Source organism: Amphiprion ocellaris, chromosome 20 (assembly GCF_022539595.1).
Source record: "Amphiprion ocellaris isolate individual 3 ecotype Okinawa chromosome 20, ASM2253959v1, whole genome shotgun sequence".
Classification (NCBI taxonomy): Eukaryota; Metazoa; Chordata; class Actinopteri; family Pomacentridae; genus Amphiprion; species Amphiprion ocellaris.
Genome location: NC_072785.1, coordinates 31,333,382 through 31,391,186, shown reverse-complemented (window position 1 = coordinate 31,391,186; position 57,805 = coordinate 31,333,382). Strand labels below are relative to the sequence as shown.

The following is a 57,805-nucleotide window of genomic DNA, read 5'->3' as shown; positions in this document are numbered from 1 at the left end:
CACACACACACGCTGAAACACACACATATTAACACACACACACATGCTGAAACACACACATATTAACACACACACATGCTGAAACACACACATATTAACACACACACACATGCTGAAACACACACATATTAACACACACACATGCTGAAACACACACATATTAACACACACACACGCTGAAACACACACATATTAACACACACACACATGCTGAAACACACACATATTAACACACACACACATGCTGAAACACACACATATTAACACACACACATGCTGAAACACACACATATTAACACACACATTCACACTGTTTCTGGTCATGAGGTCAGAAAAACTCCTGATGTGAACAAACTAGACAGGAAAATCTGCAGAATCTGCCTTTAAAAAGCTAGATTTGAGATAAAAGCATCCAATATTCAACAGAAACATAAATAAACACAGAAACATGTAAACATAAATAAACACGTTTGTTCATGTAAACATAAACAGGTTTGTTTAAACATACATGAACACATCAGAAATATAGAAACATCTAGAAATACAGAAGAAAAGCTGATGTGAATCTAAAACATGAAACCTTCAGTCTGTGTGTGTGTGTTAGTGTGTGTGTATTAGTGTGTGTTAGTGTGTGTGTATTAGTGTGTGTTAGTGTGTGTGTATTAGTGTGTGTTAGTGTGTGTGTATTAGTGTGTATTAGTGTGTGTGTATTAGTGTGTGTTAGTGTGTGTGTATTAGTGTGTGTTAGTGTGTGTGTATTAGTGTGTGTTAGTGTGTGTGTATTAGTGTGTGTTAGTGTGTGTGTATTAGTGTGTGTTAGTGTGTGTGTGTTAGTGTGTGTGTGTGTTAGTGTGTGTGTATTAGTGTGTGTGTGTTAGTGTGTGTGTATTAGTGTGTGTGTGTGTGTTAGTGTGTGTGTATTAGTGTGTGTGTGTGTGTGTGTGTTAGTGTGTGTATTAGTGTGTGTGTGTGTGTTAGTGTGTGTGTGTTAGTGTGTGTGTATTAGTGTGTGTTAGTGTGTGTGTGTTAGTGTGTGTGTATTAGTGTGTGTGTGTGTGTTAGTGTGTGTGTATTAGTGTGTGTGTGTGTGTGTTAGTGTGTGTGTATTAGTGTGTGTGTGTGTGTTAGTGTGTGTGTGTTAGTGTGTGTGTATTAGTGTGTGTGTGTGTGTGTATTAGTGTGTGTGTGTGTTGGTGTGTGTGTATTAGTGTGTGTGTGTGTTAGTGTGTGTGTATTAGTGTGTGTGTGTTAGTGTGTGTGTATTAGTGTGTGTGTGTGTGTGTGTTAGTGTGTGTGTATTAGTGTGTGTGTGTGTGTGTGTGTTAGTGTGTGTGTGTGTTTCAGGTATTGATCGTTCTGATCGATCGTCTTCGTGTTTCTCAGACGAAAGATTAAACTGAAGCTTTAATAAAATCAGACCTGAAGATATAAAGAGCAAAGACACAAACATTTACACACGTTAAAAACATGTTAAATACATGTTAAACACATGAACATTTGCACACATTAAAAACACATTAAAACATGTTTAATACACAAACTGTGTTTTTCAGTTTCCTCTATTTTAGACTCTGATCAGCTGATTGATTATTGATCATTGATTAAATCGTTTTTCTGCCGGTAACTGAAGGTTTGGATCCATAAATACCAGCAGATGCTTTTATTGAATCTCTGAGGATCCAGATAAAAATTGATTTATTCACATTTTATCATCTTCATTGTTTCACTTTCTGTCCTTCAGGTTTTATTACTCAAAACAGCAGCAAGAAAAACCTGAAAGGAGATTTTTATTCTTTAGGTTCATCCATAAAACCCAAAGAACTTCAGCTTTACGTCATATAAAACAGATTAACGTGTTAATTATTATTATTATTATTTCATTTCTGCTGGTTTTTTCTCTTCGTGTCTCATTTTATATTTTTTTTCATCAGCGTTTCTGTCTTGTTTCTTCTCTTGATTTTTATTATCATTTCTCTTCTTTTTTCATCTCCTCTCTTTAACACAGACTGATTTTAACGACAGATCAGCTCAGTTTGAGGAAAAATAACCAATAAAGAAACCAAAAAAACAACAAAATGAGAAAATAAATCAGACAACAGCAGCCAAGCCAAAGCAAACTGTCTGAAAACGGATTTTTTTTAATGTATAAATTAATCTTTCTACAAATATTGGGGACAAAAATATAAATTTTTGCATTTAAGGTTAAATTTACTACCGAAAATGTACCGAAAGTTTTTACCTGCAGGATTTGTGACATCACAGCTGGTCTGTAGCCAATCAGAGCGCAGGATGAATATTAATCCAGATTTCTACATGAAGGAGGAAGAAGTTTTAACTGTTTTAATAATAATAACATTTAAATCAAACTCGTGTCTCAGCTGATCATTGTGGAGAGTTTTTCCAGCTGAGATCAGACAGGAAGTCTTGGTGGATTTTCAGCATTAAAGAGCAGCAGCAGGTGGTTTTTTTGATGAACCTCATTAAAACAGTTTTAGAGGCGACCCAGAAACAAAGACTCTGATTATCTGTTGAGACAATGAAGATTAGACCAAAGATGACTCAGAAACACTGAGAATAATAAACAGGATTTAATTCAGCTGAAAGTGATGATTTACACGGTTTTAGTTTTAATAAAAATCTTAATGATGCTTTGAATTTACATATTTAGAAATTGGTCTTTAACCAAAATATATAAGATAAAGATTTCCAACAATGGACTAATTGAAAAACAAAAGCTTTTAATTAAATTTTTCATGTAAATATTGTAAAAACTCAACTAAACATTTTATTGTTGTCAAATTATTTTCTTTATTATTTATTTTTGCAGCCAAACTGTTTATTATTATATATTCTTTCAGAAACTGTACAGATGTTTCCACTACATTTAAAAAATAAATAAATACAGGTAAGTTCATTAAACAGCTGTTAAAGCAGCTTCTGTACAAAATCCAAACTCAAATTACATTTATTTATATTTTTATTGTTATATTTGAGTTTGTATTGAACTTAAAGGCTTTCGGACCCGGAGGGAACCTCAGCGAGGAAGTGGCTCTGAGGGGCGGAGCGTAAAGATCACGGAAATTAACAGGCTCAGACAGGAAGTACATGAGTCTGCACTAAAAAATAAAATAGATAACATTGTATTCCGTTTTACACATTAAATATAAGAAATAAACGTGGTTTCACTCAGAAATTGATTCATTAGAACCAGTTCTTTTCATAATTTTGGAGATTTTCAATAGAAAATTTACAAAGTGAAAGAACACTTACAAAAAATAAATATATAAAAATAAAACCCTGGGCTGAAACAATCGAGCCGGTTGGTGGAAACGTAGAAACAGACAAATAATTGCAGCTTTAAAGATATTTTCAATTTCAGATGAACCACCAGCACGTTTGTTCCACCAAATATCTAAAAAGTTAAATCAATAATAGGGTAAATGCATTTATCTGACAACCACAGTGACTAGTTTATTTTAAAAATTAAAAATTTATAGAACATACAATTTAAAGCTTGCAATATGAATTTCTTTATGTAACTCTTTTCTTTGCATTTCTTTCTTAAAATGTCTTAATTCTCTTGCTTGTTATTAATTATTTATTGGTGTTAATTAAATGTTAAAATGAAGGATAACTGTGAGGAAAAAAATAAACATAAATATTATTACATTTATTGAAGTGTAAACGTTTGATCTCACTCTAAATTTCACATATTTGTGCTCAGTATCCTCGTGTTCTTGTGTTTTTCTTATTTATACTGTATATGTGGTGTGTATTCTTCATCTCTTTAAATAATAGTTGTCTTCTTGCCTTTATTGCTCTCTAATAAAACTAAAGCCGCGATTCCACAAGCACCTACTCGGCGCGGTGCGGCTCGGCTCGTCTTTGTTTGCGAGCGTTTCCATATGGATTAGTGCATGGTATCAGACACGATTTTCCGTACCTTCTCGGATGAGGTTCCAAGCGAGATGAAGCGAGCCGAGATGTGACGTCTACATAGTGCAGGCCACTGATTGGACAGGAGTGCAGGCCACTGATTGGACAGGGAGTGACGACACACGAGAGCGACTCCAGCACGAAAACAAAACCGGCATTTAAAAAAAACTAAACAGAGACGGTGTGCATTGCTCTTCACAGACCTCTCTGTTCTTCATAATTTTAATATGACAGCCAGACCTGTACTGTGGGTGGATGAAGAGGTCGAGACTTTTCTGTCTTTGGTGGTGGACCAAAGAATACAGAGGGAGCTGGACGGAGAAAGTTTATCAGGAGGTCTCTGAGCGGATGGCCGCTCACATATACAGTAGACTGTATATAAAGAGGACAATGAAGCAGTGTAGGGAGAAGCTGAAAAAGCTCAAAAATGACTATTGGTTCACCAAGGACCACAACGGCCGGCGTGGGTCAACCAGGAGGTGTTGGAAGAGGTTTAATGGAAGCTATTTACTGGCACCGCACCAGCCAGCAACAGGAGGGAGACTCAGCTGCTGCATTGTTGGAGACGTTCGAGGACGGTGAGTGTTTTGTGACTTCAAGAAACTTTTACATCATTTATCCCATTGGTGGCAAGCTTCTTTTAAGCAAACAAGTATATTTAGAAAGTAACGTTGTTGTCTCCTGTAGCAGACAATAAGCTAGCTAGTTAGCCATCAGCGCTAGCTAGTTAGCCATCAGCGCTAGCTAGTTAGCCATCAGCGCTAACTCCGTGCTCTGCTTGTATTTCGTGCTGCTGTTTCTAACGTTTAGCTCTCAGAAGCTAATACATCAGTCAACATGACGAACTAAGCTAGGGGTCGTACAGGTTTATTTTTTTCACAAGTTCCAATGTCGTATTTTTCGTGTACTTAGGGTGAATGTTTATTTCTGTTCAAGAATCCCATTCGACGTGCGAAGCCTCCTCCACCTCCGTCATGGAGCCCCCAGCTCCCCTGCCTCCTCTCCACCACCAGCTTCAGGACCAGTACCAGCTTCAGGACCAGTACCAGCTCGGACACTGACACTGTCAACATCAACCTCCAGCACGTCACAGTAACTTCTTATCACTGGTAAGACACGGTAAACAGAGACCATGGTTGATTTTCGCATCATTATTATTATTACTACAGGTGTAAATGCCTGCAAGCATGATCAGAACAGTGAGACCAACGACCAAGAATTCAGGCAGGTGTAAATGCAAACTGTGCAGCAGCCAGCTCAGGAACGCCTGATGAAAGCTACATGTAGCTACAGTGACACATAAACAGAACACATGCAGCTGCATTTTTTTCTCCATCTACTTAACAAGCAAGTCACTCTAATGAATTTACTTTCTGGTGCAGTGTAGTATTGCAACCATTCTTCTTATAGTCACTAGGTAGCTGTGAAACTGAATGAAAATATACATAGAAATAAGAAAACACAGCTGTTCTTAGCAACTCCAAAATGTGCACAAGATGAAATGAAGTTCACACCACGTTGTTTTTAGTTGTGGTGGAGGAGGTACTGCTTGTGCTTCGGTTAAAATGAAGAGTGCCAAAAATGTATTAAAGTAAAACTATCAAAGACATGATCATGATTGAAAATCAATGGATAGGTGGCTAAACACATCACATCATAGATAGCTGTGGAGTCCTTCAAGCTCCTGGGGACTACAATCTCTCAGGACCTGCAGTGGGAGACGAACATCCACTCCATCCTGAAAAAGGCTCAGCAGAGGATGTATTTCCTACGACAGCTGAGGATTGATCCAGTTCTACACTGCAGTCATCTGATCTGTCCTGTGCACCTCTGGATCAGCCACACAGCAGGACAGAAACAGACTACAGCCTGTAGTATGGACTGCAGAAAACATCATCAGAGACTCCACTCACCCTGGACATTAAACTGTCTCCCCCCTCCCCTCTGGCAGGCGCTACAGATCCCTGTACACAGAAACCTCCAGACACAAAAACAGTTTCTTCCCCACTGCCATCACTGTAATAAACAGCTGAGTCATTCCTACACACCTGTACAATAGTCACTATTCCAATGGACATGTACAGCATTTTTTTCACCATGAACAGCATTCTCTGCTTTTGCACTACTGTGTTTATAGCAATTATCGTTTTGTTAATGTGTTTATTCCAGTCTAGCTGTGAATTTCTGTTTATATTGTTTTATTTAATTTTGCTACTATTTTTTCCTCTTTCTATAGTTTCTTAATTTTTTTATTATTCTCTTCCATATTCCTAGTGTGACACCAACAGCCAAAACCAAATTCCTTGCATGTTGTGTACTTACTAAAGCTGATTCTGATCACTTTTCTGTCTTTGGTCTAGGCAAGAGGAAAAGGTGCAACAGAAAATTGGACCTTCCAAGCGTCCTTGTGGAGATGCAGGCTGAGGAGGAGTGGAGTCATTCCCAGCATGATGAGAACATCTGGTTGCTCCTCAGCGAGGCAAGAGAGAATGAAGCAGCCTTGCAGTGGAGGAGATGGTCCAGAATGCTGCCTTCAACCAGTCATTCCTGGGTGTACTGGGGCAGCTGGTGCAGGCAGTGCTGGGTGTACTGGGGCAGCTGGTGCAGGCAGTGGGCAGCCAGAGTCCACCTCCCAGAGACTTGAGATTTAGTTGTATATAGTTTTACTTTTAGCCCTCCACTGTAGGAGAGGCCCACCACAGTTTGTACTTTGCACATTGTAAATAGTTTTGATTTTGCTGCTGACTAATAAACTATTTTGTGACTTATGTGATTCCATCATAACTTTTCATTTTGTGTGTTAAGACACTGGTAGGAAAAGAGTCAACAGTCTGAACCAAACAATTCTGTATTCCCTAATAATGCATTTATGTTTAATGGGATTTAACATGTTTTAACACAAACTCCTTTATGGTTCATAATTCCGTTGACTGAATTACACCAAAGCAATACTGATTTATCAAACTGGAATATTCTTAAAACAGCTGTTTTAATGTTTTGGTGTTTAATTTGTCATGTGATCTTGCTAACCTTCACAAATAAAACAATAGCATAGACACATCTGCAAAAGGTACAAAGGTTTATTGTCAGAATTGCATTAAAGAAGACAATAGCGGTCCGGGGACAGAAAAACAGAAGTATAACAAGAAGAATAACTTTTAACTTCTGCATGAGCCGTAGTGCATCAGTGCATCCTGTACATCTGTCCTCCTCCTCTACACCTTGTACCACTGCAGGCTCATGTGCTGCTGCTTCAGGTAAATCCCATGAAGTCTCATCAGAGAGCATCTGAAACACATACACAGCATACATATTTTAATATCTGAAACACATACATAGCATACATATTTTAATATCTGAAACACATACACAGCATACATATTTTAATATCTGAAACACATACACAGCATACATATTTTAATATCTGAAACACATACACAGCATACATGTTTTAATATCTGAAACACATACACAGCATACATATTTTAATACCTAATAGCGATAAACTGCAGCCATTACAGGGTCGTTCACAGGACTGATACATGATAGCTAGCGAACTAGCATTAGCTTACCCTCATATGTCGTCTCGTTCATATCCTCTTGTCTTCAGCTTGATGCTGCTGCATCGCCTCCTAAACTCTCCTGTGTGTCTCCTGAGTGTTCCGACTCGCTGCTCTCAGCTTTCTCCGACTCTTCTATTACTTTGAATCTGACAGAAAGCCACAGACCGAGCAGCAGCGGCTTAATTTCCCCTTGTGGGACTAATAACGGATTTTCTATTTTATTCTACTGTAAAGACAGTCGTCCAGGTCTTTTATTTTGAAGGTGCTGATAGGAAGTGGTTGTATGCATTGCCGCTAAATTACTAAGGGGCGGTTCTTCCCCGTGACGTCACCGTGTGGGCGGTGCCAGCCTGCTCTCCGTGACGCTGCTTCAGTCGCTCCGAGCCGCTGGTGAGGCGGCAGCTGGTTCGAGTCTAACCGCGTCTCCCTCCTTTATCACGGATCTTCTGGCCGCTGCACCCCGGAGCATGAAGGGATTTAGCGGGACAGACTGCTGAGACACCCGGGACCCGCTTACCGGATTATCAGAGCAGCTTCCCTGCAGGAGCGCCGTTAAACCACCGGTTGATTCTGTGGCTTCAGGTGAGCCTCCAGGTGTTCGTCTCCGCCGACCCGCCGCTCAGCACCATGTCCCCGCAGAGACCCTGAGCTCCCATCGGTCTCTCTGCCGGACGTCATGCTGCTGTCGGGCTCCTCCCGGAGGGACCCCGGGGCCCGCGGCAGAGCGGCGGCGGCTGCGGACTCGGACGCTGCGGAGCGGCAGCGGTCGGTCCGGGAGCGGCTGGAGGCCACCGTGTCCGGCCTCGGGGAGCTGGACTTCCTGCGGCAGCGGCAGGAGCTGCTAGTCCGGGCGGCGCTGGAGCTCCGGGAGGAGGAGGAGGAGGAGCGGCGGCGGAGGGAGCTGAGCTCCGAGGAGAAGCTGCTAGAGGAAAACATCCTGCTGCTCCGGAAACAGCTGGTAGGTCACCTGTCCGCCACGTGACCTCTGACCTCCGTGACCTCACTGTGACCTCACAGGAGCTCAGGTGAGGGAGGGGTGAGGAGCTGCAGACACACCTGGAGGGAGGGAGAGCTGATCATCAATCAATCAATCAGGAGATCATCAAACGCAGCTGATCCAAATATTCAGTTTATTGTCAAAAAGTCAGACAGAAGCAACTGAACACAGAAGATATCATTTAACTGATCACGAGGATGATTGATCGATTGATAAATTGGATAATTGATCAGATTTTCTCACATATTTGATAACATTGAACTGAAAAAACACATCTGAAAACTTTAATTTTAAATTTCCTTCGTTTTAAAGAACAAAAAATTTTACATTTAAGAACAAAGAAAACGTTAATTTATTGAGTTGATGTTTTTAAAAGTTGATTTATTTTCCATCTTTCTCTCTGATGAACTGAATCTTTGTGGTTAAAAACACCAGAAAATTTTTTAAAAATCTGCATCAGTTCATATTTTAATTATCAAAGTAAAACCAGGAACAAGCAGCAGGTCCTTAAATAAAAACTAGAGGACCGAAAGTAGAACCCCGAGGAACTCCAAAGACAGCAACAGAGATTTAACCTGAAAATATTTTAAAAATTACTTCAAATTGAAACAAGAAAAACTGAAGAACAGTTTCTTTTGTTCATGAGATAATTTTCTTTCTGTATTTATGAGATAATTTTCTCATAATTATGAGGATTCTTTGTAGTAAATCTGTGTTTTATCATCAGTTTCTCTTTGTTGTTAAAAACTTTTCTCATAATTATGACAATGCTTTTGTAGTAAGTTTGAGATTTCTCATGAATGTAATGAGATCATTTTCTCATAATTCTGACAAAATTATGGTTTTCTTATTTATCAGAACATTTTTTCATTGTGGACATGAGATTGTTTATCGCTATAGTTGTCATTGTGAATTTTTTTGCTGTTGTGAGTCAGTTTTCTCGTTGTTGTGAAGTAATTTATTCATATGAGGTGATATTCTCTAGTAAATATGAGTTTCCATTTACATATCCATGCAAAGATTTTAGCTTAAATATGAAAATTCATAATTGTGAGACAGTTTTCTTGTGGTAGTTCTGAGATATTCTTTCATAATTTTAAGAATTATGAGAAAATAATAGGTTTTTGTCATTATGAGCTAATTATCTCATTATTTATGAGACATTTTTCTTGTTGTTCTAAAATTCTTTTTCTAAATCATGAGAATTATGAGAAAATGTCTTGTTCTGGTCATTATGGGCTAATTTTCTCATTGTTTATGAGACATTTTGTCATTATTCTTTGTTTTCTTTAGTTATTCATTAGTTTTTTTGGGGTAGTTGTGAGTTTTCTCATCATTAGCAAACAGATTCTACTTTCTAATGTTAACATGAGGGCATTTTCTCGTTATTGTTGGTCATTAAGAGAAACTATTTTAATGTGAAACATCCTCAGTTTTGGTGTTTTGTGGGTTAATTGCCGGTTCTTGTTGTTTTTGTGACATTTTCCTTTAATTAGTGTCTTTACTGTCAGATAATGAAGGTCTGTAAAGACGATGAGGTCATGATGATGATGATGATGATGAAGAACTGCAGGTTTACGGGTTTAACCGGAGGGATGATGTTTGTGTTTTACTGGAGTTATGAGGACTAAAATCAGGTCCTTGTCATGTAAATTACTGCTTTAGATGACATTCTGTGGTTCAATGTTTAAACTTTATTGGACTCCTTATGACAGGATTAATTAGTCTGGATGTTCTAGTTCTAGATCTGGTTCTGGATCTGAATTGTATTTTTGTTTTTGTTTCATCAAATCACTTGTTTTTATGAGGGTTTGCTTCCAGAATTCACCTTTAATCTAAACTGACTGTGACTGAAAAACCATCAAACCTTAACATCTTCTGATCGTTACCCAGTGACTAATTAATTAATGAGCCAATCAGAGTTCTGATTGGTTCCTGAGGGATTAACGGAGCCGACTGAAGCATCGCTGAGGCTCTCAGGAGGTTTAGTTTCAGCTGATGGTTGGATTTACGAAATGAAAGTAATTCAGAGTGACGTTCAAACATCTGGTTTGAGTTAAAGAGACAAAGAAAACATTCGCAGACGTGAGTTCATCTGGATGAACTCTGACTGAAGAAACCTGGAAAATTCTGATTTAGTCTCAGAGAAATCATCAAATAATTCACTTCAGGATACAAATTCTCTTAACCAGTAATCGATTGATTGCTAAAACTATTAAAATACAGCAGATGTTTTTGGGTTATTCCATCTCAGATCATCAGGATCAGTTGAAATATGACAAAATATTATGTAATATATACAAAAAATCACTATTGACCCTCTTTCATTAAGGTTTTTCTCATAGTGAAATTTGAGTCTGTTTGATCAACAATATCTGGGAAAATATTAAAGATAAAAACCAGAAATTTTCTGTCTTGTTTCTCATCATGTCACTGATTCAGAATCTGGACTACTGGACAAATAGCTCAAATAATCTCTGATTATGGTTGAGGTGAAATATGGCAAAAATGGAAGAAAAGTCATGAAAAGTTCCATCTTTGAGCTCATAACAAATAAATGAATAATCCAGAAATCAATTAGAGATATTTTTGAACCACATGTAGCTTCATTTTATAATAATACCAAACTAAAGACATAGAATGTTGTAAATATGAAATATTTGATACTAAAAATGAACAATATAGTTATTTTTTGTTGAATTTTGATAACTCCCTTTTGCAGAAGATGCCCTACTCGATTTTTCAAAGCAGAGTTAGTTGTTGTTGTTTTTTAATTTTAAACACTGACTGTGCAGCTTTGGCAAGTTGTAGCATAAAAACTAAAATATTGGTGGATAGTTTGATCCAAGTAGAACAAAATTTAAGAGTTTCAAAATGGTTCACAGCAAAATAGTGAAAGTTTCAGGTTTTTATATTTAATATTTCCTCAGACGTTGTTCAGTCTCTAAATTCGATGTGAGTAAAAACCTGCTGGAAGTGGGTCAACTGGTGATTTGTGAAGCATTTTATTTTGAAAAATATTTGTGAAGCTAAAATTTCACAAATATGTTTATAAATAACCGTATTTTATGCTTTCAATTTTTCAAAATTTCTTTTTTGCCTTTTTTGCTTTTACCTTTAATGGTTGCTAAGATATTGTCGGTCAAACAAACACATCTTCAATTTTTCTCATGTGACCGTTGATCGAAGCTGATTTATTCATAGCTTCACGGTTATGGTAAAGATCACAAAATTTTTAGTTTTTTATAGAATCTAGTTCGACCAAATGGTTTATTTTTGACATTTTTTAAAATGAGACGTGTCAAATGAAGTGATTTTGATGGAATATCTGGATTTAAAGCTCAGGTTTGCTTCAGTTTTTGGAAGGACATCACACATGATTAGTTCAAGAAGTGTCTGGAAGTTGAAAATCTGATGATCCTTTCTGGTTTTACAGTTTCTGGCTGATAAATGGTGTTATTTTTAGTTATTTGGGATGTTTTACGTCCAGTTAAGAAGCTTCTCAAGGCTCCCGGTGGTTCAGAGGTTTCCTGTGTTTTCAGGCTTCAGTTTGTTTTTCTCTGGACATGTTTCCTGCTGCAGCTGTCGTCGTCTCCGTGCTGCGTTCAGGTGCAGCTTTTAGCACATCGGCGTGTCGGCGGAGCTTTGAAGCCGAGTCGGTGTGAAGAGAAGCTCCAGGGTCTGGGCAGCTGCTCGCTGGGTTTTATCTTCAGATGTTTCCGGAGCTTCGTGTTCGTCTCCAGCAGCTGCTTCAGTCGTGTTTTCAGAGGAAATCTGAGTCACATTTCTCAGAGTTTGGAGTCTTTCTGTCCTGCAGCTGCAGCTCTGAGCTCAATCTGGAGCTCATTAAAGTTTGACCCGCCCCCGAACGCAGCAGCAACAAATGGAGATTCCTGCTGGAAACTCTGCAGATCGACTTTCGGCAGCTGAGACACAAACACTGAAACACACTGAAACACTCTGTTCACTGTCTGCAGGCTTACAGAGGGTCCTGGTCCTGGTCCTGATTTGGGATCAGTTAAAGCAGGACTAGTTTCAGATTTAGTTTTTTGTGCTGTTCTGTTGTTTTCTCTTCAAACGTCTGCGAGCACAAAGAAAACGTTTCTTCATGTGAACCTGGAAATTATCAGAAACACTTCAAACCACAAGAAGTTCTGAAGAACAAATATTTCAGATTCTGTTTTTCTGTCATCAGTCAAACTGATCAGATCAGGTCCTCCTTTAAAAAAGGTTCTTCTGTTGAAGCAGCGTTTAAACGACATTCAGCTGGATTTGATCCACAAAACTCTAAAACCAGCTCAAGCTCAAGTCCAAGACTAGTCTAAAACCAAATCTAAAAGAAGTCTAAAGCCAAGATTAAAAACAGTCTAGCAGCAAGTCCAAAATAAGTCAAAAATGAACCTAAAACCAGCCCAAAACAAAGGCCAAAACTTGTCTGAAACAAAGTCCAAGTTAGTCTAAAACCAGTCCAAATCAAGTCTAAAATAATCTAAACCCATGTCTATAAGTAGTGTAAGACCAGGTTTAAAAACCGTCTAAGACCAAGGCTATACCAAGTCTAAAACGAAACCTAAAACCAGCCCAAACTCAAGTTCAAACCTTTTCAAAAACAAATCCAAAAGATGTCTAAAGCCAAACCTAGCCCTTGACGAAGTCCCAAAGAGAGTCTCTAAACATTCTAAAATCAAGGCTTAAACCAGTCCAAATAAAATCCAATGCCAGCCTAAAACTAGCCCAAACTCAAGTCCAAAACTAGTCCAGAACCAGTTAAAAACCAAGTCAGAAACCATTCCAAAAACAGTCTAAAACCAAGACTAAAAACAGTCCAATGCAACATCCAAGACCAAGTCTAAAACCAAACCAAGCTCAAGTCCAAAGCAAGTCCAGAACCAGTGAAAAACAAATTCCAAAACCAGTCCAAAAGCAAATCTAAAACCAAGACTAAAACTTTGCATTCAAACCAGTCACACTCTTATTCTTCCAAACCTTTGGGCCTTAATCTGATTTTAACAGTTTACTTCTATAAAAACTCTCGTCCTGTTTGTTTGTCAGTAAAAGGAAACTCAACCGTAGAGACTAAAACCGTTTTCTATACCTGACTGTAAACGGGTTTATTTCTGCTGTGAAGTTTGACTTTTTAACATGAAGGTTCTTTAAGCTGTGACTCGCTGTTGGAGCCTCTAGTGGCCGTTTGAGGAACTGCAGGTTTATCTTCATGCTTCAGCTCTTTGGTGTTTTTTTTTTCAGATGAAGTCTTTGAGGTTTTATTTCATCTCATCCCAAAACTCATGTCATTTATTAGTTGGATGAAAGTAAAAACCTCTAATTATAAATAAGTTATTAGTTGGAGCCGTTTACAGTCATTATGTTCACAGATAAATCAGGCTGTTTCTGCAGCGGCGGTGGAGAAATAAAACCCTCTTTGTCTGAGAATGTGAGGTTCAGCTGAGATGCTTTCAGCTCTGGTTTGTAGGAAAAATGAGAAGAGAAAATGTTGAACAGATTTTTCCCACACGTATTAGTTTCATTCGATCTGTATAACGGATTTAAAACATGTGAGAAAGCGTTAAAACACGAGACTCCATCACATGAAATTCTAAAATCACTAACAGTTTAACTCTCTGAACTCCAAACAGCAGTTCTGGATGTTTTTTTCCTCACTGTGGTTAATTTTTCAATCTAAAGTCCTGCAGCTCTGTGGAACCAGAACAACACGAAGGAGAGAGAACTCAGAGGTGAAATTTAAAAAGCAAAACATTTATTGTAATTTTACGAAATAAATTGAAATCTTGAATGTCCAGAATTGTTCCAAATTTGTCCACAATGACTCAGAAATGGTCAAAAGTGGCTCATAGTAGGTCCAAAACGACTTAAAACCTGACGTATAATTCAATCAAAATTTGTCCACAATTACTCAAAATTTTCCCAAATGAACAAAATGTGTCCAAAATCTATTGAAAATAGTTTTTTTAAAAAATGCATTGAAATCTGTACAAAATGACTCAAAAAATTCTCAAAATTAATCAAAATGTGTCCAAAATTACTCAAAATTTGTCCAAATGACTCAAAAAGTTCCCAAAATGACCCAAAATGTGTCCAAAATCTATTTCAAATTGTTTAAAAATGCATCCAAACCTGTGCAAAATGACTCAAAATTTTCCCAAAATGATTCAAAATTTCTCCTAAATGTCTCAAAATTTGACCAAAATGACTCAAAATTGGTCTAAATGACTCACATTTTGTCCAAAATGACCCCATATTTTTCCAAATGACTCACAAAGTTCCCCAAATGACTCAAAATTTGTCCTAAATCACTCAAAATTTGTCCAGATGATTCCAAAAGTTCCTAAATTGACCCCAAATTTGTCCAAAATGACTTGTAAGTGATGAAGAGTGTCCAAAATGGTCAAAGATGACTTCCAGTGTGTCCAAGATGACTTAAACCTTGATGTAAATCAATCAAAATGTGTCCAAACTGACTCAGAATCATTCCAAAAGTATTCAGATTACTTTTAGGTGGAGTCGTTTTTTTAATCTCACTGCCTGCAGTTCATCTGAAAACTTTCTGAATTTTTCTCACTTGGCTTCTCGTCCCATCTTTCTCAATCAGGGCTTCATAGTTGAGCTACAGACTCCAGAATTTTTTGTTTTTTATAGTGTCAGCTTTGAGCAAACGCTTTATTTTTTGGTGAATTTTTAATTAAAGATGTAGAATAAAGTGATTAAACGAAAATATCACAATGTTAAGCTCAGATTTGGTTCATTTTTTCGTCATAAAATGAAATGAAATTACAAATGAGACATTCAGGGACCACCAGAAAGTAGGAAAATAGGAGAATTCTCTTTGTTTTTACAGTTTCTGCTTCATAAATGTTGATTTTAGTTTGGGTTTCTGTTTTATTTCAACAGCTTTTTAAATATTATCGATAATATTTTAGTCTGTTTTTGTGTCACAGTGACAGAAGTTTCTCCACCATTTCACCTTTATCGTCTTCATTACCACTATTATTGATTCAGGCATCGACTGAATTCTGGATGTGAGTTTCCTGAACTCAGAAACCTGCTGAGAGAGAAACTCTGCTGCAGGACTGAAATGTGAATCATGAGGTTTGTCGTTAGAGACTCACCTCAGATTCTCAGTCATGAGTTGAGCATTTAGATGCTTTATTGAAGCAACATGACGCTGAATCCCAGCTGGAGAGGCAGAAAAGTTCCCTCAGAGACGGAGTTTATCTGGAAAAATGGGTTAAATAATCATTTAATACAAACTGATGCTGATAGAATATAATATAATATGTAATAAAATACAATATTGATTTGATTAATCAGTAAAATGAATAAATACAGTGAATGTTTCTTCATAAAACGTTTCTGCATCAGTTTGGTTCCATTTTTGAAAAACAGATCAAATAAACGACTGAATAATAAATTTAAAAGAAAAGAAAAGAAAATTACTTTATTTCAACCATCTCACCTCATCTTATCTCATCTCACTTCATCTCTTCATCATCATCACATTATCTCACTTCATCCTGAGCTCATCTCACCTCTTCATCGTCTCATTTCATCATCATCTCTCATCTCATTTTATCTCATGTTACTGCATTTTATCTCATCATCATCTTGTTTTGTATCATCTCATATCATAACATTTCATAGCTTCATAATTTCATCTTGCTTCGTCTCATTTTATCCCATTTCATTGTTCCTCATATCTTCATTATCATCTTCACCTTATCATGTCGCATCTTATCTCATCATCTCATCTCCACATTATTTCATCTTGTACAATTTCATATCTCATCTCTTCATCATCATCTCATCACGTCATCTAATAGTTTTACTGTCTCATTCTGTATCATATTTCAACGTCATCATAACATTTAATCTAATTTTATTTGATATTATTTCATCTCATCATCTCAACTCATTACATGATCTGACTTTATACTGAATCATCTCACATCTTCATCATTTCATCTCATCTCATCATCTTCAACTAAAGTACAGATATCTTTGACACATATCTAGTCTAGTTGTTAAAAGTTTAAACATCTTATAATAAGAACCAGTTTGTAAAACCAGAACTTTTCTGGCTGGAAATCATCAGCTGAGACCCAGAAACTGAACCAGACTCTGGATCTGAGATGATGAAGTCGATAAAAATGTGTGAAAACAGAGAAAAAGGCTGATTTAGCAGCTTTTTTCCATCCAGATCTCCTCAGATCAGATGAAGCAGTCAGACTGATGAGCACTGAGTCAGGATCTTCTCTCCATTATCAGCAGATGAAAGCAACTCATGGATTCAATCATCCTGACGAACAGAAACTGATCTCAGACCTGCTGAGGTTCAAAGACGTCCAATCAGGACGGTAGATACAGAACCTGGGTTTTACTGAGGTAGAAGCTGAAAACATGCAGGAATGTTCAAACCACTCTATAAGGACGACTTTAGAGTCTTTAGATCCATGTTAAACTAAATGTGAGGAACTGTGGACGAGTTTCAAGTCCTTCTGGATGAAATTTCAGACACTTTGTTTAGATTTCATGTCTTTTTGACTTGTGTTGAGCCATTTTGGACTAGTTTGGAACCATTTATGTCAAATTTAGTTTCATTTTGCTCAGATTTTGAGTCATTCGGTTTAAATTCAGACTTTTTGGACAAGATTTGAGTCATTTTGCACAAATTTTATGTATTTTTGGAAACATTTTGACTCATTTTGGTCAGATTTATGGTTATTTTGGACATATTCTGTACCAGTCCTGTCAGATTTGAGGTAATCTTGAACAAGATTTCTCTTGTTTTCAAAACATTTTGAACTAATTTGGAGCAGTTTAGAAACATTGTTGTCAAATTTAGTGCCATTTTAATCCAATTTTGGGTCATTGTGGACACATTTCAATACTTTTTAGACATATTTCAAGTCCTTTTGCACAAGTTTTATATATTTTTGGACACATTTTGAGTCATTTTGGTCAGATCTAAGGCCATTTTGGAGAAGATTTGATTTGTTTTGGAAACATTTTTAATTAATTTGGTGTAGTTCACAACTTAGAGTCATTTTGATCTAATCTTAAGTCATTTTGGATATGTTTCAATTACTGTTGGACAAGTTCCAAGTCTATTTAAACATGTTTTGAGTATGTTTGGTCAGTCTAGTCAGATTTTGGTCATTTTTTTAAAAGATTTGACTTGTTTTGAAAACATTTTGAACTAATTTTGACTTGTTTGGAACCGTTTTTAGTCAAATTTAGGATCTTATTGATCAGACTTGACGTGTTTCAAGACCTTTTACACAAGTTTGAAGTAATTCTGGACATGTTTAGTGTCATTTTGGTCAGGTTTTAAGTCATTTTGGACCAGATTTGACTTGTTTTGGACACATTTTGAGTCATTTTGGACTAGGTTAGAGTCATTCTGGTCGATCATAAGTCTGGATGAGCTTCAAGTCCTTTTGCACAAGTTTTCAGTATTTTTGGATGCATTTTGACTAATTTTGATCCAGTCTGAGGTCATTTTGGGCAGAATTTGATTTGCGTTGAACACATTTTGAACTAATTTGGACTAGTTCACAACAGCTTGTAGAATTTAGTGCCATTTTGATCAGATTTTGAGTCTTTTTGTACAAGTTTCAAAACCTTTTGGACATGTTTCAGGTCCTTTTGAATGAGCTTTCAGACATTTTGTCAGACTTTAGTAAATTTTGAAAAATATTTGACATGCCTTGGAAACATTTTTAACAAATTTTGACTAGTTTAGAACCATTTTTGTCAAATTTGATGTCATAATGATCAGACTTGACCCATTTGAAGACCTTTTAAACAAGTTTCAAGTCATTTTGGACAGGTTTTGTGTCATTTTAGTCAGATTTTAGGTCATTTTGGGTCAGAGTTCCCTAATTTTGGACAAAACTGGAGCCATTTTGGATTACTTTAGAGTAATGTTGGTCAGATTTCAAGGAATTTTGAAATAGCTGTCCTTTTGCACAAATTTTAAGTACTTTTGGACACATTCAAAGTCAGTTTAGAACCTTTTTTGTCAAATTTAGTGTCATTTTGATCTACTTTTGAGTGATTGAGGACACATTTCAAGACTTTTCAGATATATTTCAATTCATTTTAGTGAGATTTTAAGTCATTTTTGCCAGGATCTGAGTTGTGTTGGACAATTTTCAACGATTGTGGACTAGTTCAGAATCAATTTTTATCAAATTTAATGTGATTTTTAGTCACATTGGACACATTTCGAGTTATTTGGGACAAGATTTGCAGCATGGATACATTTTTGAGCCATTTTGGACTAGTTTAGGGCAATTTATGTCAAATTTAGTATCATTTTGGTCTGATTTTAAGTGATTTTAGACAAATTTTGGACAAGTTTTGAGCTATTTTGTTGGTAAATAAGAGCTTCTCATGTCTTTTTATCTACATGCACCATTTCCTGTGAGTAGACCGTTGAAATTGAAATTTCACAGTAGATCGTGTTCATTCTAAATCATTTTTAATATCCCATTAATTGTGCAGCTGAACAACTGATGCTCTGTTTCTGTTCGGCACCTTTGTCTTTCCTGTTCCTGCTCATTTTGTGGTGAACATTTGAAGCCTGAACGTCAACAAACTCTACGATGAAAACAAAAACCTCAGTGTTTCTCATAGTTTAGACTCGTGGGATCTGATATGGAGAAGCAGAATAGTCAGAGTTATGTTTGTGTTAATAAAGTTGTGGTTAATTTGTTGGAGTGTTGGACACATTTTGAACCATTTAAGACTAGTTTAGAGTCATTTTGGTCAAGCTTCAAGTCCTTTGACACAAGTTTTAAGTATTTTTGGACACATTTGAGCTCATTTTGATCAGATTTGAGGCCATTTGGAGAAGTTTTGACTTGTTTTGGAAACATTTTGAACTAATTTTGACTAATTTAACCATTTTTTGTCAAATTTAATGTCCTGTTGATCACACTTGACATATTTCAAGACCTTTTAGACAAATTACAAGTCATTGTGGACAAATTCTGTGTCATATTTGTCAGATTTTAGGTCATTTTGGACAAGATTTGACCTGTTTTGGAAACATTTTGAGTCATTTTGGTCAAGCTTCAAGTCCTTTGACACAAGTTTTAAGTATTTTTGGACATTTTGGAAAAGATTTGACTTGATTTGGACACATTTTTAACTAAATTGGACTAGTTTAGAAGCATTTTGCCAAATTTAGTGCCATGTTCAATTCATTTTGGTGAGATTTTAAGTAATTTTAGACAAGATCTGACTTGTGTTGGACAATTTTTGCCATTTTGGACTAGTTCAGAATTGATTTAATCAAATTGAAAGTATTTTTGAGCCATTTTGGACTAGTTTAGAGTAATTATGGTCAGATTTTAAATCATTTGTGACAAATTTTAAATAATTTTGGACACATTTTGACTCGTTTTGTTCAGATTTATGTCATTTTGAACAATATTTGCCTCGTGTTGGACACATTTCAAACTAATTTGGATCAGACATGGAGAAGTAGAACTGAGAGTTTTGTTTTTGTTAATAAAGTTGTAGTTAATAGGTTCATTATTGATCTGTGAAGATTGATCAGATGTGATCAGCTGTCTGGAGGTCTGCTGGAAGCTCAGCTGAATGTGTTTGAACAAGTTTTTAGACTGAATTCAACCAGAAAAACTTTAGATTTTATGATTTTAAGATGAAGCAGCTTCTTTTCGATTTTAAGATCAGAAAGTTTAAGATGAACTCGTAGAAAAGCAAACATTATTCACTTTATTTCTAGAAGTTTTTATCCTAGCTGGGAATGAAGACGTGAAAACTGAAGCCGAAGAGACGATAAAATCAGACAAACACACACACACACACACACACACACACACACACACACACACACACACACACACACACACACACACACACACACACACACACACTCTCTCTCTCTCTCTCAGCCCCTCCCCCCTCTGAGATGGAAAACATGCGGGTTATGCGATGCTGCTGCAGGTCATGTGCTGCATTCCTGCGACTGAGCTGCTGCAGAAACACAAACTCTGGAGCTCCTCGATCCCTCCTTTCCTTTTTCCTTGTCTCCTTGTTTCCTCTTCTCAACTCCTTTGTTCTCATTTTATTTCCTTTTTCCTCATCTCATCTCTCCTCATTTCAACTTTGTTTCCTCTCTTTTCATCTCCCATCTCCTTTCCTTGACTCCTGCCTCCTCTTTCCTATCTCTGTCTCCTCTTTTCTTGTTTTCTATCTCTTCATCTTCTTTCTCAACTCCTTGCCTCCTCACTCTTTGTGTCCTGATTCCTAGTCTCCTCGTTACCTCTTTCCTTGATTTGCTTTTTCCCCTTTTCTTTCCTCACCTCATTTCCTTGTCTCCTCTCTCCTTATCTCCTCTTTTTATCTCCTCATCTCACCTCCTCTCTCCTCCTTGTTTCCTCATCTAACCTCCTCGCTCCTCCTTGTCTTCTCATCTTATCTCCTCGTCTCCTTCGAGGTGTTCCACATTTAGATCTCAGATCCACGATGACATTTGTCAAATTATTTTCCAGATTAATTAAATGAACAAAAGTTGTTATGTTGAAAATCTCCCAGAAATCCCTGCGTTTACACTCTGACCTCCTAGTCACCATAGAAATAAACATCATCTACAGTCAGAGGTCGATTAAAGTCTCTTTACAAAGTAAAAGGTTCATTTGTAGTGTTTCCATGGCGATGTTGCAACCAGGAAATCAGGAAATAAGTCATTCTGGGCAAATAAAGTCTCTCTGGAGCATTAACTTTTAAAACTGTGTCTGTCTGGTTTAGCTAGCCGGCTAACTCATGCTAGCAATGCTAAGCTAGTATTTCAAATGCTAACTGGCTGGTTACTGTGGAAAACTGCAGCTTGTCTGCTGCGTTTAATATTTTGGATTTTACCGCTAAATTATTGAATAATAAACACATTGTGGATCATTTTTGACAAATTTGAGTCACTATGGACAAATTTTTAGTCATTTTGGGAAGATTCTGAGTCATTTGGACAAATTTTGGGTAATTTTTGACAAATTGGAGTAATCATGGACAAATCTTGACTGATCTACGTCAGGTTTTAAGTAATCTTGGACATACTGTGAGCCATTTGTGACATTTTCTGAGTCATTCTGGAGACATTTAGAACAATTTTGTACAGTACTTTAAGGGATGCTGATGAAGAGATAAGATGTGAAGATATAGGATGAAATTATTAGTTATGAGATGATTTCAAGATGAAATGGTGAACTGGTGATATGATACAGGATGAAGTTAGATGAGATGATGAGGCTATTGAATGAGATATGATCGTGAGATGAGATTGTATGAGATGGAATCGTGAAGAGATGAAATGCAATAATGGATAAAATGAGATGACACAGGTTGAGATGGTGAAGAGATATGGGATCAACTGAGACGAGATAATGAGGATAAAACAAGATAACATACAAGATAAGATGATGAAGAGATAGCATGAGACGAGATAAGATGTGATGACACGAGATGAGATACAGTGAGACGATGATGATGATCACACTGGTGATAAAATGAGATGATTCAAGATAAAATAGTGGAAGAGATGACATGAGATAAGATGTCATGAGATGATACATGATGATGATGGTGATGAAATGGGATGAAGCAGGATGAGACAGTAAAGAGATGATATGGAACGAAGTGAGATGACAATGATTATGATAGAATGAAATGACACAAAATAAGATAAGGAAGAGATAGCATGAGATGTGACAAGGTGATACAAGATGAAATGAAAGGTGACATGAGTTAGAGCGAGATAAGATGGTGAAGAGATGATATGGATGAAGTAAGATGAGATAATGATAAAAGGAGATAGTATACAGGATAAGGAAGAGATAGCATGAGATGAAATAAGATGTGATGAGATGATACGAGATAAAATGATGAAGAGGTGACATGAGATACAGTGAGATGAGATGCTGATGATAAAATTAGATGATTCAAAATAAGATAATGGAAGAGGTGACATGAGAGTTAGATAATTTGTGATGTGATGATACATGATCATGATGAAAATGGGATGATGCAAGATGAGATGGTGAAGAGATGATATGCAAAGAAGTGAGATGATGACAATAGAATGAGATGATATGAGATAAGATCATGAAGAGGTAGCATGAGATGAAATAAGATGTGATGAGGTGATAAAAGATTAAATGAGATTAGATGAGATGATAACCTTACTTTCTTTTTGCTTGGTTCAATCAGAACTGTCTGAGGAGGAGGGACGCTGGACTCATCAGTCAGTTACAGGAACTGGACCGACAGATCAGCGACCTGCGATTGGACACTGAGGCGTCACATGACCAGCTGGAGACGGACAGCCGACCCAGTTCAGGTACCAGAAACTTTATATAACATCAGACTGTTTCCCTGGAGGTTCATTTTAATCAAATAGTAACCGAAGAGTGTAAAAAACAGCATGAAGTCAGTGTTAACTGATGTATAGAAAACAGCATCATCTGCATACAGTCGGATCTTTGCTGCTGAATGTTGCTTTTGATATGTTGGAAAGTACAAAAACAAAGCAGAACCTTGTGCTCAAAAAATGTTGGTTGATCTGAAAGCTGTTAGTTATTTATTATCTGCATTTATTTATCTGTTATTGGGTTTATTTGTTTCCTCTGAGATCAGGATTTTCCTTCACTTGTTTGGAGAAAAGACGATTCACAGATTTTGACCACAAGCAAACGAACTGAGCTCTAAAACATTAAACAGGCAGCTAAATGGAAACCTGTTTGCCCCACAGAAACAAAGAAAAGAGTCAATCAGGATGGAAAGTATCACACAAAAAGTAAAAACTGTGAGATAAAGTCAGTAATTATAAGATATAAGTGAAAAGTTTGAATAAAAAAATGAAAATTATGTGGAATTTTGGATGCAGAAAGTTCAATTTTGACTTAAAAAATATAACTTTTGATGTAAGAGTCACATTTTTTAATTCAAAGTAAAAATCTGACATAAGTGAATATTCTGAGACTACAGGTGAAATTTTTTGACAGGAAAAGCAAATTTTTCGACATTTTTAGGCTTTTTTTTTTTTTTTTTTAGCCAAATAATCCATTTACCTGTCCACTTCCTGTCTCAGGTTTCTACGAGCTGAGCGACGGAACATCTGGTTCTTTGTCCAACTCGTCCAACTCGGTCTTCAGCGAGTGTTTCTGCTCGACAGCCGACGCTGACGGACGCCTCCCCTCCACAGGTACGTCCAATCACAGCTGGACGCGTTCAGCAGGAAGCTCCACCCACAGAGGAACACCTGAGCAACATGGCAGCCCTCCACCTGCTGGCCAGGTGTTTCTCAGAGGGTTTAACATCCTTCTGGTCACGATAAACTTCATATTAACACCAAACACTACTCTGAGGCTTGCCTTCAAAATAAAAGTTTATACCTAGACCCTGCCAAGTGCTTTTATTGTGAAATACTTCAAAGAATCGAAAATGGTTGAATTGAAATTCACGGTTTTTACGTCTGTCTTTAGAAAATATTTGTGTGTCCATTTGAACATTTTCTTGCTGTAATCCAAAATACAGAAAATAGATTTCAAAGTTTATCTGTTTTATATTTTTATATAATTTTTTTCCACAGTTTCATTCCATTTATTTATCTCTGCTTTTATTTTTACAGGGTTTTTAAAAAATACTTTCATTTTGAATGTGTTTTGGGGTTTTTTTAAATAAATTTTTATAGATTTTTTAAAAAATATTTTTTATTTTTTTGTCTCAGTCAATGTTGAAGTCACAAATTTGTAAATTTATTTTAATTTTCAATGTATTTTTTCTATAAAATTTTTAATTGTTTAGTTTTTGTAATCTATGTAAATTTGCTGTATTTGTATTAGATGGCTATTTCACAATAAATTTGACACCTATATTATGTTTTTTTTAATCATTTTTTTAAAAATAGTACTTGTTAAATAATCTTGTTGGATTTTAACTTTATTTTTTTATTTGTCAGGTAAAATTCTAACGTTAATCTTTTATCTCATATGGAAAAGACTTCAGCTCAACATCTGTAGTTTTATGAATGAAGGAACATGAAAGTGAAAACCTTCGCGATGAGCTCAGAGAAGATGTTTTTCCTGCCGTGACATGTCAGAATATCTGGCCGGCTCTGGTTTATTTCTGTCTGCTCATTTACATGATCTGCCCCTCAGGGCTTTATTTACACAGCGGACAGGAAACCTAATTATTAAGCTGAAATGAAAACCAAACAGGCTGCTGGCGTTTTATCGGTGAACCTTTGCAGAAACGTTCCTTTAGTTGGAGCAGAGCTTGGGTTTTTCTGCAGCCTGAAGCTTTATGATCCTCTGAGGTTAAATAAATCTTCTGTTCTGAGAAACGAAGCTGCAGGTTGAAGGTCAGCGTGGAGTTTGTTCTGATGCAGACGGAGGCAAGAAACCTCAACAAGACATGGAAAATAATATCCTGCTTTCTGGTTTCTCTGTCCTACGGTGTGTTTTGTATCCATTTATTTCCCTCTGTGGTAAAAAAGCTGCTCATGCTGGATGTTTTAGTCATATTAGATCATTTTAAAACATTTTTGAACAAATTTTGAATGATTTTGGAGATTTTTTGAGTCATTTCAGGCCAGTTTCAAGTCATTTCAGACATTTACTGACATGACTGAGGTATTTTGGATGAATCTTCGAGTCAGTCTGCATTCATTTCTTCCACTTTGGACATTTTTTGAATAATTTTGGATCATTTTCAAGTCATTTTGGACATTTTTTGTCAGTTTGGACTCATTTTTACATTATTTTGGACCATTTTTGAATCCTTCTGTACAAGTTTAGAGTCATTTTGGATGCATTTTGAGTCATTTTGTATCATTTTTGACTCATTCTGGATGATTTCTGAGTCATTTTGTACTAATTATAGGTCATTTTGTACTTTTTGGGCATTTTGGACTCATCTGAAGTCATTTCATATAAGTTTTGGTCATCTGAACTTTTTTAAATTATTGTGGATAAAGAGATTAAATACATAATTAAACTTGTAGGAGACTGATCTGCAGCCGTTCTGACAGATTTTTAAAAATATGTTGTGTGACGGACTTTTAATTCAAGTAAATAAACGGCTTTATTTGAAGCTGAAGCTTCTTTCTCCAGAGTTGGACCTCAGTCGTCCTTCCAGGACCTCAGACAGACTCTGAACTGTTTCCTCTTTCAGTACAAACATTCTGCATGTCAACAGGACGAGCTGCTGGTTCGAGTCCATGTTTGTTTTGGTTCCAGAAACATGTGATTCTTGGAGGGCTTGTGGGGCCATTTTACTTCCAGAACTTCCATCTGTGCAGTTACTTGTTGGTGTATTTACTCTGCAGTCTGTGTGTCCGGTGTGTTTCCAGCTCTGAGTCAAGTCCAGGAAAAATTCTGCTGATCTGGACACAAAGTGAGCTTCTAATCCTGCGGAGCCTCACAGAGCAACATCTGTGTGGGTTTTCTGCTCTGCTCCGTCATGTGCATCATTTCATTTCCATCCAGGGACGTGGTGGACGTGGTGGATGTGGAGGGTTAACATTTCACAGCGCTCTGTCTCCACTGAAAAGAATTTTCCACTTACTAATGCCTGAGCGCTCCGTCCGTCCTCAGCAGAACCAAACAGAGTCATTAGCACAGTCAGCAGAGCATTTCATCAGACTGCTGCCTGGAAACAGCTGTGGTCAGAGCACCGGCTGCTGACGTCAGGAAACATGAAATAAACTCTGATCCATTCGGCCTGTGTGTGTTTAAAATAGCAGCTGTATCTGGTTCCGCTAACATCCGCTCTCTCTCTGTCTGCAGATGAGCTGGCCGGCTGTTTGCAGTGTGACAGGCTGCTGGGAGGACTCTGCGATGATTCGTCCTCCTCGACTACAGTCCGCCGCTCGCTGTCGGCTCCTCAGCCCGCCATGGATGCCGACACCCATTTCAAGTATCACTGTGACCTGGTGGCCAGAAACGGCAGCGACGTCTACCGCTACCCAAGCCCGCTGCATGCCGTGGCCGTCCAAAGCCCCGCCTTCCTGCAGGTGCTGGGTCACGGCAGAGACGAGGCTGGAGGTGAAGGTCTGAAGACAGAAACCTGCCCTCCTCCTGTTTCAGCCCCTCCGGTACCGCAGAGCTCCTCCTGGCCCGCCTCCTTCTCCTCCCAGACTCCTCCCCTGAGGCGACTCGACAGCTACATCCTCAGTCTGCTGCAGCGCCGAGCCCAACCCATCAGAACCAGCCGGCCCAGAACCAGCATCAGCACCGACCCCTCCAAGAGCATCCTGAGGCAGGCCAGTCTCTGCATGAGGCAGGTGTCCAATCCTGGTTCTGGTTTAGGGTCAGAAGGTAAGCCCTGCTGGCCGACTGGAGGAGCGTCAGGAGACTTTGCTGCTTCGTCTCCTCAGAGGTCTGTGGAGGTTAAAGGTGACGAACAGGAGCCTCCGAGTGTCGACGTGACGTCAAACAGCTTCCAGATCAGCAGGGACGGCGCCTCCCCTCGCACCAACAAGGACATGAACACGAGCAGCCTCCTGAGAACGAAGAGCAAAGGGCTTCTTCCTCACGCAGCAGCATCCACGGCGACGCTGCCCAAAGACTTCAGGGGACTGAGTACGCCCAGAGCTAACTCCTCCCCCAAGCAGCCATGTTGCCCCCCAGTACAGGAGCTGGTACCTCCGATCAATAAAACCCAGGCAGGTACTCCGAAGAACAGCCCCAAACTGGAGGCAGGTGAACAGCCGGTGCCAGAGCTCGCCAGTCTGGGCTCCTCCCAGAGTCCGGATGAAGCAGCAGGAAGTCACCTGGTTAACGGCAGGTATGTACCCGCCCAGCTGCACGCCGTCAAGGTCCGCAAGAGAGGCAGCAAGAATGTCAAGACGGCCAAGGTGAAGACGAGTCGGACGTCTGAGCGCAGCGAGCCGCCATCAGAAAGAAGAGCTGACAAATCCCAGCGCTCTAAAAAGCCCCGCCTCCTGGACAATGGAGGCTCCGCACACATGAAGGTCTCCAAGAGAGGTGCTTTGTCCAGAATGAAATGCCTCCCTGCATCCATCCCAGAGGGCCGAGTTCTGGACAGACATACCAGCAGCGTACGATCCGGTTCATCTAAGCACCATCACCATGGAAACCACCACCACTACAGCAGTAACCACCATCACCACGGACGCGACCAAGTCGTGGTCGTCGCCAAACCGAAACACAAGCGCAGCGATTACCGGCGGTTACGTGCGATCATGGAAATGCCGTACGACGAGGCGTTCAGGCGCGCTCAACGACAGCAAAGAAAGGAGCTGCTGAGCATCTCCGCCGCCAACAGTTATGCCAGCAGTCCATACACTTACGCCGCAGGAAGCGACTCGGAGTATTCAGCCGAGTGCGCATCGCTGTTTCACTCCACCATCGTGGACACCAGTGAGGACGAGCGGTCCAACTACACCACGAACTGCTTCGGAGACAGCGAGTCCAGCGAGGAGGAGGACGTGGAGGAAAGCACAACCACCAGCGACACCGAGGAGAGCGGCGGCGGTGGGATGGGCAGGGGGCGGGGCCAGCTAAGGGCGGCTGGCGTCAGGGCGGCGGGGCAGGAGGCGACTCAGGCGAAGGCCTTCGTCAAGATCAAGGCATCTCACAACCTGAAGAAGAAGATCCTGAGGTTCAGGTCGGGGTCGCTGAAGCTCATGACCACTGTCTGACTGTCAGGTGCCTTAACCCTTTGATGCACAACCTGGGTCAAAAGTGACCCAAATCCAATGGAAAATGGGTATCTCCTGATGTGGTCTACGCATCAAAGGGTTAAAGCCGCTCCACCGGTACACCTGAACAAACAACACCTTTCCATGTCGATATTTCAACCGAACCTCTTCAGCTCAAACCATGAATCCAGAATCAGTCGTCCACTGAATGTGACGCTTCTTTACGTGATTAAAAACAAACTCATCTGATGGAACCTTTCTTCATGTCTTTTACTCTGGAGGCCTTCAAACTGTGGTCGAGTCCATCTGAACCGCCCGGTGTTGTGTTTGTGACATTCAAATGCCAAAAACCAAACTTCTAAATTTACCCTCATTCACTATTTTCAGTTTGTAAATCTGAGGATGCAGTTTAACCCTTTGATCCCCAAACAGTTTCTTTTCTCTCGTCACATTTTTCCCCACTGTGGTTCATTTTTCACTGCAAAGTTGTTGAGTTGTTCCTTTCTACTGTCCATCATCAGTAGAAAGATGTTTCACCATGCTGAATGGATCTCCAACAACATGCTCCTCTGTTCACTGTTTCTGAGCCATGCTGACTTTATTTTATTCATCCAGTAGGCTTTATTTTCCTCTCAGTCTCTCTATGGAAACACAGCCTGCAGTTCAACCTGAAAAGTCTTTACAGTTTCTGGCTGATAAATGGAATATTTTAGGCAGTTTCGTAAAGACAACCTGCCTTTGATGTGGTTCAGAGGGTTAAAGCTCCAACAGTTAACAGCCCCAGGTTGTTCTCATGGACTCTGTGGGTAAACACACTTTAAAGGTGCCATATTAATACTTATAAGTTCCAATGCGCCAAACACAGTTCAGGATATCAAAGGAATCAACATGGCTGCCTGAACAGTAACATTCATCACTTTATACTTTTAAATCAATGGTTTTTTTTTTCCATTTGCATCAAACCGTATCTCTGAGATTCCCACAAACGCAGCATAAGATGCTTTTTGTAAAAACATGAAGGTCTGGAGTTTTCATTTCGCCAATCAAATTGGTCTCCTCCACTTCCTTCTTTCTTTCCTGGTCATCAAGTGCCTCAGCCAACAAACCTGGAACCAGTCTGCTTCAAACAAACATCATCTACCCAAAGGCCAGATAAACCTCCTGAGGGGCTACAGGCCCCGGATTTATCTCTGCTGACCAGAAACCAAGTGGGGATCTACAGCTAGAGTGATTCATCGATGACCAAACAGCTGATTGGTTGAGTCATTCCTAACGCTTCTCTGGCAGCAGCTCCTCTGATGTTTCCCAGTGTTCAGTGATAGCATGTTGTTGACCAAAGCTCTTTGAATATGTTGATATATGAACAAGCTATCCCAATACAAACCCTTAAAACTGGATTCCAGCACAAAGTTCCTCAGTACGAGATGGAGGAGACTCAGTGATGCAAATTTCAATTAAATTTGCTAGTAATCAAATGAAGTAGAACCAAATGACGTGGGGTAAATCCCACTTTGGTTGAGCCTAGCTTGTACCACTGAAGGATATTTAAAAACCAAAATGGCTGCTGCATTTCAAATGTACTTCTTCACATCTTTAAACAAATGTGTTGCATTCAGAATCACAAACTAACTCATCTGCTTTACGCCAGACTGGGCTTGGTTCATGTTCCAGTACAGGAGCTGGTGGTTTTTAAATCCAACTCACAGGTTCACTTCACCTGGTTCTGTATCTAAACATTAAATCACACAAATAGAACGCATCATAGATTTGGATAGTTGGAGCACTGCCTGTTTTCACATCTTGGTTGTTGAGAATTCACCATCAAAAAGGAGGTTTTCAGATGCTGTTTGTTTGAAGCACGCTGAGCCTTTCAGGATTGTTGCCGGACCCTGTCGTCTGGTCTCTGGTAGAAGTGGACCTTCTTTCAGGTTCCTCTGAGAGTTTGAAGGTTCTTCAGATGTTTCTGAACCCAAGTTTCCAGCAAGAGTCCCAGGACTTTTATTTCCGGGAGTTAGTAGGTGTCTTCCCACTGCGGGAACTTGGACAAAGTGTTGCGAAGGTTTACAGAAGTGGTGATCGGCCTTTCAGTCTTTCTGGTTCCAACAGCTTCAACTTAGACGTTAACTCTGAGTGCACCAAAACAACAACCAATAGCAGCTAGTAAAGTTAACTCCTGAAAGCTGCCTGAAAGAGGTTCTACGGAGGTTCAGTTCCTGTAGTCGGAACACAGTCGAAAGTTCAAGCTTCCATAAAACGGTCTGCAAGTTCTTGCAGTGGCAAACAACTTAGTGTCAGGAAACATCTAAGGTACTAAAGGTTCCTTCAGTTTGTGTTACCTTCATGCTGTGAAGCCTTGTGGCAATTTGGTAAATTAGTTTACGAATTAAAGAGCGATGTCATTCTGGAAGACGACTGCTAACGAAATTTTAAGGTGGACCTCAGATTCCTGCTCAAGCCTTTAGGTCTGAACTTTGTTGTGTCAAAGCTCACTGAGAAAAAACCAAATAAACCTGTTTGCAGCTGCAGGCTTTTAAAATGTTGGAATGCTGGAAAAGCGTTAAAGTGCTCGACTAAACTCAAAGTTTTGGAAGATGTCCCTCTGTTGGGGCTTCGTTTGGTTCCTTCGATGGAGACACTGGTTGCAGTTGTTAGGCTGGAGTCGGTTGGAGGGTTTGGGTCGGATCTCGCTGCAGTAATCTTTTTATTTCCTGCACTTTGAGACAAACCGACAGGATGGATGGTGTGACGCTGTTAATCTGTTGTTTGTATGTAGCCTTATTTTGTATTTATTATCACTTGCCCTTTTGCTGTTTCCCAGCACGCCAAACGTGTAAATGCTTCTCTTTTTTTTTAGACAATCCTGATTTAAGTTGTTATTTTTGATGAAAGCTATTTAAAACCTAATATATTTGCTTGGTACATATAGAAAACCACACATGGTACTAACTGACCGACAGCCGGTGGCGGCCAGCTGGTTTTCACCTGCCGTTTATTTACACAAGTATGACGTCTTTTTTAATACTGTTGCACCATTTATACAGCATTTACATGTTCAAACCTTGGGTACAGTTTGCTCTTTTACTTTCAGATCAGTGGAACAATGAGGTGTTTCCCCAATATAAAAATTAAAAATGCAGCAGATAGGTTTCCTAGTTTCAAACAGGATGGATGCTTGTGCTGCAGCATGAACACGTTTGGTAAAATACTGTTGAAACTTTCAGTCTGAATGTGAAAAACTACCAACAAAGTTTAGTCCATTCCTGACTTTAACTTAAATGATGTTGGAAAGAGTCCAAAAAGTATTAAAATTCAAAGTGTCTTCTCCACTTGGTTGCATCAGATGGGTATCAGCTTATTCTCGTCCAGTACAGAGCGACTGTAGTTCTGTTTAGCTTAGCTTAGCACAAATTTTGGAAGTGAATTGAAACCGCAAGGCAGCAAAAAAAAAAACTAGCATGTCCAATTTTAGGTTTAACTGTCTTTTGTTAGATGTATAAAGCTACACATACTCAGTTGACTTCAGACAACTAGCATCAAATGTCAAATGGTAGCTGTTAGAGGCTAACTGTCATGCTACCAGGTTGTTTTTAGCTGAGTGGAAACTGCTAGTGTAGCATCAGATTGACATAGTTTAGCTACAGCTGAAAGTTTGGGCAAAGGGTTGATGTTAAACTTGCTAGTTAGCATAAAGCATCATTCACCTACAGACAGGCTTCAGACAGTTGTCATAAAATGTTGTTAGTAGCTAACTGTTTTGATACCAGGATGTTTATAAGCTAGTTTAGACTGGAAATGGAGAGAAAATGCTAGTTTAGCTCAACTGAATATGATATGGAGTTGGTACTGAAAATAGAAAGAAATTGACAGAGAGATACCGGTATCAGTTCAGCCTAGTTTGGTTCAGGGTTTAATCAGGTTGAAAGTGTTGGAGTTATACTAACTAGTTAGCATATAGCACCAGCTACTGAATATGAAAATGTAACTGTAGTGGTGTTTAGCTAACTGTTGTGATGCAAAGATTGAATGGAAACGGGGGAAACTGAAATGATGAAGAAGTTTAAGTTGTATGAGTTGGATCCAGAATGTGTTTGGTTTAGTTTAACAGAAAGCAGGGGCCAAGTGTTGATGTTATACTAACTAGTTAGCATATAGCTACAGCTACTATGGGCAGTTAGCATGTAGAACTGTTGTATCTTCACTGTAAATGGAGGAAAAGTGCTAGCTTAGCTCGATTGAACATAATGAGTTTTTACTGACAAAAGCTGGAAGAAAAGGCTTTCTTATAAGGGAGAAATCTCCAGCAGAACCAGGCTTAGGGAGGGCAGACATCTGCCTCAACCAGTTAGGGTGAAGGGAAGTAGTAACAGCTGTATATGGGCACGTTTAGCCTTGCTCCATCAAAAAAGAAATCAGTCATTTAGCAAAAATTGTCTGGTTTAAAACACAGTGAAATAGAAATATAAGAATGAGACATAGTGCTTCTGCATTAGTCAGCCAGCTAACATGTTAGCTCCCTAAGCTAACACAAGTTCACGCATTAGCATCTGAAGTCTGTGAGGTTGGACTTTTGGAAGTCAATTAAACTAGCTTTGAACTGTCAGAACACAATTTGTGTATTTGTTCACTAAAATTAGCGTTAGTTGGCTAACTTTTGTTAGCTTTTTAACTTGTAGATAACTCCAGCTCTTACTCTTTGTGCTAAGCTATGCAAACTATGTCCCAGGCCTGCTGTAACTGTACTGGACACAGATTCAGATATCCATCTTTTGATTGAAGATGACACTAAACAAGATGATTTCCCTGAATGTGAGGATTTTACATTTTACCTGCAAAAGTTTTACAGATGCCCTTGTTGGTGTTTAATGAGCGAGCCTTAAAATTCCCACTTTTGAAAACTCTATAACTTCATTGTTCTGGTCTATTCTGGTCTGAGTTTTCACGTTCCAGATATAAATAGCTCCCGTTAAGCTTTAAAAAGCCACAGAAAGCTCCTTTACAGCTGTCGCATGCCGCCTTTCTGTTGAGCTATTTTTAATTTTGTTTGACTTTGAGTTTTTTTTCCGGTGCTGACACAGTTTGGATTTAAATCAGAGGCTCCAGCTCCAGAGTGTTAAACAGCCACAAACCTACAAACCAAAAGCAAAACTGGACTCCTCCTGAGGTCTGACCACCGACACTGATCCAACCTTGTAAATGTTCACATATGCAACTATAAATGACTGTTACTGATGTGTGTATATATCATGTCTGTGTATGCCAATAATGGTGCTTAACCTTTTTATGCTTCATTAAATGTGGACTTTAACACAGAACATGTCATTGTTCCGGGCTCGTGTTTCCTCAGGAGCTGAGGGTTTGTCCTAGTTGGCGTTCTCTAAAAACCTCCCTGCTGCTCGATCACAAGTTCCTCAGTGTTTCTGTGCTAAGCTGCTTCACGCTTCTGACCTCGGCATGAAATCTTCTCATGCACATTTCTCATGGCTCCGTCAGAGTCTGATCTGTCTGCAAGGTATGCGGCCACGCCAGCAGCTCGGCCAGCAGACGTCCGTCCAACAGTTTGATTCGATTAAAAAGGACAAAGTCTGCAGTGAGCAAGCTGTTACTGTGCTGTCTCAGGCAAAAAAAATAAATAAAAAAAATCCCCCGTTACCTAAAGCTGTGGCTAGATGGAGAAGCAGCTGGCCAAAAGTAATAAGTAGGTCGCTAAAATAATGCATTAAATATTTGTCTGAAAGGAATAAATGGATGAAATAACAGATTAAATAGATATCTAACAGTAATAAATAGCCGAAAGGATGGATTAAACAGCTAGCTAAATTTATGAACTTGCAAAAACAATGGATTAGTTTGCAAAGACAGCTAGAATAGTTAGCTAAAAGCAATAAACAGCTAAAATAATAGATTCAGTAGTTAGCTAAAAGCAACCAATGTTTAAATAACAGATTCAGTAATTCGCTAAAAGTAAGAAACGGCTAGAATTATTGATTAGACAGCTAAAAGCAATACGCAGCTAAAATAATTGATTAAAGAGCTAGCTAAAAGTAATAAACAGCTAAAATAATAGATTCAATACTTAGCTAAAAGTAATAAACAGCTAAAATAATAGATCCAATAATTAGCTAAAAGTAATAAACAGCTAAATTAATAGATTCAATAATTAGCTAAAAGTAATAAACAGCTAAAATAATTGATTAAATAGCAAAAAGTCATAAACAGGTAAAATAATAGATTCAATAGTTAGCTAAAAATAATAAATTGCTAAAATAATTGATTAGTTAGCGAATCATAAAAAACAGCTAAAATTATAGATTCAATAGTTAGCTAAAAGAAATAAATAGCAAAAATAAATGCTGAAATAATCAGCTAAAAGTAATAAACAGCTACAATAATTGATTATATGGTTAGCTACAAAATAATAAACGGCTAAAGTAATTGATTCAATAGTTAGCTAAAAGCAATAAAGAGCTAAAATAATAGATTCAGTAGTTAGATAATAACACTGAATAGCTAGCCAAAATAACTAATTAGTTAGCTAAAAGCATTTTTAAAAAAAAGCTTTCCAAGATAGTAATTAGCTAAAAGTAAAAAAAAAACTAAAATGATGGATTAAACACTTAAATAATAAATTGCTTGCTGTAATAATCGATTCGTTAACTTAAGTTAAAAACTGCAAACTTTAATAATGAATTTGTTAGTTTAAAGTAGTAAGTAGTTCACTAAAATGATCACTTAATTTGTAACAAGCAAAAAATCGCTATCAAAAATAAATTATCCTTAGCTCAAAGCACTGAATAGACATGGAAAATAAATTATTAGTTAGCTAAAAGCAATAAAAAGCTAGCTATAATAATCAATTAAATAGTTTAAAGGTGGTAAATAATAATTGAAGAACTAATGAGATGTTGAGAAACAGCTAAAATAGAATATTATTGATACTTGTAGTGGGTCTCATTTTGTTTTGTTGTCTCATTTTATGTTGTTGTTTGCTTTATCTCGCATTGTCTCAGTTTAGGTTAGTCTTTTTGTGTCTCGTGTTATCTCATTGTGTTGCTGTGTTTCCTCTATAGCTTGTATACATATATATGTGTGTGTGTCATCGCTGTGCAGCTGCAGTAAACATGGCGGCTCTTTAACGTGTTTTATGGCTGCTGTGTTTTTGCAGAGATGACTGCTTGCTTTAATTAGTGCGACCACAAATCATGGTGTTGAATTTAGGACGGTTCATTGGGAGTTCAGCTCGTCACCACATCACTGCTGTTACGTAACTCAGCGGCCATTCTGTGGATTTTGGTGAAAGTTGAAGAATTTAATCTGCGGCTCTGATCTGATTTGTCTGATGTCGACTCCACCGTCTGATCTCAGACCTCATCACTCAGAGGAAGCTCTTTGTTCCACTAACACAGGGAACCATCCCACGCTATCCAAACAGACCGTCCTGTCTCCCCAGGTTTACTTCACTTAGATTTAGTTTTATTTACACAGGAGGTTAAGAAAGCAGAATAATAAACATAAAGCAGATCTGTACCCACAGTCGTCCCTGTGGCTTTATATGGAAGCAGCAGCGTGTTCTGTGGAGGCAACACGGTTATATGAATGTATGTATGTCAGTAATAGTTTCATTTAGGTGTTTATGCATCGCCGTGTCATGCATTTATAGTTCAGTATTAGTAAAATAATGTGAGTGCAGGAGGCCATATGGGTAAAGCAGGACAGCAGTGTTCTGCATGTGAGTATGGCATGTAGCTAGCTAAAGAAATGCCATAAATAGCTAGTTAAAAGTAGTAAACAGTACATTAAAAGAAATAGCTAGTCTACTTTAGCCAAATAAAATAATTAAGTAGCTAAAAGCAATAAATACCCAGCTAAAGTCATTGATTAGCTAGTTAAAAGCTATAAATTGCTAGATAAAAAGCTAAAGTAATCCAATAAATGGCTAATTAAAAGTAGAAACAAGTTTGCTAAACGAAATAGCTAGTCTACTTTAGCCATGTAAAATAATGAATTAGCTAAAAGCAGTAAATAGCCAGCTAAAGTAACTGATTAGCTAGCTAAAAGCAATAAATAGCCAGCTTAAAGAAATGATTAGCTACCTAAAAGCAATAAATTGCTAGATAAAAAGCTAAAATAATCCAATAAATGGCTAGTTAAAAGTAGTAACCAGTTCGCTAAAAGAAATAGCTAGTCTATTTTAGCTATGTAAAATAATGAATTAGCTAAAAGCAATAAATAGCTAAAGTAATTGATTATCTAGCTAAAACCAATAAAAAGCCACCTAAAATAAATGACTAGCCAGCTAAAGTAATTGATTAGCTAGCTAAAAGCAATAAATAGCTAGATAATACAGCTAAAGTGTGTCTTTAGCTGCCATGTTTAATAACACATTTCTTAGCTGAATGTAATAACTAGCTAACTATAAAATGACAAATTTGTTTACTATGAGCAAGAGATAGCTATCTAAAATAATCTATTAGTTAGCTTAAATTACGGTGGCCGAGAGGTGCAAACCAAATTTACATAATGCAAAACACTTTTACAACCTCCAAGACAAATTTACAAGCGACAAAACACTTTTACAAATCCAAATGCAACCGGAAAGGGAATGTCACAACTCCGGGGTTGAACCGGAAGTGACAACGAGGAGCGGCTAATGCTACTTTTGGTTGTTGTTGATGGTGAACCAAGCGAGCGGTTGATGTTTTGCCCGTTTTGTGGGGAACATATGAAACGATTGACGCGGTTTTGTTTTTCGTGTGGTCGGTCTTTAGAGTGTTTAAATGGCGCAGATCAGACCAACAGAGTGCATTAGCCGCTCCTCGTTGTCACTTCCGGTTCAACCCCGGAGTTGGGACATTCCCTTTCCGGTTAAATTTGGATTTGTAAAAGTGTTTTTGGACTTGTAAAAGTGTTTTTGGACTTGTAAAAGTGTTTTTGGACTTGTAAAAGTGTTTTGTCGCTTGTAAATTTGTCTTGGAGGTTGTAAAAGTGTTTTGCATTATGTAAATTTGGTTTGCACCTCTGGGCCACTGTATTAAATAGCTAAACGTATAGAATAATTAGTTAGCTAAAAGCAATACACATCTAGCTAGTAAGTCATCAATTAAATGGTTAATTAAAAATAGTAAATAGCTAAAATAGCTAGCTAGAATAATGGATTAAATAGTTAAATAAAATATGACATTTCTGACTATTCTCGTTAGCTTCATTTAGTTTTACTGCTTCATGTTGTTGTGTGCTTAGCTATACTGATAATTACTTAGATTAGTTTGTTAGATCTAGTCATTAATTAGTTGTTTCAGTGAGTTTTATTTGATGTTTTTCTGTGTTTTCTCTTGCATCCTTTCTGTTTTATTTCCTGTTTGTGTATCTTGTGTCTCTCTCTTGACACTGCAGCTGTATTTTGGGATGGCAGAGCTATTTGTCGTCTCAGTTCTGATCCAGGATCTGCCGGCTGCCGACCAACTGGAGCTCCAAGGACACTGGGCTCGGTGTCGGCCTCCTGAAGTGGCTCTGAATCTGGGAACACATGGCGCTGCAGATGGTCGACTGTCCCTGCATGCTTCGTCTGAGTGAACCTTCATCTCGGCATGCGGACACCAGTAGAAGCCAGCGGTGTTTATCTGCAGATTGTTTCTGCTGCGGTAACGAATGCACGGCTGCTGAAGTGACAACCAGGTGATCTATGAGTCCTTTGCAGGGAAGTGCTGACTGCTCTGCTCTCCCGAGGTTCATTTACATCCAACCAGAAGCCAACTGAAAACACTGATGATCTGTGTTAGAAGCTGCAGAGACTCCTGCGATTCACTGCCCTGTGCTGCAGTATTGTTGTATTAATGCACCGTAACATGCACCAGCAGCGAGGATGACATCACACTAATCTGTGGCATTCAGAAACATTAGAGCAGGATAGAGACGCCTCGGCTGTATTGTGTGAAATATAACAGAATTAGCGATGCTGCTGCTGATTGGTGCATGAAAAACAGCCTTAAAATGAATCAAAAAGAGTGCAGGAATAAAGCTGCATCAGTGTGAATGTTGATTCTTCTACTGTAATTACTGCGGCAGAAATAGATCAAATATTTAATGCAAAGAAGTGTTTAAAATTTGGATCTTAATGTAAAAAAAATGGCAAAAACACAGGTTTTAACACACAACAATCAAAAATCAGGACATCAATGCACAAAAACTGTCAATAATCTGGATATTAACACATAAAAATGTAAATAATCTGGATATTAACACTTAAAAGTATAAATAACCTGGATACTAACGCACAAAAATATCTAAAAAATGTATATTAACTCAAAGAAATGTCACAAACCTGGATCTTAATGCAAAAAACCCCAGCAAAAGCACAGATTTTAATGCACAAAACAATCAAAAACCTCGATATTAACACATAAAAGTGTCAATAATTTGGATATTAATGTACAAAAATATAAATCAATTGGAAATTACTTCATAAAAATTTAAATAAATTTGATGTTCATGCACAAAAATGTAGATAGTCAGGATATTACTGTAAAAAAATGCAAAAAATGAATATTAACACACAAAAGTATCAATAATCTGGATATTAATGAACAAAAATATCTAAAAATTGATATACAAAGATACAAAGATACAAAGAAGTGTCAAAAACCTGGATGTTAATGCAGAAAAAAAATGGCAAAAGCAGATTTTTATGCACAAAACAATCAGAAACTTTGATATTAATACGCAAAACACTTGAGGTGCATTTTCTCCAACAAATGAGTGAAACTGGATCAGAAACCTGAAAAATCCCACTTTGTTCTGGTTGATTATTGTATAAAAAACAGCCTTTAAAGTCAAATCCTTCCAGCCTTTCCTGCTGTTGAACACTGTGCAGCTTGTTGACCTGCTCTGGTTCATGTTCAGAGGTGAAGCAACGTTCCTCGCAGCAAAAATGAAGACAAATGTCCTGACTTGTCTTCAAAATGAAGACGAATGTCCTGACTTGTCTTCGTTTTTGCAGCTCGTCTCTGATATGTGAGCGGGTCGGCCATGCAGACCGATGCTTTAACGTCGCTTTGTGCAGGTCTCAATCGGGTTATTTTCACGTTTTGTTGTGTTCAGGTGCCGTAGGACAGAACTGAGTCCATTAGTCATCGTCTCTCCGATCGTTAACATAATGAATGAATTAACCTGGGGTCCGTTTCACGAAGCAGGTTTAGTGAAAACTCTGAGTTTGTTAACCCTGAAATGAGGGAAACTCAGAGTTTTCCGTTTCACAAAGGGAGGTAACTGAAACCAGAGACAGAGGGGTAACTCTAGCCTGTTTCACAAAGAGAGGTAACTGAAGCTCTCAGTCAGTTACCATAGTAACAGACTCTATGAATCTAACCTGGTCAGGACCAGGTTTTTCTCAGTAAACCTCGAGTTTCTCAGTCTCCACCTTCTTTCAGTCACACACTATTTCATTTCCTCATTCATTCAGTCATCAGGTGAGTTTTGGCGAAGTCTAGTTCTGCCGTGTGTCAAAATGACGTCCTTTTATGAACGATCCAGTAGATGAAGGAGCAGAATTACTGCACAGAGAATTAAATATTCGTCAGGAGATTGTTATCAGACCGTGCATAGATGTTCTCACATTTCTGGACAGTTATCTTTTACAGCGGTACTGTTTCACATCACAGTCCATAATCTACATCCAACCTCATCCATCCTTACATTTACAACATGACCAACCACAGTCATGCTCTCACATCCCAGCAGATATTGTGTGTTGTGCTGCGGTTCTTTGCAAATGGGAGTTTTTTATATAATGTCAGAGATGCAGAGAACTTCAGTAAGACAACTGTATGCAGGACGGTCAGAAAAGTGTGTCTGGATCTGAAACAACTTTTACCATCTTTGTGGTTTTCCCTGGACACAAACCTGTCAGAGTCATCAAGGCTCTGTGTGTGTGTGTGTGTGTGTGTGTGTGTGTGTGTGTGTGTGTGTGTATTTGTGTGTGTGTATGTGTGTTTATATTTATTTTTTTTATATTTTTATATATATATATATATATATATATATATATATATATATATATAGTTGGCTGAGTAGAAGTCTGTGTTAGTTTAAATAGGCTTAATTGTTTAACAGAACATGATATGGATGTAGACATTTAGGCTATGTGTGGGATAAAACCTCTGCACAGTAAAACAGCCACTTAATATTTAGGCTACTTTACAATGTAAAACATGATCAAAATGAGGAAGCTCCATGAGATTATGCCGACTTCTTACCTGTTTTAAAAATGTTTTTATATTTCATCTTAAGCTTCTCCCCTGCAGGATTGCACCTAAATGAAATAACTTAATAGTCTACTATTCAAACAGTTTTCCCCTGTAATATTATTGTGATTTAAACTTACGCATTGACTCGGGCAGCAATGTTCTCCCACACCGTCTCCCTCTCTTTTACAGCTGCAGGTGTTGCACTTCTTTCTAAAAACGTGTTCAAACTCGCTATATAAGCGCATTAAGATTTCCAATTCAAACGGTGTCGTCCTCCGCTTCCCCGTTGCCATGGTGACTCGTGGAATCGGCGCTCCATTGATACTGGCTTTTCAGAGTTGTGGTGCACGCGCTTAACTCCGGGTGAAACTACTCCGAGTTGATTGAACCAACTCAGATCAGCTGTTCTGGAACCAGAAACTCAGAGTTTTCTATCTCAGAGTAGATCAACTCAGAGTTCAGGGTTAAACTCAGAGTTTTCACTAAACCTGCTTCGTGAAACGGACCCCTGAACTCAAGACTGCAGAGAACACGTTCATGTGCAGGAAAACAAACCTGGAAAGAGTCTGGATCTACTGAAGACAAACATCATTATCCAACAGAAAAACTTCAGTATAAATTTAGTGTTGAAACATCTCACAGAACCAGAAATATGAGACTTTTTAGTGATTATTAATGTCAGAATCCAGATGATGGAGTTTAAGGTTGGAGATAAAGATAAAGTTTGGTGATTAAAGGGTCTGAAGGGCAGCAATTAGCATATTTATCCATCACTTAGCCGAATACTTATCAATATTTCAACCAGTCATCCATTACTTTCAGCATTACATTAATGTCGCTAACCATACTGACCATTTAGCCAAAATTTTGCAAACTATTCCAACCATTAGCTAGCTAAAGTTAGCTTTGTAAACAGCTTATTAATAACTTCTAGCTAGCTGTTTAGGGATTTTAACTGACTATTTATCCCATGTAACTAACCATTTTTACTTTTGGTACTTTGCTATTTAATACTTTACCTAGCTAGCTATTACTTTTAGCTAACCATTGAGTTCATTATTTTAGCTAACCAAATTTTTGCTTCTAGCCAAACATTTTATTCATTACTTTAGCCAGTTATGTATTAGTTTAGCTAGCTCGCTGTTGCGTTTTACTTTTTAAACAATGCAATGTTTAAGCTAGCTATGTTTTACTTGTAGCATCACATTAATTTCGCGAGCCATACTGACCATTTTACCAAAACTTTGCAAACTATTCCAGCCATTATCGAGCTAAAGTTAGCTATGTAAACAGTTTATTTAAAACCTCTTGGTAGCTGTTTAGGGATTTTAAATGAGTATTTAATCCATGGTAAATAACCATTTCTTACTTTTGGCTAATTGTTACTTTAGCGAGCTATTTAACATTTTACTGAGCTAGCTATTACTTTTAGCTAACCATTTAGTTCATTACTTTAGCTAACCAGTTTTTACTTCTAGCTAAACATTTTGACTTTTGAAGTTATCAACATTTTTGCCCATTAATATTCAGGTCATTAACACTATTGTGCATTAACATCTGTGTTTTGGACATTTTAGCGTCGTAATGTCCAGGTTATTGACATTTTTACATGTTAATATCAAGGTGTTTTTAGCATCTTTTTATGTTAATTTCCAGGTACTTGGCACTTTTCTGCATTAATATCCTGTTTTTTGAAACTTTAGTGTATTAATATTAAGGTTTTGGACATATTTGTCCATCAATATCCAGATTGTCAACATTATTTGCGATAATATTTGAGTTATTGAGACTGTTGTGCCTTAATATCAAGATTTTTGATGTTTTTGTGTGTTAATATCCAGGTTATTGACACTTTTGTATGTGGATATCAAGGTTTTTAACATCTTTTTGCCTTAATATCCAGGTTTTTGACATTTTTGTGCATTTTTGTTTAGTTATGCTAATATCCAGGTTATTTACAATTATATAGCCAGGTTCATGACGCTTTTATGTATAAATATCTAAGGACAATTTTGTATGTTAATATTCAGATTATTTAGAATTTTATGTGTTAATACCCAGATTATTGACACATTAGCACGTTAATATCAAGGTTTTTAACATCTTTTTGCATTAAAATACAGCTTGTTGATGCTTTTGTGTGTAATATTGGGGTTTGGACACTTTTGTTCAATAACATTCAGGTTTTTGACACTACACTAACACGCTTTTTCCCACAGCTTCCTCCTCACATCACAGCAGCAGAACAACTGGCTGGATGTTTGGTTTCGTGGCGACTGAACCTGATGTTATTGTTTCTATATAAACCTTTTATCCACTGGAGGATTTATAGCGGCCCAGAGAGAAAGCTGACTTTGTGTTTCCACCACAGAACTCCCCCGATAGAGGCGATAGAACAAACCGCTCCACTGCAGAACCAATCCTGGCCAGCCCCTAATAAGTTCTAATGAACATACGTGTTGGAATCGTGGAGGAGGAGGCGGATTTATTTATCCTCGCTGTGAGAGTAAATCTGTTTTCCTGCGGAGCCTGAACGCAGCTTCACTTTTTTCCATCTGAGCTGCAGGTTTGGCTGCAAGACGACGACATACTGACTCTGCAGGGACTGAAACACACTGAAACACACACTAAAACACAGCAGACACACACTGAGACACACACTGAAACACACACACTGAAACACACACTGGAACACACACTGGATCAGGCTGTCAGCTCAGGGGGAACACAGGAATAAATCACTGCAGCGTTGCTCACAGGAAACACTGGAAATCCTTGAGCGTGCCCTTAAACACAAAAATACACACTGGAATACACACAGCACACACACACGCTATAAAACACACACACACTATAACACACACACTATAACACACTGCAGCCATTTGCTCGCCTCCTTCAACACCTTCAGATCCACAAAATCCCTGCTGCCCTTCACACACACAGCTGTGTGTGTGTGTGTGTGTGTGTGTGTGTGTGTGTGTGTGTGTGTGTGTGTGTGTGTGTGTGTGTGTGTGTGTGTGTGTGTGTGTGTGTGTGTGTGTGTGTGCGCTCCAGGTATTGCTCATGTTGTGGGGACCTCCATCTTTAAACTTTGTCTTTTTCAGGTTTTAAATGTCAGAATTAGCTGAACAGTCCTCACAAACATAGAAAGATGGTCACAGAATCAGACTTATAATAAACAATAAAATCTGTATTGTTTGATGAAACTACAAGTAAAAACTAACTTGCAGTGACTGTAGTTAGTTGAGGTTAATGCTATAAATTAGTTGAATCCACTTTTTCATGTGTTTTAGGATTTAAAAATCAGTTTCTTTGTGGTTTTATTCAAATTTTCATGTTTTTGATTGTTGTGTGAATTAAAATCGTTTTTTACCATTTTTCTGCATTAATATCCAGGTTTTTGACAGTTCTTTGGATTAATGTAATTTGTTTTTAGATTTTTGTACATTAATATCCATATTATTGACACCTTCATGTGGCAACATTCAGGTTTTTGATTGTTCTGTGCATTAAAATCTGTGTTTTTGACATTATTTTTGCATTAATGTAAATTTTGTAGATATTTTTGTGCAATAGTGTCCAGGCTTTTATGTGTTAATATCCAGATTATTGACACTTTATGTGCATTGATATTCTGGTTTTTGATTGTTTTGTGTGTTAAAATCTGTTTTTGGCAATTTTTTTCTGCATTAACATCCAGGTTTTTGACACTTTTTTGCATTTATATACAATTTTTGGATATTTTTGTGCATTAACATTCAGATTGTTGACACTTTTTGAGCATTCATATCCTGGTTTTTGATATTTCTGTGCATTAACATCCAATTTATATATAGTTTTATGCAATTATTTCCAATTTATCAACACTTTTGTGTGTTAACATCTATATTTCTTATGCTTTTGTCTGTTAACATCTATATTTTTCATGCTTTTTTTGTTAACATCTATATTTCTTATGCTTTTGTGTTATAATATCCATATTTTTTATGCTTTTGTGTGTTAATATCTATATTTCTTATGCTTTTGTGTTATAATATCCATATTTTTTATGCTTTTGTTTGTTAACATCTATATTTCTTATGTTTTTGTCTGTTAACATCCATATTTTTTATGCTTTTGTGTGTTAACATCCATATTTTTTATGCTTTTGTCTGTTAACATCTATATTTTTTATGCTTTTGTCTGTTAACATCTATATTTTTTATGCTTTTGTCTGTTAACATCTATATTTTTTATGCTTTTGTGTGTTTACATCTATATTTTTTATGCTTTTGTGTGTTAACATCTATATTTCTTATGCTTTTGTGTTATAATATCCATATTTTTTATGCTTTTGTTTGTTAACATCTATATTTCTTATGCTTTTGTGTTATAATATCCATATTTTTTATGCTTTTGTGTGTTAACATCCATATTTTTTATGCTTTTGTCTGTTAACATCTATATTTTTTATGCTTTTGTCTGTTAACATCTATATTTTTTATGCTTTTGTGTGTTAACATCTATATTTTTTATGCTTTTGTGTGTTAACATCTATATTTCTTATGCTTTTGTGTTATAATATCCATATTTTTTATGCTTTTGTGTGTTTACATCTATATTTTTTATGCTTTTGTGTGTTAACATCTATATTTCTTATGCTTTTGTCTGTTAACATCTATATTTTTCATGCTTTTGTGTGTGAATATTGTGACGACCCTCCACCAGGACACCAGGTGTACCTGTTCCAGTCGTCACCTGATTGAGCCACACCTGTGATCTAGTGGATCAGCTGCATTTAATCTCTCCCACTTCCATTCAAGCTGGTTCTCTGACAGGAGCTGCTGCTGTGTGGGGCTCCAGCAGCATGATTCTGGGTTTTGGTTTGGGGTTTTTAATGCCCAATTGGTTGTTTTGCGTGGCAATAAACTGTTTTTAGTCACCACACTATTGTTGTCTCCTGGTTTTGTTGCAGCTTTTGGAGCCAAGTTGTAACAATATCCATATTTCTTATGCTTTTGTGTGTTAATATCCAGGTTATTGTATCTGTCAGTGATGCTGCAGCTCTTGGAAGAAAAAAGGAAACAGATTTATGACTACACTTCCCTACAATCCCTCTGAAAGAAGAACATAAAGCAGCAAAACAACATGAAAACATGCAGGCAGAGCGACGCAGTGATAAGGTTTATTTTTATTATTAATATTTCACTGACTTTACTGAATTATTTCCTCGTATTTTACAGAATCACAGGTTTGACTCCAGATGTTTTGTTTATTCTTTAAATATCCAATCAGCTGGTTATTCAGATGTGTTTTTATTGACTGTACTTGTTATTTATGTGGAATTAGACTTTATTTTGTGCTGATTGTTGAATTTAATCCTTGTGTGAATCTATATTTAATATATATAATATATATGTTACCGTCTGCAGCTCAGTGAGGAAAAGAAGAAGAAACAGAAATCCTCCTGCATGAAGCTTTTAGCCTCCTGACGTTCAAACTGTTCAAACTTTATTTAGACCAGGGGTCCATTTCACGAAGCAGGTTTAGTGAAAACTCAGAGTTTTCTATCTCAGAGTAGATCAACTCAGAGTTCAGGGTTAGACTCAGAGTTTGTTGAACCTGCTTCGTGAAACGGACCCCAGAAGAAGAAGATGAGCTGCAGGTCGATGCCACAGGAAGCAGCAGGAAATAACAAGAAGTTTACAGGAAATCAATAAGTCTGCAGCTCTGGACCCAGAAGAAGAAAACAGAAGAAGGAGGAGACAGCTGATGTCTGGAGGGCTTCCATCAGTGAGGCTTCCTGCTGTTAGTCTGTATCCTTCCACCACATCTGCATCAAATAGATCCACTTTTATTGACTGACTGTCCACATCTATTTCTGTCTCACTGACACTTTAGTGCAAAAATATTCAGCTTTTCAGCTTTTGAGTGGATCTATATCAATGTAATTGCATTAATATCCAGATTATTTACACTTGTGTGCATTAATATTTCATTTTTTAACACTTTTGTGTGTTAATATCTCTATTTTTGACACGTTTCTGTGTTAATATCCAGTTTATTTACAGTTATACAGCAGGTAATTGACACTTCTGTTTATGAATATCCCAGTTATCAACATTTTTGCCCATTAACATCCAGGTCATTGACACTTCTGCAGCTATATTAAGGTTTTTGACTCTTTTGCACAATAATATCCATTTTATCAACACCTTTTTGTGTTAGTTTTACCTTTTCTGATATATTTTTGCATTAATATCCAGGTTTTTGACATTTTTGTTCAATAATATCCAGATTATTGACCCTGTTGCATGTTACCGATGCTGTTTTTTATTCTGTTTTTATTTTAATATAAGTTATTGAGACTCATTTGATATTTTTGTGCCTTAATATCGAGGTTATTGACACTTTTGCATGTTAATATCAAAGGTTTTAACATTTTTGTGCATTAAAATCTGCGTTTTTGCCATTTTTTTTACATCAACATATAGATTTTTAACACTTGTTTAAGTTAATATCATTTTTTTTTTACACATTTTTGTGCATTAATATCCAGGTTATTGGAACTTTTATGTGTTAATATTCAGGTTATTTACATTTTTGGTGGTAATATTCAGGTTGTTGCTACAATTGCGTGTTATTATCTTGTTAATTTACACTATTTAAACATTAATATCCACTTTTGCACATTAAGATCAAGGTTTTTAACATCTTTTTGCCTTATTATCCAGGTTTCTGGCTTTTTTGTCCTTTAATATTATGTTTGGGGTTTTTTTTTTACCACATTTGCTGGATTAATATCTATGTTTTTAATATCTTTTTGCATTAATATCCAAGTTTTTGACATTTTTGTTTGTAGTATTAAGATTTTCAACACTTTTGTTCAATAATATTGAGGTTTTTGACACTATGTGCGTTAATATTTAGGTAATACTTGACTCTTAATAATCTAATGATGGTAATTTTGTCTGGTTTTAGTCGTCCACTGACAGAATAACCATTATTATTATTCTCCTATCAGTGCTGTGGTGTTTCCTCTGAGGACTGAACATGGTCGGTGTTTCCTCTGAGTCCCAGCAGACGGTCTTGTTGTGCGTTGGAGGTTTTCCTGCTGTTATTTATTATCTGTCTGGAAACGCTGCAGGAGGAGCAGAAATAAACAGTCAAGGCTTTGATTCGAGTGTCTGCAGCTAAAATCAATGAAGACAAAGCTGTTTTCTGCAGGTCAAACTGGCCCACGCTGCCGCCCACGCAGACACACAAACAGACACACAAACACTCCGCTGGTGTGTGTGTTCACTGTGATGAGCTGAAACCAGTTAGAAACCAGTTCAGGACTGGTTTTAGTTCCACAACTGTAAAGATGTAAAAGTATGTTCAGTTTAAAACCATTTAGAAACTTGTCGCCTTGACATTGTGAGTCAATCAGGCTAATAAATGGTTGTTTTCTCATATCTGAGTTGCTTAAACTGAGAATTTATGGTTGCGGATGCAGAAAAGTGTCAGTAATCTGGATATTAACAAATAAAAGTGTAAATAATCTGGATACTAACGTAAAAAAATAAATAAAAATTGATATTAACTCAAAGAAGTGTCAAAATTTTAATGAACAAAACAAGTTAATCTACAAGACGCTTTCTGACATGCATTACCTTCTTTTTCTGTTTTATGGGTTGATATGTTTTTAATCAGTTGAACAGCAATTAATCAATTAATCATTACCATTCACCATCTGAACACACAATAATCCAGTTTTTTTCTGTATTCTTGCAGAGGAAACCCGTCTGTAGTCCAGTGAACTGGTGAATGGAGCCGAACTGGTTCTCTGTTCAGTAAAACTTGACGTCTCAAGTCTGTCCAACATTTCCGTTGGACGGACTTGACACAGAAAAGCAGCTGAGGTAGCAGAAAGCCTTTTTTTTTACAGCCGTGTGGACTGAAGCGGTGAAGTTATTCCAGTCGGTGATGTGAGTCTGAGGAGGAAATGAAGTCTGCTGATGGAGACGATATCACACAGTTTAGATTTCAGCTCAAACACACTCGCCGACCTGGAGAAACCGTGTGTGTGTGAGAGATCTTTAGAGGTGTTTGTGAGGACGCTGTGGTCTAAAGGATCAGGAGGTGTCCTGGTATCCTTGTGAGGACCGGGTTGAGCTTTAGGAGGACATTTTGTGTGTTTAGGTTCAGAAAAAGGTTCAGACTTCAGGTCACGGGAACGTGTTTCAGCAGTGTGTGTCTTCATAGAGACAGTAGAAATGTGTGTGTGTCCTCAGAGAGACAGTAGAAACGTGTGTGTGTCCTCAGAGAGACAGTAGAAACGTGTGTGTCCTCAGAGAGACAGTAGAAAAGTGTGTGTGTCCTCAGAGAGACAGTAGAAACGTGTGTCCTCAGAGAGACAGTAGAAACGTGTGTGTGTCCTCAGAGAGACAGTAGAAACGTGTGTGTGTCCTCAGAGAGACAGTAGAAACGTGTGTGTCCTCAGAGAGACAGTAGAAACGTGTGTGTGTCCTCATAGAGACAGTAGAAACGTGTGTGTGTCCTCAGAGAGACAGTAGAAACGTGTGTGTGTCCTCATAGAGACAGTAGAAACGTGTGTGTGTCCTCAGAGAGACAGTAGAAACGTGTGTGTGTCCTCATAGAGACAGTAGAAACGTGTGTGTGTCCTCATAGAGACAGTAGAAACGTGTGTGTGTCCTCATAGAGACAGTAGAAACGTGTGATGTGTCCTCAGAGAGACAGTAGAAACGTGTGTGTGTCCTCATAGAGACAGTAGAAACGTGTGTGGTGTCCTCAGAGGAGACAGTAGAGAACGTGTGTTGTGTCCTCATAGAGACAGTAGAAACGTGTGTGTGTCCTCAGAGAGACAGTAGAAACGTGTGTGTCCTCATAGAGACAGTAGAAACGTGTGTGTGTCCTCAGAGAGACAGTAGAAACGTGTGTGTGTCCTCATAGAGACAGTAGAAACGTGTGTGTCCTCAGAGAGACAGTAGAAACGTGGTGTGTGTCCCTCATAAGAGGACAGGTAGAAACGTGTGGTGTGTCCCTCAGAGAGACAGTAGAAACGTGTGTGTGTCCTCATAGAGACAGTAGAAACGTGTGTGTCCTCAGAGAGACAGTAGAAACGTGTGTGTGTCCTCAGAGAGACAGTAGAAACGTGTGTGTCGTCATAGAGACAGTAGAAACATGTGTGTGTCCTCAGAGAGACAGTAGAAACATGTGTGTGTCCTCAGAGAGACAGTAGAAACGTGTGTGTCCTCAGAGAGACAGTAGAAACGTGTGTGTCCTCAGAGAGACAGTAGAAACGTGTGTGTGTCCTCATAGAGACAGTAGAAACGTGTGTGTGTCCTCAGAGAGACAGTAGAAACATGTGTGTGTCCTCAGAGAGACAGTAGAAACGTGTGTGTGTCCTCAGAGAGACAGTAGAAACATGTGTGTGTCGTCATAGACAGTAGAAACGTGTGTGTGTTGTCATAGAGACAGTAGAAACATGTGTGTGTCCTCAGAGAGACAGTAGAAACGTGTGTGTCCTCAGAGAGACAGTAGAAATGTGTGTCCTCAGAGAGACAGTAGAAATGTGTGTCCTCAGAGACCGCTGTTAGAACAGCTTCACCCTTCGGCCGTGTTGGAAAAGATGAGTAGGAGGTTCATTTGTTTTGTCAGCCGTGTGTGTGTGTGTGTGTGTGTGTGTGTGTGTGTGTGTGTGTGTGAGGCTGTTGCAGTATAATCAGTTTTTCTCTCAAATACCAGAAAAACAACTAAAAAATCAACAGCTTTCTAGCTGAAAAATGATTTTATTGTTCCATAAATCTGAAATCCAAGTGGATTTTCCGTTCTGAAACGGGTATTGGAAAACAAAAAATGAGTAGTTATTTGATTTTCATTTTAAAATACAAAAATTAAATATATATGAAATTTTAATAATGCTTTGATTTTCATTTTATATTTAGAATAACAAAAAAAAATAAAATCAGTAAGAGACAGAAACGAAAAAAGGTCCGTTTTTTCATTTTCTGAGACCGGAAGTGGTCATCAGCAAGTGTGGAGCCAAACGACAAGAAGATTCTCAGAGGGCGGAGCCAGAGAGCAGTGATTGGTCAGACTGACTGCGAGTCAGAGAGCAGTGATTGGTCAGACCATAGATACTATAGAAGACTAAGGCCTTGTCCACACGTAGCAGGGTTTTTGTAAAACCGAATATCCTGCCCCCTCCGTCTAGAAAAAAACTTACGTACACACCACCTCATTTTTAGAAAAAAACTTCATCCACACCTAACCGCATAAGTGCGTTTTTAAGCACATTCATAAGCATGCCGGACCTTTAGGTGGCAGTAGTTCCCCAAATCCTATCCAATCAGAGTAAGCTTCTGTCTCTAACGTCACTTCCATGAAATATGAAACATGGCGCCAGGCTCGTTTGTGTGGACCAATAAGGAGGCAGAATTGCTCTTAAACGTAGTTTTGGAATATAAAGTACAAGAAACAGCACCCAAAACCTTGTGAGAGCATCCATACTGTTACCGAATGTAAACACAGGTCGCGTATGTGACGTAAGAACATATTTTGTCGCAGGCGGTGACGTTTCGAAACGCAAAACCCCGGTTACTGATGTCCACATGCAGACGCATAAAACGGAGAATTCGCAAATCTTCACTTTGGTCGGAGTTTTTAAAAAGAATCGTTTTTGATGACGTAAATCTGCGTTTTCGTGTGGATGATAGGCCGAATCGTAGAAAAATATTTTTGTTTTGTGAGATACCCGGCTACGTGTGGACAAGGCCTAAGACAGCGCTAGCGGATCTAGTCTGCTATATATCTATGGTCGACACGTCTGGTAGCATCTCTGGCTGCTGTTGACCTTGTTTTTGGAGTAAAACACGGTAAGAAGATAAATACTCCTAACCAGTAGCGTTGTTTTGTTGTACGTTAAGTCAGCGACTTGTGAAGAGTTGTGTTTTGTCGTGTTTGAGCAGTTGGTCTGGACGCGTTAGCTAGCTAAGCGGCTAAGTTAGCTAGCGGGCTAATTAACACAGGTGGCTAACTTACCGCTGAACACCTGTTAGTTGCTGCCACAGCTGTCCTCATTATTAGAAGGAACTTCTCAACCTGTATTTCTCTGCTGTGTATTTTAGCTTTTAAAAAAGTTATTTTACTTTAAGGTTAACTGAAACCCGTTCAGCTGCACTGAAGTTTAACATTCAGCTGGTTTGAATTAAACCGCCCTTAACTTAACATTGCGCAACATTATCTCTCTGAATCACCATAATTTCATTAAATTCCTTCTCTCTTCTACTGCTCAAGTTCAATCCAGTAATAGTTAATAGTGAATAAACTAACAACCAACCATTGTATTTATTTATTATTGCATGTATTTGTAGTAAAACATGAGTTGAAACATCCTACTTTTGGATCTAGAACTGCACAAGCCGTTCATTTTCAGTCACCTGACGAGTTAAACTCCCCTTTTTATGTAAGGTTGAAGCAGAAAGTCTGAGTTAACAAAGAAAGTTGTTTATAATCTGTGATACCTGTTATCTCTGACTGAGGCTTTAGTTTTTGTTGAGCCGATTTACACGTAGAAACTTTGTTCAGGAAGATTTCTCAGTAGCTCAGAGGACAGGCTGCTTTTTACACAACCTTGTAAGAGAATGTCTGTCAATGCTTTCAGCAGAATTTAGAAACACAACACTTCCTAAACAGATATTTTGAGGCTGTGAGGTTGAACGTTTGAGAGTATATCAGTGTGTTTGTTTGTGGTCTTTCTGTTTCTAGGTGGAAGCTGAATTAGTGAGGATGACTCCTGCTCCTGTCATCTCTAAGCTCCTCACACATCTTTACCTGCACATGAGGAAAATCACTCCTGTAGAATGCAGGTATGTTTGTCATTATTATAAAAAGATGTTGCCTGGTGACCTGTCAGAAACCCATGATACAGAGTCAGCCAAAATAATGTTTACACACATCAGGAAAAGAAAAACTTGCATCAATATTTCAATACTAAATTTATTCAGACATCATGAGATTAATAAAAGTTATCTTTGGCCTCTACAATTACAAGAGGTGCTCAAAGTGGTGCCACTGGCTTCCAGACATTTCTGTTCTGTTGTAGACGTCACTTGTTGATGCTCCATTCATGAGGGTAGCGCCATCTGTTGGGAAAACATCGTACAACAGGACACAGAGTTATCGTGATTTGATCAAACTTAGAAAGAGGAATCTATATGTGTAGAAGTACTTAAATGAAATATTTATAAAAGTTTTTCTTTTCCTGATGTGTGTCTACATTATTTTGGCTGATTCTGACTCTGAACTTAATGAGAACAAAACTGTCATTTAATTGTTGCTCTGAAAGCTTCTTTAGTGAAAACCAGCTGGTGTTCTGGTTTGAAACAAACTGCTGTTGAGGTCTGTGTTTTTAGGTTTAACCCCACAGTTTCTGAATGAACTGATAGTTGTTTTTTCCTGATCAATGTGGACGTTATAATTGATGGTAACATTTACTGATCATATAATCAGCATGACAATATAACAGTAGAACATTCTGACCACCTGACTAATACTGTGTTGGTCCCTTCATGCTGCTAAAACTCCTCTGACCCAGTGGTTCATCAGAACCTCTGGGGATGTCCTGTGGATTCTGTGGATCCTGTGGGTTGCAGGGTGGGTCCTACCTAGACCAGGCTGATCCTGGACCATCCCACAGATGCTCAATCAGATCTGGATGTGGGGAGTGTGGAACCCAGGTGAACAGCTTAGCTCTGTCGTGTTCCTCGGACCACTCCTGAGCAGTTTGTTTGTCCTGCTGAGGGTGGCAGCTGGCATCAAGGACTGCTGTTGCCATGGAGACTAGGAGGTTGTTTGTCCTGCAGTGTTTAGGTGGTGGTACATGTCAATCATCCACATGAACGTCAAGGTTTCCCAGCAGAACGTTGCATTAGAACAAGATGATGGATGTTGTTCTCTTCAGCTGTCAGTGGTCAGAATGTTGTGGCTGATTGGTGGATCTGTCTGCCTTTACTCTGACATCCAGAGTTATACAAAAGTGTAGAATGTGTGCAGTGCAGAAGAGATTTACTTTATTGTATGCAGTTTTAGTGGTCCCATCAGAGAAAATCATATCCATATACAGATTTTTATTTATTCCAGGGCTGGTTCAGTAAAGATTATAATAATAACTACATCAGATAATTTTTTGTCACAGTTGGAATTTTGCAGACTGAGAGATGGTTGAGAAGGATTGCAGTTCTTGTTTTAGCAAAATATGTTATAATAGAAGATCTTTATTGTCATTGTACATGAAATTATCTGCAAACCAGCAAAGTGCATCAGTCTGAGGTATTTAAAAATAAATAAGTAAAGAAAAATGCTTCTAAAGCCAATAATAAACAGAATATTTTGAGGGAATATTCTAAAAAGGAAAGAAAAGCTCCATTCTCACTCTTCGCAGGATAAACTGTCATTAAAATTGACTTTAAATTTAGCTTCAACACGAGATAAAAACATTTACTTTCATTACTGATGTTGTCAAGTTTTAATAAAGTTCATGCTACTTTTATAAAAGAATGAAAGTGAATAAATTGTATTTCTGTGATCTGTGTTTGATTTCTGTCTTTTCTCCTGTCATCCAGATGTTCAGAGGGAGATGATGCCACATCTGGTCCAGCTGATGGAAGGTCTTGAAGTTCTCTGACTGGCCTGGACTGAAGATGGTCGTCTCACTGGATTTAAGGTTCAGATGCTCAGTAACAAACTCCACCAATGAGCCAACAGGGAAGCTTTAGGTTTATTAAATGTTGCTATGAAGGTTTCACTGTTTTTCTTTGTGAATGCAATGTGCTCCAACTGAAAGTTCAATTAGAACTTAGAAGTAAATCCTTCCATCTGAAAGGATTTAGTTGCATTAATAACCTCATAACATTCTAATTTTTATTCCAGTCTTGGTTGGAAATAGAATCTCTGTATTGATTCAGGTAAAAACTGAACTTCACAGCATGTTGGAGCAAAACAACCAGATGAAAACTGTGATGGTGTTGGATTGTCAGACCGTAATGTTGCAGCTCAAAGCAGCTTTTCTATCTCAGTTCATTCTGACATTCAGCTATGAATCAACACAGCAGATGGTGATCCATGCTGTGGAAGTCTCACATCTCCTGATTTAATGGAGCTGCTTTGCACTTTTTACACTGTTTATTCTCCAACACTTTATTTAATAAAAGTCCCATCTAGTTTTTATGAGGAATGTGATGTTTTAATTTCTCTGTGAATAACTGCAGTCTAATGCAACAGCTGGAGTTGTAACATCTGTCCTGATATTGATCATGAAGTATTGATCAGAATACTTATGGTCAGCAGTCATCCCTGAAGTTATGCTTTTGTTTTTGAAATATTATCACTGTTTTTTAGTTTTGTAGATATTTTAGCTTGTTTTTAAACCATGTTTTTTTATTTACATGCTATTATTTTTTAAAGGCTGTAATTTTTCATTTGAAAAGCATTCTGACATTAGTTAAAAAAAAAAAAAAAACAAACGAAAAAAAACATTACTTTCCTGCTGCTTTTGTAGAGAGTTTTCTTTTATTTTTGAAACATCTTTTTTTGGATATCAGGCTTTTATTTTGAAACATGCAACTTATTTTTTTCAATATTCTGCTTTTATTTTTATAAACAGGATGGCTATATTTTACAACAGTCATGCTTTTATTTTGGAGACATTATTAATGCTTTATTTCTTCCACTACTGAGACAGTTTAATTTGTTAAATCTTTCAGGGTAAATCGTTCTTTATTGATGACAGCCCTCCTCCTCTTTAATAGAGTTGATCAATAACCTGCTGTTGACCCCTGGGCGACCTCTGACCCTCCAGCAGCTGATTGATGAAGCTCATTTCACTTATTGATCGTTTTTATTGTTGCTGTCTGAGCGGCTGCAGAACGAAGCGAAGATGAATCAGCGGTTTGGATCGGTGAGTCAGCAAAAATCATACTAGAGACGTTACAGCGGTTAGAGCTAACAGCGAGCAGCTAGCGGTCAACGGCGAACAGCTAGCAGCTAACAGGGATTAACAGCGGACAGCTAGTGGCTAACAGCGAGCAGCTAAAAGGTAGCGGTTAATGGCTAACAGCTAGTAGCTAACAGGTAGCGGTTTACGGCTAACAGCTAGTAGCTAAGAACGAGCAGCTAACGGCCAACAGCTAGCGGCTAACAGCGAGCAGCTTGCGGCTAACGGCTAACAGGTAGGTGGTTGGAGGGGCCGTAGGCGCAGATTGGCAGCCACGCTTCCGTCAGTCTGTCCCAGGGCAGCTGTGGCTACAAATGTAGTTTACCACCACCAGAGTGAGAATGTGTGAGTGAATGAATAATGGATCCATTGTACGCTCTTTGAGTATGCCTCATAGAAAAGCACTATATAAATCTAATCCATTATTATTGTTATTAACAGGTAGTGGCTAACAGCGGTCAACGACGAACAGCTAGCGGCTAATGCTAACAGCTAGCGGGACATAATACTGACAAAATAGCTGCACAGGAGTCTGAATGTATTTAGTTTATTTCATTATATTAGCTGTATAATATAATATAGCAAAATAAATAAATAAATAAATAAAAGCATGATATAATGTGATATAATATAAAAAGTATAATATAATGTAATATAGTATAATATAATGCAATATAATATATCCATCCATCATCTATACACCGCTTGATCCTCATTAGGGTCGCGGGTAATATAATGCAATGTTTAATGCAAATTTTAAAAAATTATTTTAAAAAGCTAGTATTTCCAAATTAAAGCATATATTGCAATGTGTATATATATATATATATATATATATATATATATATATATATATATATATATATATATATATTAAAATTTAGTAATATTTTTGCAATAAACACATATTTTTAAAAAACAGTAGGCTATAATGTTTAAAAAAAAAAGCATAACATTCAAATAGAATAATATTTTGAAAATAATGTCATAATATTTCAGAACATTGGGTGTAATATAGTTAAAGCATAATATTTAAGTAAATAAAAAATAAAAGCTGTTTTTTCCTTTGAAAGAAATAACAATATTTCACAATATGAATATTAAATATGACTGAATATTAGAATAAAATTAAAATAATTCTATTACTGTCTAAGGATGAAGTGTGATCTGGGCTCTGGTCCAGATCCAGATCCAGATTCAGATCCAGATCCAGAACTGGTTCAGTCCTGATCCTGGTTCCTCTGAGACTCTTCAGTTTCTCTTCGTCCTCCTTTCAGAAATCAGGTCGTCTATTCTGGATGTTTAAGGAGGATGGAGGAAACCGTCCACCTTAAGGAGGTTTTGACTGTCATCGTCATAGCAACCTGCAGGATGAGGTCATAGGTCAGCTGATCACCTGATGACCTCTAATAACCTCTTATGACCTCTTCCTGCAGCTGGTTTAAAACCTTCAGACGTGTCGCTGCTCGTCTTCAGTTTCTGTCTCAGAAACAAATCAAACAGTTTGAAGGTTTTTCATCAGTTATTGATCGATTTATCAACAAAATGATCAGCTGATCAATCAATAGAACTGTTTCCTGTCTGCAGTTTAGCAGGACGACACAAACATTGGTGATATTTCAGACTCTTGTGTCTCTTAAAGGTTTTTTATTTCTCTCTTTTGAATCTCCTCACCAACATTTGTGTGTCTTTGTGTCCATTTTACATCTTGTTGTCATCGTTTTCTGCCTCTTGTTGGTTTGTGAGTCTCTGTGTTGTGGCCTTTTTTCATCTTGTGTCTTTTTGTGTCTTATCTAACAGTTTTCTGTATCTTTGTGGTCACTTTACATTTTGTTGTGGTGTTTTTGTGTCTCTTTTTGTTCTTGTGCTTCAATTTTTGTTAATTTTGTGTTTCTTTTTAATCAGTTGTGTCTTTCTGTACATTTTATATCTTGTTGTCGTCATTTTCTGCCTATTTTGTTGGTTTGTGAGTCTCTCTGTTGTTGCTGTGCTGCATGTTCTTATTGTATCTTCTTGTTTCTTTTCCAACAGTTTTCTTGTCTTTTGTGGTTTTATCCATCTTGTTTTGATGTTTTTGTGTCTCTTTTCAGTTGTTGTGCGTTGATTTGTGTCCATTTTGTGTCTCTTTCCTCCAGTTCTTTGTGTTTCTGTTCATTTTAAATCTTTCTTTTCCAGTTTTTGCTTAAAGCTGCTGGATGTCTTCAGGTGTTTCCGTCTTCATCTGGGCTGAAGGTCCGGAATCAAACCGTGAACGTTCTGTTCTCCTTTTTGTTGAACAAAGCTCTGTCCTGCGGTGACCTCCGCTAATGAACTCATCTTTAACATGCTAATGAAGCTCAGAAATTCACACTGAGCTGTCGGTGCTTTAATTGTGTCATTAATCAG

The 57,805-nt window shown here is 37.8% G+C and overlaps 1 protein-coding gene and 2 long non-coding RNA genes across 4 annotated transcripts; all 3 read left to right on the top strand.

Annotated features, from left to right (window-relative positions):
• The first annotated feature begins 1,269 nt into the window (after positions 1-1,269).
• LOC129347719 (uncharacterized) lies at positions 1,270-6,704 on the top strand. Its single transcript, XR_008599955.1, has 3 exons — positions 1,270-4,514; positions 4,873-5,045; positions 6,297-6,704. It is a non-coding gene; the product is annotated as an uncharacterized LOC129347719 (long non-coding RNA).
• Positions 6,705-7,866: 1,162 nt separating this feature from the next.
• On the top strand, positions 7,867-33,513 carry dact1 (dishevelled-binding antagonist of beta-catenin 1). Of its 2 annotated transcripts, XM_023294594.3 has the most exons (4): positions 7,867-8,457; positions 22,747-22,876; positions 23,627-23,740; positions 26,325-33,513. In XM_023294594.3, exons 1-4 carry the CDS (start codon positions 8,176-8,178, stop codon positions 28,199-28,201), a joined length of 2,403 nt encoding a protein of 800 aa, XP_023150362.1. In that variant the 5' UTR covers positions 7,867-8,175; the 3' UTR covers positions 28,202-33,513. The 2 variants fall into 2 exon arrangements, with proteins under 2 accessions (XP_023150362.1, XP_035796998.1); XM_035941105.2 differs by lacking the exons at positions 7,867-8,457; positions 22,747-22,876; positions 23,627-23,740 and adding an exon at positions 24,775-24,992.
• A 17,719-nt stretch (positions 33,514-51,232) lies between these two features.
• Positions 51,233-54,803, top strand: LOC129347715 (uncharacterized). The gene is made up of 3 exons (XR_008599951.1): positions 51,233-51,302; positions 52,195-52,295; positions 54,051-54,803. It is a non-coding gene; the product is annotated as an uncharacterized LOC129347715 (long non-coding RNA).
• The last annotated feature ends 3,002 nt before the right edge of the window (positions 54,804-57,805 follow it).

What these genes read in the sequence shown, in the direction of transcription:
- dact1 (XM_023294594.3), top strand. Translation starts at nt 8,176, where the DNA reads ATGCTGCTGTCGGGCTCCTCCCGGAGGGACCCCGGGGCCCGCGGCAGA. An exon ending in TGCTGCTCCGGAAACAGCTG is followed by an intron (nt 8,458 to 22,746) that starts GTAGGTCACCTG and finishes TGGTTCAATCAG; the next exon opens with AACTGTCTGAGGAGGAGGGA. An exon ending in GGACAGCCGACCCAGTTCAG is followed by an intron (nt 22,877 to 23,626) that starts GTACCAGAAACT and finishes TTCCTGTCTCAG; the next exon opens with GTTTCTACGAGCTGAGCGAC.